The sequence below is a fragment of the Thamnophis sirtalis genome, unplaced genomic scaffold (genome assembly GCF_051295495.1).
Source record: "Thamnophis sirtalis isolate CommonGarterSnake01/CBP01778 unplaced genomic scaffold, rThaSir2_p1.2 scaffold_4, whole genome shotgun sequence".
NCBI classification, from domain to species: Eukaryota; Metazoa; Chordata; class Lepidosauria; order Squamata; family Natricidae; genus Thamnophis; species Thamnophis sirtalis.
The window spans coordinates 137,599,767-137,671,855 of NW_028261384.1; the positions used below are offsets into that span (position 1 = coordinate 137,599,767).

The 72,089-nt window shown below is 42.3% G+C and overlaps 1 long non-coding RNA gene across 1 annotated transcript; it reads right to left on the bottom strand.

Annotated features, from left to right (window-relative positions):
* Positions 1–25,626: 25,626 nt before the first annotated feature.
* Positions 25,627–35,171, bottom strand: LOC148046869 (uncharacterized). The gene is made up of 2 exons (XR_015696283.1): positions 34,910–35,171; positions 25,627–26,070 (listed from the first exon to the last, which is right to left on the bottom strand). It is a non-coding gene; the product is annotated as an uncharacterized LOC148046869 (long non-coding RNA).
* Between the last annotated feature and the right edge of the window lie 36,918 nt (positions 35,172–72,089).

Below are 72,089 nucleotides of genomic sequence, written 5' to 3' on the forward strand. Positions count from 1 at the left end.
GATAGATAGATAGATAGATAGATAGATAGAAAGAGATATAGATAGATAGATAGATAGATAGATAGATAGATAGATAGATAGATAGATAGATAGATAGATAGATAGATAGATAGATAGATAGATAGATGATACATAGATAGATGATAGATGGATGGATGGATGGATGGATGGATGGATGGATGGATGGATAGATAGATAGATAGATAGATAGATAGATAGATAGATAGATAGATAGAGATAGATAGATAGATAGATAGATAGATAGATAGATAGATAGATAGATAGATAGATAGATAGATAGATAGATATTAAAATGTGTAGGGGGGGACACAAAAAGTCAAACAATTGTGTTCTCTCCTCAGGAGCAAAGGTCATCTGAGAGCCTGAAGAAGCTTCTTGGATGAGAAGCAAAACACCTTCAAGGAAAAACAAAGAGAGTCCAGTTGCCTCTTGAAAAAGCACCTTTGGGACAACCAGGACCTGGGGGAAGGAGAATCTACGTAGACCTGGCCCAGTCCCTTTCTGAAGCATTGAGAGGAATGTAGGAGTTTTATCAGGAACAGACTAGCTTTCCTCTCCATCTCCATTTTTTTAAAAATTTCTGGATTCTGATCGAGCAGGTAACAAGAGGGCAGAGGGACATGGTGATAAGTTTCAGTAGGAACGAAAGAGGCCGGTGATGCATTATTCAGAACTGGAAATGAAGTAGGAGGGAGCTTGAAATGGCTTCCTTAGAAAAAAAACACCTTGTTTTTCTGACAAGCTATTCTCAGCACCTTCTCAGTTTCAAGCCTGGGTGAGTTGAAGCTATAATTACCCTAAGTGTGAAACTGTGAAGGGCAGAGGTTGGGCACAGCCCAGCTGGGCAGGGTTGTGGAGACGATTTGCATGGTAAGATCATCCATGCGCTACGGAAAAAGTGATGCTCGGAGCAGCAAGGAATTCTGGGTACCACACTCAACTGAATTCATGGAAGTCCCCGTGGTATGGCTGAGACATAGAATAGAATAGAATGGAATGGAATGGAATGGAAAGGAAAGGAAAGGAAAGGAAAGGAAAGGAAAGGAAAGGAAAGGAAAGGAAAGGAAAGGAAAGGAAAGGAAAGGAAAGGAAAGGAAAGGAAAGGAAAGGAAAGGAAAGGAAAGGAAAGGAATAGAATTAGAGTAGAGTAGAATTAGAGTAGAGTAGAATAGACTAGAAATAGAATAGAATTAGAATAGAATTAGAATAGAATAGAGTAGAGTAGAGTAGAGTAGAGTAGAAATAGAGTAGAATAGAATAGAATAGAATAGAATAGAGTAGAATAGAGTAGAATAGAGTAGAATAGAATAGAGTAGAGTAGAATAGAATAGAATAGAGTAGAATAGAATAGAATAGAATAGAATAGAATAGAATAGAATAGAATAGAATAGAATGGCAAAGTTGGAAGGGACCTTGAAGGTCTTCTAGTCCAACCCCCTGCTTAGGCAGGAAACCCTACACCACTTCAGACAAACGGTTATTCAACCTCTTCTTTTAAACTTCTAGTGTTGCAACATTCATAACTTCTGGAGGCAAGTTGTTCCACTGATTAATTGTTCTAACTGTTAGGAAAATTCTCCTTAGTTCTAAGTGGCTTCTCTCCTTGATTAGTTTCCACCCGTTGCTTCTTGTCCTGCACTTAGGTCCCTTGGAGAATAGTTTGACTCCCTCTTTTTTGTGGCAGCCTCTGAGATATTGGAAGACTGCTATCATGTCTCCCCTAGTCCTTCTTTCTATTAAACTAGACATACCCAGTTCCTGCAACTGTTCTTCATATGTTTTAGCCTCCAGTCCCCTAATCATCTCTTCCCTGCATTCTATCTAGAGTCTCCACATCTTTTCTACATTGTGGTGACCAAAACTGAATGCAGTATTCCAAGTGTGGCCTTACCAAGGCCTTATAAAGTGGTATTAACACTTCATGTGATCCTGATTTTATCCCTCTGTTGATGCAGCCTAGAACTGTGTTGGCTTTTTTGGCAGCTGCTGCACACGGCTGGCTCTTATTTAAATGGTTGCCCACTAGGACTCCAAGATCCCTCTCACAGTTACTACTATCGAGCAAGGTACCACCTATGCTGTACCTGTGCATTTCGTTTTTCTTGCCTAAATGTAGAACAGTAGAGTCTCAACATCTTCTTAGGCAGAGTCTCAACATCTCTTTTTAATGTTTTGGTGACCAAAGCTGGATGGAGTATTCTAAGTGTGGTCTTACTAAGGCTTTATAAAGTGGTATTGTGGGAAGTAGCTAATTGCAAATCACGTCCATATTGTGGGTAAAACAAAAAAACATAAGTAGAATCTGATGATACCAGTTCACCTCAAAGGAACCTTCACTAAAATCCAGGGTAGAAAATCAAGAATGGTCCATCTTTAGAAGGACCACTATTTCCAAAATCTCTCACTACGCTATGTAAAATGGATGAGAATTAAAAGTCCAACAGCATCTCAGGGATTACACATTCTCAGTGTCTAGCTGGACCTTTCCAAATCTTCCTTGCTTTCTATCTTCTAGAATCTTGGCCCCTTTAAGATTTCTGGACTTCAACTCCCAAATTCCCCAGCCAGCACACAACACAAGTTGAAATCCAGATATTTTAAAGTGGCCAAGGTTGAAGAAACACTTGTTGTTATTGTTAGTTGGGAAGTCATGTCCGACCCATCGTGACCCCATGGACAACGTTCCTCCAGGCCTTCCTGTCCTCTACCATCCTCTGGAGACCATTTAAGCTCACACCAACTGCTTCGGTGACTCCATCCAGCCACCTCCTTCTCTGTTGTCCCCTTCTTCTTTTGCCCTCCATCGTTCCCAGCATGAGTGCTCTCAGTGTAAACAGAGAGAAATTGCATTAAGGTAGGAAAAATATGAACACAAAACCGTTTTGATGGAGTATTTTACCACTCTTTCATTTTTAAAAGCCAAGAAATTGTGTATGTGAAAATCTGGATTGTTGTTCGCTTGCTTGGTTTTTTGTGTTATTGCCTGGCTCCCAGAGACTCTAGGCAGTCCACACATTAAAAAAAAAATCACAGAATAATAAAATGATAAATGATGTTTTAAAAAAAACGAAAGAGGGCAGAAAGAGAGAAAACAGTCAAAACAAGCACAGTTCACCCAGAAGGCTGGTTTTAAAATTTCTGGACTGAAATCAAAACGCTGGACTAAAGTCACAAAAGGCTCTGGATGAATATCTCAGGGGTTGCCACAAAGAAGAGGGAGTCAAACTATTCTCCAAGCACCTGAGAGTTAGAAGAAGTCCTCCTTTGCTCCGCCATATGAGCATGAAGGTCCCTTTTGCAAAAGATAATAAATGGCTAAAACATACGAAGGCTAAAACATACGAAGAACGGTTGCAGGAACTAGGTGTCAGCCTCTGCTTTGCTGCTGCTTCGGCTGCCATGAAACGGGGAGGGAGGGCATGGTATTTGGGAGGGGTTTACTAATTGTGCTGGTGGAAGATTCTGGAGCTCTGCTGCCTGTCGGACTACGCATGCGGAGGAGGTTCCCGCCAAGGCTAACGGCACCGACATTCCATCTTAGTGATGCCTTTTGAAGTTATCTCACACCTGACACTTAGGAGAATTATGATTGGACTGTAACTGGGATGCCAAGGGGTGGGGAATGGGTTATTCCATATATCAATCGCTTTCGCGCCTAAATAATCAGTCTTCGCTTCGCTACGCTTCTGATCATTTATAATTAGTAAAAGTACACTTGATTTCTACCTATGGAGTCTCGTGGTCTTCTTTCCTAATTGCCCAATGAAGAGGTGTTGACACTAGGTATGACTAGTTTGATGAAAAGAAGGACTAGGGGAGACATGATAGCAGTGTTCCAAGATCTCAGGGGTTGCCACAAAGAAGAGGGAGTCAAACTATTCTCCAAAGCACCTGAGGGTAGAACAAGAAGCAATGGGTGGAAACTAATCAAGGAGAGAAGCAACTTAGAACTGAGGAGAAATTTCCTGACAGTGAGAACAATTCATCAGTGGAACAACTTGCCTCCAGAAGTTGTGAATGCCCCAACACTGGAATTCTTTAAGAAGATGTTGGATAGCCATTTGTCTGAAACGGTATAGGGTTTCCTGCCTAGGCAGGGGGTTGGACTAGAAGACCTCCAAGGTCCCTTCCAACTCTGCTATTGTATTGTATAATATCAGGAACGGAAGAAAAATCTACAGGGAATAACAACAACCTATAATTTCTGAAGAAGGGTACAGGCTCTCTCCTTCCCAGAAAGTTTATTTTGTCTATATTTTGTGAGCCAAAGTTGTCCGTTTTTTTTTTCTTTGAGTGATTGAAGCGTAGGGAGAAATCTGAAATATTAAAGTAATATTTTGTCCGCCTAGTGGAGAAAAATAAACCTGATCTCAATGAATCTCAAAGCACTGTCATGGTTAGATAAAGGAGCTGGAAACTAGAAGATGAAAAATTAATAATATATATAAGAAAAGAAGGCAAGGAATTGTCTTATACATAAGCAAACATTAGTATTAATATTACAGTTGTTATTATTAGTAGTAGTATTGTTATTACCATTACTATCATTATCGCATATTCTAAGTAAATGATGTAAGAATTTTAGTATAAATGAGCAATTATTATTATTTTAATTATGGTTGCTACCTTGTTTCCTTGAAAATAAGACATCCCCAGATTATAAGCCCAATTGGACTTTTGAGTGCATGTGCTAAAATAAACCCTCCTCCGAAAATAAGCCCTCCCTGAAAATATAGTAACACAGCAGCAGCCATGAGGTGACTCTCCGCCTCCTGCATCTCAAAAATAATAAGACCTCTCCGAAAATAAGATCAAGCTCTTATTTCGGGGGTCAAAGAAAAATAAGACCCTGTCTTATTTTGGGGAAAACGCAGTAGTATTAATACTATTCACACTACCAGTTTATCAATATTTTGTATGAACGAATGGTTCCAGACAATACACTCTTCATTTAAGCATTTGTGTAATTTAAAGAAGAAAAATGCATAAATATTTTTTTTAAAAAATAAAAGCACTATAAGAGAGGGAGAGGGGAGAGAGAGGACAGGAGGAAGGGAGAGGGGTGGAGAGAGAGGGAGGGAGGGGGAGAGAGAGGAAGAGGGAGGGAGAGAGAGGAGGAATGGGGGAGAGAGTGGAATGGAGGAAGGGAGAGGGAGGGGGAGAGAGGGAGGGGGGAGAGAGGGGAAGGGAGGAAGGGATGGAGATGGAGAGGGAAAGAGGGAGGAATGGAAAGAGAGAGGGAGAGGGAGAGAGGGAGAGAAGGAGTGGGAAGAGAGTGGAACGGAGGAAGGGAGGGGAGGAGGAGGAAGGGAGAGAGAGGGAGTGGGGAGAGAGAGGAAGGGAGGTAGACAGAGGAAGGGAGAGAGGGAAGAAGGGAGAGAGAGGAGGAAGAGGGAGGGAGAGACAGAAGGAATGGGGGAGAGTGTGGAAGGGAGGAAGGGAGAGAGAGGGAGGGAGGAATGAAGGGAGAGAGAGAGAGGAAGAGGGAGGAAGAGAGAGGAGGAATGGGGGAGAGAGTGGGAGGGAGAGAGAGGGAGTGGGGGAGAGAGGGAGGAAGGGAGAGAGAGGGTGGAAGAGGGAGAGAGAGGAGGAATGGGGGAGAGTGTGGAAGGGAGGAAGGGAGAGAGAGAGTGGAGGAGAGAGAGGAAAGGAGGAAGTGAGAGAGAGGGAGAGGGAGGAAGGAAGGGAGAGAGAGAGGAAAAGGGAGGAAGAGAGAGGAGGAATGGGGGAGAGAGTGGGAGAGGGAGGGAGAGAGAGGGAGTGGGGGAGAGAGTGGAACAGAGGAAGGGAGAGGGGGAGGAAGGGGGAGGAAGGGAATGGAGAGGGAGTGGGGGAGAGAGAGGAAGGGAGGAAGGGAGTGGGAGAGAGGATAAAAACGTGAAGACAGATTTAACCGTAATTTCAGTTGGAAAACTGACCATTCTAGACCAAGCCACATCCAAAAATACTAGAGAATCCCTGGAAGGCTGGCACTTTGACAAACTAGCCATCAATCAACACATAGGCATAAACAACAACTAAAACTGTGCAAAAAAGACAATCAACAAGCCAAAAGAGGAACCCAAAACCCAAAGCACTTCCTCACCAGCAAGCAGCCCCCAGATGAGCACAGATTAACACCAAAAGATCAAACCAACCATCACACCAACAGCACCCCAATCAAGAAACGGCTAAACAAACAAATAGTAAAACAGCCCAACCAGACGTCCATTCCCGAATTTCCGCTTTGCCTATAGGAGCGGTTTTCCGTGCTCCGGAGGCTTCAGGGAACCCTCCAGAGGGCCTTGGGGGGGGGAGGACAAAAAAACAGGCCCATCGCGCGCCAAAAGCGGGAAGCGAGGGCAGGGGTTGTGCGCATAGCATTATGGGTGTGGGCATGCTGGCGCATGACCCCTCCCCCTGCGCTCCCCCCTCTTTTGGCACGCGACGGGAAAAAGGTTAGCCGTCACTGCAGATAGAATATAAACTGGGAACAAATATCATTCCTTATTACACTGATGATATTACGTACTTTGGGTAATGGAATGCCTGCAAGGGAAAAAAAGCAACCTCAGAGACCCCCTCAAATGATAGATAGATAGATAGATAGATAGATAGATAGATAGATAGATAGATAGATAAGAGAGAGAGAGAGAGAGAGAGAGAGAGAGAGAGAGAGAGAGAGAGAGAGAGATAGTCTATCAGATAGAGAGACAGACAAACACACACACACACACACACACACACATAGAGAGAGACTATCAGATAGAAATAGATAAGAGAGATATAATAGATAGAGATAGATTAGAGATAGATTAGAGATAGATGATAGATAGATAGATAGATAGATAGATAGATAGATAGATAGATAGATAGATAGATAGATGATAGACAGACAGACAGACATAGTCTATCAGATAGAGAGACAGACAAACACACACACACACACACACAAACATAGAGAGAGACTATCAGATAGAAATAGATAAGAGAGATATAATAGATAGAGATAGATTAGAGATAGATTAGAGATAGATGATAGATAGATAGATGATAGATAGATAGATAGATAGATAGATAGATAGATAGATAGATAGATAGATAGATAGATAGATAGATGATAGATAGATAGACAGACAGACAGACACAGACAGACACAGACAGATAGACACAGACTATCAGGTAGAAATAGATAAGAGAGATATAATAGGTATAGATAGATTAGAGATAGATAGATAAATAGAGAGACAGACAGACAGACAGACAGACAGACAGAGATACACTATTAGATAGAAATAGATAGATAAGAGAAAGATAGATAGATAGATAGATAGATAGATAGATAGATGATAGATAGATGATAGATAGATAGATAAAATAGATAGATAGATAGATAGATAGATAGATAGATAGATAGATAGATAGATAGATAGATAGATATAGACAGACAGACAGAGGAGAGGGATGGAAGGAGGGAGGGAGGGAGAAAGGGGGAGAGAAAGAAAGATTTAGGCCATTTTCCACTTTCCATAATGCCTTGAAGTTTAAAGGTATTAAATGTATCTAATAACCTCAACCATTTTCAATTGGAAGTAAAGTTTTTTAGACAGCTGCCTGTTGAGCAAAAGACCCAGAGCCTTATTATCAATTCCCTTCCCTTCATCGCCACCTACAGGTCAACCTTCACAATTTCACAGCCTTAGGGGTCCGGCCTTCTCCAATAGTCACCGTTTCTCACGGGGTCCCTTGGGGAAATTAATTCGCCCTTCCTTCTTTAGAGCATCCTTGTGTCCCTCACACTGGATGGGGAATTCGGGATGTTGAAATCCACCCTTTTGAGAAACCCGGGCGAAATCTCCCGACAGTTAGAACAATTAAACCGGTGGAACAGAAGTTGCCTCCAGAAGTTGTGAATGCCCCAACACTGGAAGTCTTTAAGAAGATGTTGGATAACGATTTGTCTGGAACGGTATAGGGTTTCCTGCCTAGGCAGGGGGTTGGACTAGAAGACCTCCAAGGTCCCTTCCAACTCTGCTATTGTACTGTATTCCTATAATAAACAAAGACCATGCATGTTAAGAAATACTGAATAACAGAAATAGCACATGGGGGGGGATTGAATTACGGGTATGAGCACATGCTCGCTATTGCACGCCCGCACACGCCTTCGGCACCTGAGCCAAAAAACATTACCCATCACTGATACAGAATTTAAGCCAGAATTATTTTTATTAAACAAATCAGCTTTCTATGCCACCTGCAGGTGAAAGAAGGAAAAACACAGGTATTAGGTGATTCCAGAATCAAGGGCAGCCAAATGAGAGATTATCCAACAGGTGCAGCAAGAATGTTCTTCACCAGATCAGAAGGACCTTGGCCTGATTATATCTGAATACTCTGCATTTCTAATCCTTGTGGTGGAGAAAAAAAATTAAATAGACCTTTCATATCAAGCTGCTTTTTCTGCCCCCTGCTGGGTAAGAAAGCAAGAATTCAACTCCCCTTGAAAATTGGGGGAAGGTCTTGAAATCAACCCTGAATCATTCTAGGGTAGTTTAACAGAGTAACAAGAGTTGGAAGGGACCTTGTGGGTCATCCAGTCCAACCCCACCGCCCGAGCAGAAGACCCTACACCATTTCTGGCAGATCTCAGGCCAATCTCTTTATCAGAATGTCAGCGTTCCAAGTATCATGTAGAATTAAATCAGAATCAAAGGCAAAACTATCCTTAAAGTTCCAATTTAATAAAGCAGACATCTTAGCACATCTGTGTTAATCCCAATACTGGAAATGACATCAGAATTCCACCCAGTTAAAAGTTCATGATCTTGTCCCCCACACCCACAATCCATCACATGGTCCAATCTTCTTCTTCCACACTGGCATCCACACCCAGCTTCTTCCGGTCAGGTGTACTGGTGAGGAGACAAAGGATGACCTCGGCTTCTAGTAAAGAATGAAAACAATACATTCCACAATCCTACTCCTGTCTATTCCCCCCTCCCATCAACTATACTAAAGAAACAGCATAATGAAATAAGAGAAAGTGTGGCAGGCCAACATTCTAAAAGGAATATAATTGCAGGCCTGACACAGGTTTCTAAATAGCATCCAAAATTAAATCAGAGTCCATGGCAAAGTATTGCTCAAAGTTCCCATTTATGAAGACAGCCATGTTGGCACGCCTGGGAAAACCCGAATTTGAAAGCTTCCCAGTTTTCCCCACCTAGCTGAAAGTTCAAGATCTTGCCCCAATACCCACAATTCCATCACGTGGTCCAATCTCCCACTGCCATGCTGGCAGCTTCCACCCCTCCAGTTCTGGTCAGGTGCAGGGACAAAGGATGACCTTGGTTTTCTAAAAAAATAATTTTGTTTTGGCTACACAGTAAGTAACTCCGTACAATCCCCCCTCCCATTTTCCCACAATAGAAAAAGGCATCGTAGAATAATAGAAAGTGTGGCTGGCCAAACATCCAAAAGACACTCTTCTTGAAAGCCTCCAGTGATGAAGCTCCCACAACTTCCGAAGGCAACTTCTGTTCCATGGGTGGAAGAAAAACAATGTCTCCTTATTTCCCTGTTGAATTTTTCCTGGATCAGTTTCCACCCATTATTCCTTGTCTGGCCTTTGAGTGCTTTGGCAAATAGCTTGACCCCTCCAATCCCTCCTCTCTGGGGCAGCCCCTCAAATATTGGAAGACTGCTATCCTGTCTCCCCTGGTCCTTCTCTTCACTAGATTAGCCATGCCTAGCTGGACAGAGGCCTCCAGACCTTGGAATTCAACCTGGTTCTCAGGATGTCAATCCTTGTTTGATGGTTTTCTAGACTCAACTTCCATCATAGTCAAGATCAACTTTTCTTGTAGGATTCCACCCAAATTGTTTTGGGGTGAGTTGGGAAGTAGAAGAACTCAGCATTCCTTCTTTCCATGCTACCTGTTTGTGAATCTTGTTGAGTTCCATTTTTAGTCTACTTGGTCAGAGTTCGGAGCTCCTGCTTTTCTCCAATAATAGCTGACCCTCCCCCACCCCCATTCTGAAGCTTTCTACGCCGTTTCTGATCCTCTTCTCCCACCCTGTGGCCATTGTGAACATTGCTGCAATGTTTAAATCAGAATAACCGAATCACCGAATTGGAAGGGGACTTTGGAAGTCTTCTCATTCAACCTCCCTCGACCTTTCCAGCTGTCCAATCTCTTCTTCAAAACTTCTTTTCCCATTTAGACCCAAGAGGAAAAGTGCTGGTTTCAATCTTTATCTCCATTTTCAAATTTTTCTATATTAAAATATGAATCGGAGTCCAATTTTTATTTTTTGCTTTATCAGAAGTCTACATAGATGATTAAAAAGTCCCCTTCTTTACTTTTGTTTAATTTGCACTAAACTAATAGGGAAATAGAAGTAAGTTACAACCACTACACACACAAACACACACACACACACACACACACACACACACACATACACACAGATATAAAAGGAGTTTCAGGTGGAATTATTAGGTGGACCCTATACATAATGGACATGGAACTATAGGCCTCCTGAAGATCTTCCCTATCATTTTATGGAGATCAACCCTGTGGACCTCCAGAAATCAAAAATATTTTAGCATCTGCGTTGACACGGTCGCTAAAAACCTCTCTCTTTCTGCTTGCTCTAATTTTGCCTCTGTGGATTCTTTCCTTAGCATCTCCTGCCATCTTGTGGACATTGTCAACACAGCTGTCACTTAAACGAAACACAAGCCATTTTAAAAACTCCTAGTCCTTTGCTGCCCTCCAGTAGGGAGTTTTCTTTACTGCAGCTTCTTAAGGTCTGCGCTCCAACAGAAGTTTTCTGATCATGATTATGAAGGTTATATAATCTTGTCCAATGGGGGTTTTCAGTCATCCAGGTCATGGTTGTCCCAACAGAGTCTCATCCAAGAAGTTTCTTCAGGATCGAAATTAAATGCCTTCAAAGAAAAACAAGAAAACCCAGTTGCCTCTTGAAACAAGCACCTTTGAACCATCTAATCTTCATCAGTGGAAGCTTCCAAGGGGAGATTGGATTGCCATTTGTCAGGAATGGTGTAGGGTCTCCTGCTTGGGCAGGGGGTTGGCCTAGATGACCTACAAGGTCCCTTCCAACTCTGTTAATCTTATTTTAAGCCAGCCTGCCTCTTTCCCTCCCTCCCTCCCTCCCGCCCTCCCTTCATTCAGAGGGAGCAAGAGAGAAGGTCAAACATAGATGATAAGAAATTAAAATAGATGCTATATAGATGACAGATAGATGATAGAAAAATAGAGAAGGAGAGAGAGAAAGAGAATGAGAGGAGGAGAGAGGAGAGGGAGGGTGGGAGAGAGAAGGAGAGGGGAGAGGGGAGAGGAGAGAGAGAAAGAAGGAGAGAGAGAGAAGGAGGGGGAGAGAGGGAAGAAGAGAGGAGAGGGAGGGTGGGAGAGAGAAGGAGAGGGGTGAAGGGGGAGAGAGAGAGGAGACAGAAGGAGAGAAGGAAAGAAGGGGTGAAGGGAGAGAGAGGAGAGAGAGAAAGGGAAAGAAGGAGAGAGGGAGGGAGGGGGAGAGAGGGAAGAAGAGAGGGAAGGTGGGAGAGAGAAGGAGAGTGGTGAAGGGAGAGAGAGAGGAGACAGGAGGAGAGAAAGAAAGAAGCGGTGAAGGGAGAGAGAGAGGAGAGAGAGAAGGAGAGAGAGAAAGAAGGAGAGAGAGAGAAGGAGGGGGAGAGAGGGAAGAAGAGAGGAGAGGGAGGGTGGGAGAGAGAAGGAGAGAGGTGAAGGGAGAGAGAGGAGAGAAAGAAGGAGAGAGAGAAAGAAGGAGATAGAGAGAAGGAGGGGGGGAGAGAGAGAAGAAGAGAGAGAGGGAGAGATTGGGAGAGGTGGAAAGAGAGAAAAGGGGAAAGAGAAAAAGGGAGAGAGAGAGAAACTTGGCATGTACAGGAGGAGGCTGTAAGGAAGGGGTGGCCAATTAATTTTCCTAAAAGGGCCACGTGAGAAACTCCAATTGTTGGGGGGAGGCAATTGTTCACAGTTGTGGTGAAAGTCTGCAGGTAAGCACAAACCCCTGGGTCTACATAAATGGAAATTGCCTAGTCGGAATTACTAGGCAGGATCTACGCACAACAGCCATGGAACTATATTGGTCTCCGAAAGGTTTTTCCCTACGATTCTATGCTGATCAACCCTGTATACCTTCGGAAATGATCCTCTGTGTTGTCCCCATCCCGAATGCTCTCGTTCTGCTGCCTCTCCTTTAACTTCTGGGGTTCTTTCTTGATCCTCTCCTGCCACCATGTGGTCGTTGTCGACATAGCAGTCACTGAAACGAAACGCAAGCCCTTTTCCTTAAAATTCATGAGTTGCTTTCACAAGATGTGTTATTCATTCATTCATTCGTTCGTTCATTCATTCATTTATTCGTTCATTTATTTATTCATTCATTTATTCATTCATTTAGTTATTTATTCATTCATTCATTCATTCATTTATTCATTCATTTATTCATTCATTTAGTTATTTATTCATTCATTTAGTTATTTATTCATTCATTTAGTTATTTATTCATTCGTTTATTCGTTCATTCATTCATTCATTCATTCATTTAGTTATTTCATTATTTAGTCATTTATTCATTCATTCATTCATTCATTTATTCATTCGTTTATTTATTTATTCATTCATTCATTCATTTATTCATTCATTTATTCATTCATTCATTCATTCATTCATTTATTCATTCATTCATTCATTCATTCATTTAGTTATTTATTCATTCGTTTATTCGTTCATTCATTTATTCATTCATTCATTTAGTTATTTCATTATTTAGTCATTTATTCATTCATTCATTCATTTATTTATTCATTCGTTTATTTATTCATTCATTTATTCATTCATTCATTCATTTAGTTATTCATTTATTCATTCATTCATTTAGTTATTTCATTATTTATTCATTTATTTATTCATGCATTCATTTAGTTATTTATTCATTCATTTAGTTATTTATTCATTCATTTAGTTATTTATTCATTCGTCTATTCATTCATTCATTCATTTAGTTATTTATTCATTCATTCAGTTATTTATTCATTCATTTAGTTATTTATTCATTCGTTTATTCATTCATTCATTTAGTTATTTATTTATTCATTCATTTAGTTATTTATTCATTCATTTAGTTATTTATTCATTCGTTTATTCATTCATTCATTCATTCATTTAGTTATTTATTCATTCATTTAGTTATTTATTCATTCATTTAGTTATTTATTCATTCGTTCATTCATTCATTCATTCATTCATTTAGTTATTTCATTATTTAGTCATTTATTCATTCATTCATTCATTTATTCATTCATTCATTTATTCATTCATTCATTTATTCATTCATTCATTCATTTAGTTATTTCATTATTTAGTCATTTATTCATTCATTTAGTTATTTATTCGTTCATTTATTCATTCATTCATTTATTCATTCATTCATTTATTCATTCATTCATTCATTTAGTTATTTCATTATTTAGTCATTTATTCATTCATTTAGTTATTTATTCATTCATTTATTCATTCATTCATTTATTCATTCATTCATTCATTTAATTATTCGTTTATTCATTCATTTAGTTATTTATTCATTCATTTAGTTATTTATTCATTCGTTTATTCATTCATTCATTTATTCATTCATTCATTCATTTAGTTATTTCATTATTTAGTCATTTATTCATTCATTCATTTAGTTATTTCATTCTGGACTATCTTAGCAATCAGGGATTGATTATAAACCAGGTTAAAATAGTTTGCAAACATTAACTTCCATTTGAAGTGACACAAAGTCTTAATTTTACACACTCTTCATTTTAAGTTCTTTTCAACTTTCCTAATCCTTTGCTGCCCTCCAGTGGGGATTTTTCTTACTGCAGCTTCTTAAGATCTGCGCTCCAACAGATGAAGTTTTCTGATAATTATTATGAAGGTTATATAATCCAGTGATGTGCGGTGAGGTTTATGGCCGCTGAGGCACTGACACAGGTTTCAATTTTTTTTTAGACTTCTGGACTTCAACTCCCAGAATTCCACAGCCAGGCATGCTCAGTTCCGATTTAAAGCGACAGCATTTGTTTTTCTCCTTTGCAAAAAAGTTTCCTTCATTCTCTTTCTTCTCCCTCCCCCTCCTTCCTCCCTCTCTCCCTCCCTCCTCCCTTTCTCAAACAGACACATGCACACAGAGAAGTTGGATCCCTCTCTCACTCTCAAACAAACACAAACACAGAAGTTGGATTGGATATATTTTCCAATGGCTTGAAAACAGCTTCTCTGCCATACCCGCCCCCCTCAATTCCCCTGCTGCCTTCCGATCTGAGCCTTTGATTGCAGGCGGAGCCACGTTGTCTTTTCAAACTTGTAATCAGTGAGGCTGAGCTTATATACTTTTATCCAGGGGTGTGTGTGTCTGTCTGTCTGTCTGTCTGTGTGTGTGTGTGTCTCTGTGTGTGTGTTTAAAAAGGCAACGTGGCTCTGCATGCAATCAAACTACACTTGGGGAGGGATCTACACTTGAGGATGAAGTTTGAATTCCTCCCCCTCCCTCCGACCCACACACGTACCGTTTCCAGCTGTTTCAGAGAGGATTTCAACTCTGCTCTTGCCTGCCATCATGAAAAGAAAAAAAATGTAAAAGGAAAAAGGCAAGAGCTGAGATCAGGCTGAGCTAGTTGATGCCAGAGTCACCATGGATGACTCTGCTTAATGTTTTAAAAAGCCTGTTAAAAAATGTCCTCTACAGGAGGAGGCGGGAGAATGACGTGCCTCATCTACGTCAGGAATTTTTCAGCTTTTAACCCTTGCTTAACTCTTCTCGAGTGATCATAAAACGGCAATTTGGTTCATGCTGGTCAGTTTACCTTCTGAAACTCCACTTGGACTCTTTGCTCCGTGTAGCCTTGCCAAGCTAATTGCCAATTAAGTCTTTGGCAGCGTTTTCAAAGAAGATAAAGGTGGGTGCTTATCAGCCTTACCCCAAAAGACTTTGGCAGCCTACTGTAGGTCTCGTTACAACTATTTGGGACTCATTACGGGCTGTGAATGAATATAATTCACAGCCTTGGAAATAAAAAGAGAATTTTTGGACCTAATCATGTGCTTTTTAGTGTATCAGGAAGCCTAGGTCAGAACAAAAAGAAACAATAGTCTCCATGATTGGGGACTATTGATGACAACTGAACATCCTGTTTTACATCTCCAGCCTTGTGGTACACATTGTGTATTGCAAATGTTCTCATTTGGCCTTGGAGAGTCACTCTGCTTCCACCGTACATCTGCCCTTGGTAATTGTCTTCATCTCTTCATAAGAGATGCTGAGCTTGTCGATCTGTAAGGTTGGCAGTTTGGCGGTTCGAATCCCTAGTGCCACGTAACAGAGTGAGCTCCGTTGATTTGTCCCAGCTTCTGCCAAACCAGCAGTTCGAAAGGATGTAAAAAATGCACGTAGAAAAATAGGGACCACCTTTGGTGGGAAGGGAACAGCATTCTGTGTGACTTCGGCGTTGAGTGATGCCGGCCACATGACCACGGAGATGTCTTCGGATAGCGCTGGCTCTATTTTCCTCCTTAGTTCTGTTCTATTTTTCACCTTAGCTCCTTAGACAATAGAACCTAGAACTAAGGAGAAAAATAGAACTTTGAACTAAGGAGAAAAATAGAACGTAGAACAAAGGAGGAAAATAGAACAGAACTGAGGAGAAAAATAGAACTTAGAACTAAGGAGGAAAATAGAACTTAGAACTAAGGAGAAAAATAGAACTTAGAACTAAGGAGGAAATGAGAATTTAGAACTAAGGAGGAAAATAGAACTTAGAACAAAGGAGAAAAATAGAACTTAGAACTGAGGAGGAAAATAGGATTTAGAACTAAGAAGGAAAATAGAACTTTGAACTAAGGAGAAAAATAAAACTTAGAGCTAAGGAGAAAAATAGAACTTAGAACTAAGGAAGAAAATAGAACCTAGAACTAAGGAGAAAAATATAACAGAAAAAAGGAGGAAAATAGAACTTAGAACTTAGGAGAAAAATAAAACTTAGAACTAAGGAGAAAAATAGAACTTAGAACTAAGGAGGAAAATAGAACTTAGAACAAAGGAGGAAAATAGAACAGAACTGAGGAGAAAAATAGAACTTAGAACAAAGGAGGAAAATAGAACTTAGAACTAAGGAGAAAAATAGAAGAACAAAGGAGGAACTTAGAAATAAGAAGGAAAATAGAACTTTGAACTAAGGAAAAAAATAGAACTTAAAACTAAGAAGAAAAATAGAACAGAACTAAGGAGAAAAATAAAACTTAGAGCTAAGGAGAAAAATAGAACCTAGAACTAAGGAGAAAAATAGAACTTAGAAGAAAGGAGGAAAATAGAACTTAGAACAAAGGAGAAAAATAGAACTTAGAACTGAGGAGGAAAATAGGATTTAGAACTAAGAAGGAAAATAGAACTTTGAACTAAGGAGAAAAATAAAACTTAGAACTAAGGAGAAAAATAGAACTTAGAACTAAGGAGGAAAATAGAACTTAGAACAAAGGAGGAAAATAGAACTAAGGAGAAAAATAGAACTAAGGAGGAAAATAGAACTTAGAACAAAGGAGGAAAATAGAACTTAGAACTGAGGAGGAAAATAGAACTTAGAACTAAGGAGAAAAATAGAAGAACAAAGGAGGAACTTAGAAATAAGAAGGAAAATAGAACTTTGAACTAAGGAAAAAAATAGAACTTAAAACTAAGAAGAAAAATAGAACAGAACTAAGGAGAAAAATAAAACTTAGAGCTAAGGAGAAAAATAGAACTTAGAAGAAAGGAGGAAAATAGAACTTAGAACAAAGGAGAAAAATAGAACTTAGAACTGAGGAGGAAAATAGGATTTAGAACTAAGAAGGAAAATAGAACTTTGAACTAAGGAGAAAAATAAAACTTAGAGCTAAGGAGAAAAATAGAACTTAGAACTAAGGAAGAAAATAGAACCTAGAACTAAGGAGAAAAATATAACAGAACAAAGGAGGAAAATAGAACTTAGAACTGAGGAGAAAAATAGAACTTAGAAATAAGGAGGAAAATAGAACTTTGAACTAAGGAGAAAAATAGAACTTAGAACAAAGGAGGAAAATAGAACTTAGAAGAAAGGAGGAAAATAGAACTTAGAACAAAGGAGGAAAATAGAACTTTGAACTAAGGAGAAAAATCGAACTTAGAACAAAGGAGGAAAATAGAACTTAGAACTGAGGAGAAAAATAGAACTTAGAACTAAGGAGGAAAATAGAACTAAGGAGAAAAATAGAACCTAGAACTAAGGAGAAAAATAGAACTAAGGAGAAAAATAGAACTTAGAACTAAGGAGGAAAATAGAACTAAGGAGAAAAATAGAACCTAGCATTAAGGAGAAAAATAGAACTTAGAAGAAAGGAGGAAAATAGAACTTAGAAATAAGGAGGAAAATAGAACTTAGAACTGAGGAGGAAAATAGAACTTAGAACTAAGGAGAAAAATAGAAGAACAAAGGAGGAACTTAGAAATAAGAAGGAAAATAGAACTTTGAACTAAGGAAAAAAATAGAACTTAAAACTAAGAAGAAAAATAGAACAGAACTAAGGAGAAAAATAAAACTTAGAGCTAAGGAGAAAAATAGAACCTAGAACTAAGGGGAAAAATAGAACTTAGAAGAAAGGAGGAAAATATAACTTAGAACAAAGGAGAAAAATAGAACTTAGAACAAAGGAGGAAAATAGAACTAAGGAGAAAAATAGAACCTAGAACTAAGGAGAAAAATAAAACTTAGAACTAAGGAGAAAAATAGAACTTAGAACTAAGGAAGAAAATAGAACCTAGAACTAAGGAGAAAAATATAACAGAACAAAGGAGGAAAATAGAACTTAGAACTGAGGAGAAAAATAGAACTTAGAAATAAGGAGGAAAATAGAACTTTGAACTAAGGAGAAAAATAGAACTTAGAACAAAGGAGGAAAATAGAACTTAGAACTGAGGAGAAAAATAGAACTTAGAACTAAGGAGGAAAATAGAACTAAGGAGAAAAATAGAACCTAGAACTAAGGAGAAAAATAGAACTTAGAAGAAAGGAGGAAAATAGAACTTAGAACAAAGGAGGAAAATAGAACTTTGAACTAAGGAGAAAAATAGAACTTAGAACAAAGGAGGAAAATAGAACTTAGAACTGAGGAGAAAAATAGAACTTAGAACTAAGGAGGAAAATAGAACTAAGGAGAAAAATAGAACCTAGAACTAAGGAGAAAAATAGAACTAAGGAGAAAAATAGAACTTAGAACTAAGGAGGAAAATAGAACTAAGGAGAAAAATAGAACCTAGCACTAAGGAGAAAAATAGAACTTAGAAGAAAGGAGGAAAATAGAACTTAGAAATAAGGAGGAAAATAGAACTTTGAACTAAGGAGAAAAATAGAACTTAGAACAAAGGAGGAAAATAGAACTTAGAACTGAGGAGAAAAATAGAACTTAGAACTAAGGAGGAAAATAGAACTAAGGAGAAAAATAGAACCTAGAACTAAGGAGAAAAATAGAACTTAGAAGAAAGGAGGAAAATAGAACTTAGAACAAAGGAGAAAAATAGAACTTAGAACTGAGGAGGAAAATAGGATTTAGAACTAAGAAGGAAAATAGAACTTTGACCTAAGGAGAAAAATAAAACTTAGAGCTAAGGAGAAAAATAGAACTTAGAACTAAGGAGAAAAATATAACAGAACAAAGGAGGAAAATAGAACTTAGAACTGAGGAGAAAAATAGAACTTAGAAATAAGGAGGAAAATAGAACTTTGAACTAAGGAGAAAAATAGAACTTAGAACAAAGGAGGAAAATAGAACTTAGAACTGAGGAGAAAAATAGAACTTAGAACTAAGGAGGAAAATAGAACTAAGGAGAAAAATAGAACTTAGAACTAAGGAGAAAAATAGAACTTAGAACTAAGGAGGAAAATAGAACTGAGGAGAAAAATAGAACTTAGAACTAAGGAGGAAAATAGAACTTAGAACAAAGGAGGAAAATAGAACTTAGAACTGAGGAGAAAAATAGAACAGAACAAAAAAGGAAAATAGAACTTAGAACTAAGGAGAAAAATAGAAGAACAAAGGAGGAACTTAGAAATAAGAAGGAAAATAGAACTTTGAACTAAGGAAAAAAATAGAACTTAAAACTAAGAAGAAAAATAGAACAGAACTAAGGAGAAAAATAAAACTTAGAGCTAAGGAGAAAAATAGAACCTAGAACTAAGGAGAAAAATAGAACTTAGAAGAAAGGAGGAAAATAGAACTTAGAACAAAGGAGAAAAATAGAACTTAGAACTGAGGAGGAAAATAGGATTTAGAACTAAGAAGGAAAATAGAACTTTGAACTAAGGAGAAAAATAAAACTTAGAGCTAAGGAGAAAAATGGAACTTAGAACTAAGGAAGAAAATAGAACCTAGAACTAAGGAGAAAAATATAACAGAACAAAGGAGGAAAATAGAACTTAGAACTGAGGAGAAAAATAGAACTTAGAACTAAGGAGGAAAATAGAACTTTGAACTAAGGAGAAAAATAGAACTTAGAACAAAGGAGGAAAATAGAACTAAGGAGAAAAATAGAACTTAGAACTAAGGAGGAAAATAGAACTTAGAACAAAGGAGGAAAATAGAAGAACAAAGGAGGAACTTAGAAATAAGAAGGAAAATAGAACTTTGAACTAAGGAAAAAAATAGAACTTAAAACTAAGAAGAAAAATAGAACAGAACTAAGGAGAAAAATAAAACTTAGAGCTAAGGAGAAAAATAGAACCTAGAACTAAGGAGAAAAATAGAACTTAGAAAAAAGGAGGAAAATAGAACTTAGAACTGAGGAGGAAAATAGGATTTAGAACTAAGAAGGAAAATAGAACTTTGAACTAAGGAGAAAAATAAAATTTAGAACTAAGGAGAAAAATAGAACTTAGAACAAAGGAGGAAAATAGAACCTAGAACTAAGGAGAAAAATAGAACTTAGAACTAAGGAGAAAAATAGAACTTAGAACTAAGGAGAAAAATAGAAGAACAAAGGAGGAACTTAGAAATAAGAAGGAAAATAGAACTTTGAACTAAGGAAAAAAATAGAACTTAAAACTAAGAAGAAAAATAGAACAGAACTAAGGAGAAAAATAAAACTTAGAGCTAAGGAGAAAAATAGAACCTAGAACTAAGGAGAAAAATAGAACTTAGAAGAAAGGAGGAAAATAGAACTTAGAACAAAGGAGAAAAATAGAACTTAGAACTGAGGAGGAAAATAGGATTTAGAACTAAGAAGGAAAATAGAACTTTGAACTAAGGAGAAAAATAAAACTTAGAGCTAAGGAGAAAAATGGAACTTAGAACTAAGGAAGAAAATAGAACCTAGAACTAAGGAGAAAAATATAACAGAACAAAGGAGGAAAATAGAACTTAGAACTGAGGAGAAAAATAGAACTTAGAACTAAGGAGGAAAATAGAACTTAGAACAAAGGAGGAAAATAGAACTGAGGAGAAAAATAGAACTTAGAAATGAGGAGAAAAATAGAACAGAACAAAAAAGGAAAATAGAACTTAGAACTGCGGAGAAAAATAGAACTTAGAACTAAGGAGAAAAATAGAGGAACAAAGGAGGAACTTAGAAATAAGAAGGAAAATAGAACTTTGAACTAAGGAAAAAAATAGAACTTAAAACTAAGAAGAAAAATAGAACAGAACTAAGGAGAAAAATAAAACTTAGAGCTAAGGAGAAAAATAGAACCTTGAACTAAGGAGAAAAATAGAACTTAGAAGAAAGGAGGAAAATAGAACTTAGAACAAAGGAGAAAAATAGAACTTAGAACTGAGGAGGAAAATAGGATTTAGAACTAAGAAGGAAAATAGAACTTTGAACTAAGGAGAAAAATAAAACTTAGAGCTAAGGAGAAAAATGGAACTTAGAACTAAGGAAGAAAATAGAACCTAGAACTAAGGAGAAAAATATAACAGAACAAAGGAGGAAAATAGAACTTAGAACTGAGGAGAAAAATAGAACTTAGAACTAAGGAGGAAAATAGAACTTAGAACTAAGGAGAAAAATAGAACTTAGAACAAAGGAGGAAAATAGAACTTAGAACTGAGGAGAAAAATAGAACTTAGAACTAAGGAGGAAAATAGAACTAAGGAGAAAAATAGAACTTAGAACTAAGGAGAAAATGAGAATTTAGAACTAAGGAGGAAAATAGAACTTAGAACAAAGGAGAAAAATAGAACTTAGAACTGAGGAGGAAAATAGGATTTAGAACTAAGAAGGAAAATAGAACTTTGAACTAAGGAGAAAAATAAAACTTAGAGCTAAGGAGAAAAATAGAACTTAGAACTAAGGAAGAAAATAGAACCTAGAACTAAGGAGAAAAATATAACAGAACAAAGGAGGAAAATAGAACTTAGAACTTAGGAGAAAAATAGAACTTAGAACTAAGGAGAAAAATAGAACTTAGAACTAAGGAGGAAAATAGAACTTAGAACAAAGGAGGAAAATAGAACTGAGGAGAAAAATAGAACTTAGAACTAAGGAGGAAAATAGAACTTAGAACAAAGGAGGTAAATAGAACCTAGAACTGAGGGGAAAAATAGAACTTAGAACAAAGGAGGAAAATAGAACTTAGAACTGCGGAGAAAAATAGAACTTACAACTAAGGAGAAAAATAGAAGAACAAAGGAGGAACTTAGAAATAAGAAGGAAAATAGAACTTTGAACTAAGGAAAAAAATAGAACTTAAAACTAAGAAGGAAAATAGAATTTAGAACAAAGGATTCCCACCCAGTTGAAAGTTCATGAACTTGTCCCCACACCCACAAACCCATCACGTAGTCCAATCTTCTTCTTCCACGCTGACATCTCCACCCAGCTGCTTCCCGTCAGATGCAGAGGTGCGGAGACAAAAGATGACCTTGGCTTCTACAAAAGAATGACAACAACACATTCCACAATTCTACTCCTTTCTATTCCCCCCTCCCAACTACTACACTAATGAAACAGCATAATGGAATAAGAAAGAGTGTGGCAGGCCAAAGATCCTAAAAAGGATATAACTATTATATTATTCTCTACCATACCATAAGCTAAAGGTAAAGGTTCCCCTTGCACATATGTGTTAGTCATTCCTGACTCTAGGGGGTGGTGCTCATCTCCGTTTCAATGCCAAAGAGCCAGCGCTGTCCAAAGACGTCTCCGTGGTCATGTGGCCGGCATGATTAAATGCTGAAGATGCACGGAACGCTGCTCCCTTCCCACCAAAGGTGGTTCCTATTTTTCTACCTGCATTTTTATGTGCTTTCAAACTGCTAGGTTGGCAGAAGCTGGAACAAGTGACAAGAGCTCACTCCATTACGTGGCGCTAGGGATTCAAGCCGCTGAACTGCTGACCTTTCTGATCGACAAGCTCAGTGTCTTAGCCGTTGAGCCCCCGTGTTCCTCACTACCCTACAGTACTATTACAGTACTAGTACAGTTACTGTAACAGTAAGTTACAGTAACTGACCAGTACTTGGGGATCCTGCTAGACTTACAACTCCCTTTATCCTCTACATGGGGCTGCCCTTGAAGACTGTACTGGAGCTATGACTGGCACATGATTAAACATCGCGGGCAGCAATGGAGCAGTTCATATTTCATCCAAGGGACCCTACATCTACCTGAGCTTCAATAGTTTCCAGTAGGCATCTGGGTACAATACAAGATAGCGGTCATCCTTTATGAAGCCAAGTAGGTCATCTGAAGGTCATCTATCCAGGAGAGCCCGTAGCAGAAGAGAAGATTTCCAGGGGCCATTTTGTTAAAGGATAAGGAACCCATGAAATAGGGACACGTCAACCGTTCAGTTGTGCCAGCAAAACAAACACACCTTCTCCGTGTCCTGGTTCTCCCTGAAGGCATTTAGCCCCATGGCTTTGGTGACGCAACAAAAGTACAGTGTGCGATTCAGAGAGAAGACGTGATGTGCTGGAAGATTCATCTCTGCAAATATTATTTCTGTTGACAAAGGAATAAATCCCCTTTTGCAGACCTGCCCTCATTTGTCCTTCCTGGAGCAATTCAACTCGACGCACTTGGGACACAAAACAATGGGTTTTCATTGTGAACAGAGGCTTTTGATGGGGAGCAGAGCTGGTGGGAGAAGGAGTGGTGGGAGAAGAAGGCAGTGGGTTCAGCTTTTAAATGACCACCGGTCATTGATGCCCAGTTCTGCGCAAGTGCAGAATAATTGTAATTGCTGAAATGTATTTGCATTTCTTTATTTTTTTTAACATTTTGCACATACGCAAACCTATTTTTGTGCAAATGCACACATGTGTGGAGCATGTGTCTTGTGTGCATGCAAGCGAAGCGAGAGCACACGTGCAAAAACTTTTCACGCAGCAAACCGCAAGTAACGCCGGGAGCAACCTTGGAGGTTTTCTAGTCCAACCCCTTGCCTAGGCAGTAAACCCTATAGACAAATAGTTAGCCAACATATTCTTAAAAGCTTCCAGTGTTGGGACATTCACAACTTCTGGAGGAAAGTTGTTCCACTGATTAATTGTTGTTCTAACAGTCAGGAAATTTCTCCTCGGTTCTAAGTCCGTAGTTTTCCCTGAACCGATACGAACCAGTTGAATATCACCTCTGATGTTTTCTTATCTTTCAGATAGTATTCCATATTCATTGGAAAAACTCAAAGTGTGATAATTTTCCATCTCCTGAGGGGAAAGCAGAGTTCCCCAGACTCATGAAATGAAAGTTCTAAGTTCTCTTTTCCTCCTTTGTTCTAAGTTCTCTTTTCCTCCTTAGTTCTAAGTTCTATTTTCCTCCTCAGTTCTAAGTTCTATTTTCCTCCTTTCTTCTAAGTTCTATTTTTCTCCTTAGTTCTAGGTTCTATTTTTCTCCTTAGTTCTAAGTTCTCTTTTCCTCCTCAGTTCCAAGTTCTATTTTCCTCCTTTGTTCTAAGTTCTATTTTCTTCCTTAGTTCTAAGTTCTCTTTTCCTCCTTAGTTCTAAGATCTATTTTCCTCCTTAGTTCTAAATTCTATTTTCCTCCTTACTTCCAAGTTCTACTTTTCTCCTTAGTTCTATTTTTTGGTGAGAAGGAAGGAAGGAAGGAGGGAAGGAGGGAGGGAGGGAGGGAGGGAGGGAAGGAAGGAAGGAAGGAAGGAAGGAAGGAAGGAAGGAAAGATGGCATCGGATGTGGTGTTTGAACAAGGAGTTGGACTAGAGGACCTCCAAGGTCCCTTCCAAGTTTGTTATTTATTGAAGCAGTGTGTGGTCCTTCCATATTGCATTCGAGTATGGGGGAACTGTCACTTCTACTACACGTTTTTAAATTATAAACCTTTAAATATAAATTTGGGCCCAGATGCGATGCTCTCACGGGAGATAACAAAAGAAATTCCCATGATTAGAGAAAGGGAATGAAAACGGAACAATCTATTTCATGCCTTCACCCTTCTGATACACAGTACACATTGTGAATCTTTGTGTTCAAAGTTGTCAGGAAATATATTTGTCAGGCCTGCAGTTATATCCCTTTTAGGAGCTTCGGCCTGCCACCCTCTCTCTTATTTCATTATGCTGTTTCATTAGTGTAGTAGTTGGGAGGGGGGGAATAGAAAGGAGTAGAATTGTGGAATGTGTTGTTGTCATTCTTTTCTAGAAGCCAAGTATTTTTTGATGTTGGTGTAAATAAAGCTTACGGAACTCTTTGAGTCAATTGGTCTTATGGATTTTATTTTATTTTTATTTTGGTTTTTTGGTTTTTTTTCCCCTTATGGACTCATGTGAGTTTGGTATTGTTATTATTATGTGGTTAATCTTTGGTGAGATTCACAGCCTTTGGGGGTGGTTGGTAGCTCAACAGCTGGAGTCCTAACCAAGGACCTAGGAACTGTTAAGGTAACGTCGGAGGATATAAGCTGTTCCAAGTAGGGTGGTTTTTTGTAGAATCAAAATGGTCAAGTCTGATAAATTTAGAATTTCCAAATAGCGAGGTAGCCCTTTAGGTATTGCTCCAAGGGCTCCAATTACAATCAGGACAACACACAATTTCTTTTTCCACAGTCACTCAACTTCAATTTGCAAGTCCCGGTACTTTGTGATTTTTGCTTACCGTTTATCTTCAATTCGTACATCTCCAGGTATTGCAATGTCAATGAACCATACTTTTTTCATTATTATTGTTGTTGTTGTTGTTGTTGTTGTTGTTGTTGTTGTCTTGAGGTCATGGTTAGAATAGGATTCTCAAGCATTTTCCCCCCTCCATCCAATTTATATTATGAAAATAAAGATCTTGATGAGGACAAATGTTTGTGTATTGTGTATGTTATTTTTTCTCGTGGAGGTTGGAGGATTTTGATGGGCACAAATCTCCAGAACAAGTATGAAGTTGTGCAGCAACTTTGTGAAGATGTCGTCTGAGTACATGGACCCGAGACTTTGGCTCTCAAATTGATACTTATAAGGGGGAGTGAAACCCCCTTTTCTCCCAGCATCAACCTTGGGCCTTCGTTCTCACATCCAGAGACATCCCTCACTCCCCAATTTTGATGAAGGAAAAAAAAGGGGGGTGCATAACCCAAGAGACCTCTGAGTTGATTTGCTTTTATTTAGCCAGGAGACAAACACATAAACACGTAAACTATTTAAAAAGGATTTGGATCCAACACGTTGAGGGACGAACGTAGGAGGACAACACGTGATTGAGTTTTTCAACGTTTACCCGAAATTTTCTGTATGCTCTTCTGGGTGAACTTCATTTCAAGGCCCTCGTGGACAACCTTACAGCTATATACGTCCTCCTGATCCCAAGACGATTGGGAGATTGACAATTTGCTATACATGAAGAAGGAATCGCCACTCCTTTCCTTCACAGCTGGAGTGCTAACATAGTCATTTTCCGAAATGGCTTGGCCATTGTTTAGCCACTGGACATCCACTTCAGCTGGAAAAAAGCCACGAACGAAGCAGTTGACAATAAGCGAATTGCCAGGGATGGGCGGATAGACATGGACGATGGGGGCCTTGCTCTTTTCTTTGTGAACATGGAAAGAAAGAAAAAGATAAAGTCACACATTATTATTTAGTTTAGGATAAAGTAATGGATAAAGATAAAGTCACATATTATTATTTAGTGGGCCAGGGCCGTCTGGGAGTTACGTGCTATCTCAGGAGCCTCCAGAGTCAGACAGCAGTGAGGCAGAGGAACAGGCTCCCCTTGTTCCCAGTGCGCGCATGCGCAGAGCTGCCAGAAGGCAAGAACAGTTAAGACAGAAGGGATGACTTGGGATTAAGCTTTGGAGGTGATTGGCCCCTCCCATAGGACATAAAGGAGGAGCAAAGGCACATGAGCCTTTGCAGGAAGCAACGTGCTGGTTGCTTGGTTCGTGCTGGTAGTTTACCTTCTAAAACTCCATTTGGACTCTTTGCTGCGTGTAGCCTTGCCAAGCTAATTGCCAATTAAGTCTTTGGCAGCATTTTCAAAGAAGATAAAGGTGGGTGCTTATCAGCCTTACCCCGAAAGACTTTGGTGGCCTACTGTAGATAGGTAGGTGTTTCTGCTGGCACAGCACTTGATCAATGTAATTCTCATCAATCAGTCAAAGAGCTTTCCAAAAGGAAAAAAACAAGTTTTTGCAATCTGCAAACCTCCCCAAAACAGCCTGTTTTTCACAAAAACGCGCCCATTTTTTGTCAAACAATTGCATGCATAGCCTTATGGAGGCTTATAAAGTGCTGCTGAGGGCTGAGGGGGCAAAAACGGCCCTTTTTTGCTCATTTCTGCCCTCCCAAGCCCCCAGGAGCTCTCTGAAAGCCTCCATAAGGGTATGCACAGCCATTTTGGTGAAGGTGCGGGGCTTCAGGTGGCAAAAAATGCTGTATTCAGTGTATAAGACGCACCCCTCTACCCTAGACGAGTTCAAATCACCAGGACAGGATGGACCCCAGGGTTCTGAAGGAACTGGCAGACGAGATCTCAGAACCACTGAACTATATCGTTCAGATATCCGGGAGCACCGGGGAACTCCCAGAGGACTGGAAAAGAGCTGGTGTGGTTCCCATCTTCAAAAAAGGAAAAAAAATAGATCAAGGAAACTACAGATCTATCAGCCTGACCTCAATACCAGGAAAGATTCTGGAAAAGATAATCAAGCAACGAATTAGTGAACACCTAGAAGTAAACAAAGTAATAGCCAAAAGCCAACATGGGTTTGTCAAAAACAGATCATGCCAGACTAATCTTATTGCATTCTTTGAGAAAATTAGTGGATCAGAGGAATGCCGTCGATATAGTTTACTTGGACTTCAGTAAGGCATTTGATAAGGTAGACCATAACCTACTACTAGATAAAGTAGAATAATGTGGGTTGGACAGCATCACCACCAGATGGATTCATAACTGGCTGACCAACCGCACTCAACATGTAGTCCTCAATGGAACTGCATCTTCATGGAGGGAAGTATGTAGTGGAGGACCCCAAGGCTCTGTTTTAGGCCCAGTACTATTCAACATCTTCATCAATGATTTGGATGGGAGAATAAATGGGGAATTCATCAAATTTGCAGATGACACCAAGCTGGCAGGAATAGCCAACACTCCAGAAGATAGGCTTAAGATACAGAAGGATCTTGACAAGCTTGAACATTGGGCGCTATCTAATAAAACGAAATTCAAAGGTGAAAAGAGTAAGGTTCTACATTTAGAAAAACAAAATGCACAGGTACAGTATAGGTGGTACCTTGCTCAACAGTAGTAACTGGGAGAGGGATCTTGGAGTCCTAGTGGACAATCATTTAAATAGGAGCCAGCCGCGTGTAGCAGCTGCCAAAAAAGCCAACACAGTTCTAGGCTGCATAAACAGAAAGATAGAATCAAGATCACGTGAAGTGTTAATACCACTTTATAATGCCTTGGTAAGGCTACACTTAGAATACAGCATTCAGTTTTGGTCGCCACAATGTAGAAATTTGGGAGACTTTAGAAAGAGTGCAGAGAAGAGCAACAAAATGATTAGGGGACTGGAAGCTAAAACATATGAAGAACGGTTGCAGGAACTGGGCATGTCTAGTTTAATGAATAGAAGAACTAGGGGAGACATTATAGCAGTGTTCCAATATCTCGGGCCACAAAGAAGAAGGAGTCAAACTATTTTCCAAGGCACCTGAGGGTAGAACAGGAAGCAATGGGTGGAAACTAATCAAGGATAGAATTGGAATTTGGAATTTGCTTTATTTGTATGCCGCCCTTTTCCCTGAGGGGACTCAGGGCGGCTCACAATTCAAGGGGAGGGGGATAAACAAACAATTTGCAGAACAAAAAAAGCATACACTATTAAAAACACGACAATCATACCATTCGGAGTGGGGCTGCAGGTCTTTAGCCCCAAGTCTGCCGGAACAGCCAGGTTTTAAGCGCTGTGCGGAAGGCCTGGAGGGTGGTGAGGGTACGAATCTCCACGGGGAGTTCGTTCCATAGGGTCGGAGCAGCCACAATAGCAATAGCAATAGCAATAGCAGTGGACTTATATACCGCTTCATAGGCCTTTCAGGCCTCTCTAAGCGGTTTACAGAGAGTCAGCATATTGCCCCCAACAATCTGGGTCCTCATTTTACTCACCTCGGAAGGATGGAAGGCTGAGTCAACCCTGAGCCGGTGAGATTTGAACAGCTGACCTGTTGATCTAGCAGTAGCCTGCAGTGCTGCATTTAACCACTGCGCCACCTTGGCTCTTCGTTCCACAGAGAAGGCCCTCCTCGGGGTAGTCGCCAGTCGGCACTGGGCGGCTGATGGAATTCAGAGGAGGCCTAGTCTGTGGGATCTTATTGGTCTAGTGGAGGTAATTGGCAGCAGGCGGTCTCTCAATTATCCAGATCCAATACCATGAAGGGCTTTGTAGGTGAACACTAGCACCTTGAAGCGAATCCGGAGACCAACAGGCAGCCAGTGCAGCTCGCGGAGGATAGGTGTTATGTGGGTGAAACGAGGCGCACCCACAATCACTCGCGCGGCCGCATTCTGGACAAGCTGAAGTCGCCGAATACTCTTCAAGGGCAGCCCCATGTAGAGCACATTGCAGTACTCCAGCCTAGAGGTCACAAGGGCACGAGTGACTGTTGTGAGAGCCTCCCGGTTCAGGTAGGGGCGCAACTGGTGAACCAGGCAAACCTGGGCAAATACCTCCCTGGTCACAGCTGATAAATGGTGTTCAAAAGTCAGCTGTAGGTCCAGGAGGACTCCCAAGTTGCGGACCCTATCTGAGGGGCGTACAATTTGACCCCCCCAGCCTGAGAGATGGAACACTTGGCCAATTGGTGGGAGGGAAGCACAGCAACCACTCGGTCTTATCTGGATTGAGAACAAGCTTGTTAACCCCCATCCAGTCCCTAACAGCCTCCAGGCCCCGGCTCATCACGTCCATCGCTTCATTGAGTTGGCACGGGGCAGACAGATACAGCTGTGTATCGTCCGCATACTGGTGGTATTTTATCCCGTGCTGTCGAATGATCTCGCCCAGCGGTTTCATGTAGATATTAAAAAGGAGGGGGGACAGGACCGAACCCTGCGGCACCCCATACGTTAGGGGCCTAGGGGTCGATCTCTGCCCTCTGACTAACACCGACTGCGACCTGTCCGAGAGGTAAGAGGAGAACCACCGTAAGACAGTGCCTCCCACCCCCACCTCCCGCAGTCGTCGCAGAAGGATACCATGGTCGATGGTATCGAAAGCCACAGAGAGGTCAAGGAGTACCAGGATGGAGGCATGACCTCCATCCCTGGCTCTCCAGAGATCATCGGTCAACGCGACCAAAGCGGTTTCCGTGCTGTAGCCAGGCCTGAAGCCGGACTGGAAGGGATCTAGATAACTGGTTTCCTCCAAGGACCGCTGGAGCTGAAAGGCCACCACCTTCTCAACAACCTTCCCCACAAAGGGGGGGTTGGAGACTGGACGATAGTTATTTAGAACGGCTGGATCCAAAGATGGTTTCTTCAGGAGGGGTCTCACCACCGCCGCCTTTAATGCATGGGGAAAGACCCCCTCCCGAAGGGAGGCGGTAACAACCGCCTGGATCCAGCCCCGTGTCACCTCCCTGCTGTTAACAACCAGCCAGGAGGGGCACGGGTCCAGTACACATATGGAGGCACTTACAGCTCTCATGGCCTTGTCCACGTCCTCAGGGGTAACAGCTTGAAAATCAATCCAGTGATGTTCTACCAGATTATCCCTTGGTGCCTCGGCTGGTACTGCGGGATTGGAGTCCAGGTCCATCCGAAACCAAGCAACTTTATCCGCGAGGAATTGGACGTAGTCCTCAGCTCTGCCCTGCAAAGGATCGCCCGTATCCCTCTTGTTTAGGAGGGAATGGGTGATCCTGAACAGAGCGGCTGGGAGCGACTCAGCGGAAGCAATCAGAGAGGCAATATGTGTTCTTTTTGTCGTCCTAATTGCCTGGATGTAAGCTCTGATGCTAGATGTTAAAAGTGCTCGGTCCGACTCGGACTTTCTGGATCTCCATCGGTGCTCTAGGCGTCTCTTTTGGCGCTTCATCTCCCAGAGTTCCTCAGTAAACCAAGGAGCCCTCCTGGATCCACTGCCTCGGAGCGGCCGTAAAGGCGCAATCCGGTCAAGAGCCCCTGTCGCTGCTGAATTCCAAGCAGCAACCAGAGTCTCCGCCGGACTGCGGGCGAGAGTATCGGGAATGACCCCAAGCTCCATCTGAAAAACCGACGGGTCCATAAGTTGCCTGGGGCGGAACCACCTGGTCGGTTCCTCCTCCCTACAGTGGGGGTTTGGTCTCCGAAAGTCAACCCTCAGTAGGTAGTGGTGTGACCATGAGTACGATCTCACTACCCCTCAGACCAAGATCACAAGTCCACTGCTCCAAGAGAAATGCGAGGTCGAGCATGTGACCCGCCAAGTGGGTTGGGCCCCGAATTACTTGGGTCAAGCCCATGGCTGTCATGGAAGCCATGAACTCCTGCGCTCCATCAGAGTGTTCACCGAGCGAAGGCAAATTGAAATCCCCCAGAACCATGAGCCTGGGGAACTCAGTTGCCAGCTCGGCTACCGACTCAAGGAGCGAGGGGAGGGCTGCTGCAATGCTGTTGGGAGGCAGGTATGTTAACAGCAAGCCCACTTGACCCTTGAGGTCCAACTTCGCCAGCAGGGACTCACACCCGACAAGCTCCGGAGCAGGGATCCTACGAGGTACTAAAGACTCTCGGATAACAATGGCCACACCCCCACCCCTTTTCTGAGCTCTCGGCTGATGGAGCACCTGAAAACCCTCTGGGCACATCTCTACAAGGGGGACTCCTCCCTCCGGGCCCAGCCAGGTTTCAGTAATACATGCCAGGTCTGCCCTCTCGTCTAAAATTAAGGAGAGGAGCCTTATGAACTACAGACCTGGCATTTAGCGACAACAGCCTGAGACCAGGGTCCTGATTACTCGCACCATCTGGTCTTGGAGTGCGACTCATAGGGCCAGAAGGAGGGATCTCTGTAACGTAGCGAGCCCTTCTTCCCCAGTAATGGCCAGCCCTAAAGTCCCCGCCATATCTGCCCCTCCCTGTTACAACCGTAATGCTCCGGCCCACTCTGTAATTCCCCCAGCCACCCCAATGACCCCCACGTTCCTCGGCAGGTCCCCCGAATCAAGCACACTCATTTGTTCACCCAAGCAGTCCCCACGTAGTAATTAAAAAACACAAAATACAATAATAATAGGTTAATAAAAGTGGGATCATTCACTCAATCACATGCATCTCCCATGCATATCCCATAAAAAAGAAAGAAAAAAAGAAAGAGAAAGAAAAGAGGGGGAAAAGGAAGATTGCGCAGCTGTTTTAAAAAGTGCAAGTTCAAGTAGTGCAAATGGCTCTTAACGTTCAAGATGATTAAAGTGACTGAAACCCAGCAATGGTCCAAAGAAGGCGTACAAGGGGGTATCTCGTATCCCCCTCTCCTGTAAGTCTGGGAAGGTCCAAAGAGTCCGGGGCAGTTGAGGGGAGCAGAGGGCCTTCTTACACATTGTGAGCACCCCCACTCGTCCAGGGTCCAAAGCACTGCAATGAATGGAATTAAACAAGTGCTGTCTGAAACAATATTCCAGAGGCAGTCGCAAATAATGATAGTCAAAGCGACTGAGGCTGAAGCAGCAAGTTCAGAGGCCCTGGAGTTACAGTTAAAAGAGACTGAATGTTCTGAAGCCCAGATGGAAAGGAGCCAGATGGCAAGCAGGGGCAGGGTAGAAAAAGCTCCACAGCAGCGATGATGGACTGAAGGAGAAACTCACCCAAGGATAGAAGCAACTTAGAACTAAGGAAAAATTTCCTAACTGTTAGAACAATTCATCAGTGGAACAGAAGTTGCCTCCAGAAATTGTGAATGCCCCAACACTGGAAGTCTTTAAGAAGATGTTGGATAGCCATTTGTCTGGAACGGTATAGGGTTTCCTGCCTAGGCAGGGGGTTGGACTAGAAGACGTCCAAGGTCCCTTCCAACTCTGCTATTGTATTGTATTGCATTCCATTGTATTGCATTGCATTACATTGGAGACAGACAGACAGACAGACAGTGACAGAGAGACAGACAGACAGAAAGACAGAAGGATAGAAGGATAGAAAGATAGAAAGAAAGAAAGAAAGAAAGAAAGAAAGAAAGATAGAAAGATAGAAAGATAGAAAGATAGAAAGATAGAAAGATAGAAAGATAGAAAGATAGAAAGATAGAAAGATAGAAAGATAGAAAGATAGAAAGATAGAAAGATAGAAAGATAGAAAGATAGAAAGATAGAAAGATAGAAAGATAGAAAGATAGAAAGATAGAAAGATAGAAAGATAGAAAGATAGAAAGATAGAAAGATAGAAAGATAGAAAGATAGAAAGATAGATTCTCAATAGGTTCAAATCTCACCGGCTCAGGGTTGACTCAGCCTTCCATCCTTCCGAGGTGGGTAAAATGAGGACCCAGATTGTTGGGGGCAATATGCTGACTCTCTGTAAACCGCTTAGAGAGACCTGAAAGGCCTATGAAGCGGTATATAAGTATACTGCTATTGCTATATGCCTTCACCCTTCTGATACACAGTACACATTTTGAATCTTTGTGTTCAAAGCTATAAGGAAATATATTTATTAGTCCCTGGGTTAGAGAACAATTCTGCTTCCTCCTTGGCTCAGATCCTGGAAGTCTTCTTACTCGCAAGATATGGGAGAAAGATTTTGAGATCTGGGCGAAGAGACTGTGTCAAAGGAACAGTCAGAGAAGAGATAGCAGAGTCTCAGCTACATAGTGGGAGTCGCAAAAGGCTCATAAGAGATGCTGAGCTTGTTGATCTGAAAGGTTGGCAGTTTGGTGGTTCGAATCCCTAGTGCCCCGTAACAGAGTGAGCTCGCGTTACTTGTCCCAGCTTCTGCCAACCCAGCAGCTCGAAAGCATGTAAAAAATGCAAGTAGAAAAATAGGGACCACCTTTGGTGGGAAGGGAACAGCATTCCATGTTACTTCGGCATTGAGTCATGCCGGCCACATGACCACGGAGATGTCTTCGGACAGCGCTGGATCTATTTTCCTCCTTAGTTCTGTTCTATTTTTCTCCTTAGCTCTAAGTTCTATTTTCCTCCTTTGTTCTAAGTTCTATTTTTCTCCTCAGTTCTAAGTTCTATTTTCCTCCTTAGTTCTAAGTTCTATTTTTCTCCTCAGTTCTAAGTTCTATTTTCCTTCTTAGCTCTAAGTTTTATTTTCCTCCTTTGTTCTAAGTTCTATTTTCCTCCTTTGTTCTAAGTTCTATTTTTCTCCTCAGTTCTAAGTTCTATTTTCCTCCTTAGTTCTAAGTTCTATTTTTCTCCTCAGTTCTAAGTTCTATTTTCCTTCTTAGCTCTAAGTTTTATTTTCCTCCTTTGTTCTAAGTTCTATTTTCCTCCTTAGTTTTAAGTTCTATTTTTCTCCTTTGTTCTAAGTTCCATGTTCCTTCTTATTTCTAAGTTCTATTTCCTCCTCACTTCTAAGTTCTATTTTCCTCCTCAGTTCTAAGTTCTATTTTTCTCCTCAGTTCTAAGTTCTATTTTCTTCCTTAGTTCTAAGTTCTATTTTTCTCCTCAGTTCTAAGTTCTATTTTCCTCCTCTGTTCTAAGTTCTATTTTCTTCCTTAGTTCTAAGTTCTATTTTCTTCCTTAGTTCTAAGTTTAATGTATTTAGTAGAAAATCAATTAACAGGAGAGAAAAAAGATCGTGTGAAGTATTAATACTACTTTACAACATTTTAGTAAGACCACACTTTAAATATTGTACCCCGTTTCGGTCACCACCATATGGAAGAGATGCTGAGACTCTGGAAAGAGTGCAGAGAAGAGCAACAAAGAGGATTACGGGACTGGAAGCTAAAACATAGGAAGAACAGTTGCAGGAACTGGGTATGTCTAGTTTAATGAAAAGAAGGACCAGGGGAAACATGATAGCAGTGTTCCAATATCAAAGGGGCTGCGACAAAGAAGAAGGAGTCAAGCTAGAACAATGAACCAGTGGAACAATTTGCCTCCAGAAGTTGTGAATGCGCCTTCTTTTAAGAAAATGTTGGATAAACATTTATCTGAAGTGGTGTAGGGTTTCCTGCCTAAGCAGAGGGTTGGACTAGAAGACCTCCAAGGTCCCTTCCAACTCTGTTATTCTATTCCCTCTGGGTGTTTTTTTTTTTGTTTTTTTACTTTTCGCTTTGGAAAATGGAGCCCTCGTAATATTGAGAGTCCTGGAAAACTGGAGAATGGCTGGAAGCTTCAGCTGAATGGGACAGAAAAAGCACAGTTGAGAAGTTTCTAATCCTACGGGATTAGAATACTCAACTAAAGGAAGAGCAAAAGAAGAGAGGAGGACTCACCTGGGACAGGGTTTGGGGGTCTCAGAGGAAGGCTGTGTCCAGGGAAGACAAACCCAAAATGAACAAAGAAGATGATGGGCCACATTGTGAAATTCAACTCCCAGCAGGTATATAATTTCAGCCAGATGAAGGAAATGAGCTTCCAGACCTTTGGGAGTAAATATTCAAGATGATACAGAGGTGTGAATTTAAACATAATCAGAAGGTAGTTTGGGCATCACATGTTCTTGGTTCTTTTTCCCCATTGGCTCTATTCATTTCGTTCTCCTCCAATCCTATTCGACTCTTATCCTGGAACAATATTGACTTGAGTGGCCACATGATGCCCAGTGTGGCAACGGCTGAGATTCTGATTCCTCTTTGGCCTCAACTGTGGAGCCAAAAATGTTTAATGTGCAATCATGCAACCGTCAACCAGTTGTCATCCAGTAAATTATATAATAAGAGACTCTATTTGCATTCATTGACTCCACACCGATAAAAGGAATTGCAGGGTCATAAAAAAACGTATTTGCAAATAATCTGAAAAATGGAAAGCCTTTTTTTTAAAAAAAGGAAAAGTGACAAATCTGCAAGTATTTATTTATTCATTCATAGAATGTATAAGGTAAGGTAAAGGTTCCCCTCACACATATGTGCTAGTCATTCCCGACTCTAGGGGGCGGTGCTCATCTCTGTTTCAAAGCCAAAGAACCACTGCTGTCCAAAGATGTCACTGTAGTCATGTGGCTGGCATGACTCAATGCCGAAGGCTTACGGAACGCTGTTCCCTTCCCACCAAAGGTGGTTCCTATTTTTCTACTTGCATTATTTTTACCTGCTTTCGAACTGCTAGGTTGGCACAAGGTGGGACAAGTAACGAGAGCTCACTCCGTTATGCGGTGCTAGAGATTTGAACCGCTGAGCTGCCGATCTTTTTGATCAACAAGCTCAGCATCTTAGTGTCAGCTTTCCAAGTATGATGCAGAATTAAATCAGAGTCCAAGGCAAAACAATCCTTAAAATTCCAATTTAATAAGTCAGACATCTTAGCACATCTGTGAAATCCTAATTCTGGAAGTTACATCGGATTCCCACCCAGTTGAAAGTTCATGAACTTGTCCCCACAAACCCATCACGTAGTCCAATCTTCTTCTTCCACGCTGATATCTCCACCCAGGTGCTTCCGGTCAGATGCAGAGGTGCGGAGACAAAAGATGACCATGGCTTCTAGAAAAGAATGACAACAACACATTCCACAATTCTACTCCTTTCTATTCCCCCCTCCCAACTACTACACTAATGAAGCAGCATAATGGAATAAGAAAGAGTGTGGCAGGCCAAAGATCCTAAAAAGGATATAACTATTATATTATTCTCTACCATACCGTAAGCTAAAGGTAAAGGTTCCCCTTGCACATATGTGTTAGTCATTCCCTACTCTAGGGGGCAGTGCTCATCTCTGTTTCAAAGTCGAAGACCTAACGCTGTCCAAAGACGTCTCCGTGGTCATGTGGCCGGCATGACTAAACGCTGAAGGTGCACGGAACGCTGTTCCCTTCCCACCAAAGGTGGTTCCTATTTTTCTACCTGCATTTTTATGTGCTTTCAAACTGCTAGGTTGGCAGAAGATGGAACAAGTGACGGGAGCTCACTCCATTACGTGGCGCTAGGGATTCAAGCCGCTGAACTGCTGACCTTTCTGATCAACAAGCTCAGTGCCTTAGCCATTGAGCCCCCGTGTTCCTCACTACCCTACAGTACAGTATTATAAAGTAAAAGTAACTGACCGGTAGTTGGGGATCCTGCTAGACTTACAACTCCCTTTATCCTCTACATGGGGCTGCCCTTGAAGACTCTACTGGAGCTATGACTGGCACACGATTAAACATCGCGGGCAGCAATGGAGCAGTTCATATTACATCCAAGGGACCCTAGGTTTAGGTTTAGGTTTATTATTTATAGGCCGCCCTTTTCCCTGAGGGGACTCAGGGCAGCTTACAATTTATAGGGAGGGGAATACAAAACAATAAGACATAAACAATACATAAATTAAAATAGAACACAACATTCATTCATCATTCGGGTGGGGACGGATTACAATCTTTATCCCCAGGCCTGACAGGATAGCCAGATCTTGAGGGCTGTGCGAAAGGTCTGGATGGTGGTGAGGGTACGAATCTCCACGGGGAGATCGTTCCAAAGGGTCGGAGCTACTACTGAAAAGGCTCTCCTCCGCGTAATTGCCAGTCGACACTGACTGGCGGATGGAACTTGGAGGAGGCCTAATCTGTGTGATCTAATAGGTCGTGAGGAGGTAATTGGCAGGAGGCGGTCTCTCAAGTACTCAGATCCACTACCATGGAGGGCTTTATGGGTGGTAAGTAGCACCTTGAAGCGCATCCGGAGATCAACAGGTAGCCAGCGCAGCTCGCGGAGGATGGGTGTTATGTGGGCGAACCGTGGGGCACCCACAATCACTCGTGCGGCTGCATTCTGGACTAGCTGAAGTCGCCGGATGCTCTTCAAGGGCAGCCCCATGTAGAGCACGTTGCAGTATTCCAGCCTAGAGGTCACAAGGGCTAAGAGTGACTGTTGTGAGAGCCTCCCGGTTCAGGTAGGGTCGCAACTGGCGCACCAGGCGAACCTGGGCAAATGCCCCCCTAGTCACAGCTGACAAGTGATGGTCAAAGGTCAGCTGTGGGTCCAGGAGGACTCCCAAGTTGCGAACCCTGTCTGAGGGATGTAAAATTTGGCCCCCCAGCCTGAGTGATGGAATACTAGCCAAATTATTGGGAGGGAAACACAACAGCCACTCGGTCTTATCCGGGTTGAGTACCAGTTTGTTAGCCCTCATCCAGTCCCGAACGGCCTCGAGACCCCGGTTCATCACGTCCACCGCTTCATTGAGTTGGCACGGGGTGGACAGATACAGCTGGGTATCGTCCGCGTATTGATGGTATCTTATCCCGTGCCTCCAAATGATCTCGCCCAGCGGTTTCATGTAGATGTTAAAAAGTAGGGGGGATAAGACCGAACCCTGCGGCACCCCATATGTTAGGGGCCTAGGGGTCGATCTCTGCCCCCCAACCAACACTGACTGCGACCTGTCCGAGAGGTAGGAGGAGAACCACTGCAAAACAGTGCCTCCCACCCCCACCTCCCGCAGTCGTCACAGAAATGGTATCGAAAGCCGCCGAGAGGTCAAGGAGAACCAGGATGGATGCATGGCCTCCATCCCTGGCGCTCCAGAGATCATCGGTCAATGCGACCAAAGCGGTTTCTGTGCTGTAACCAGGTCTGAAGCCAGACTGGAAGGGGTCAAGGTAACTAGCTTCCTCCAAGGACCGTTGAAGCTGGAAGGCCACCACCTTCTCAACAACCTTCCCAAAAACTACCTGAGCTTCAATAGTTGCCAGTAGGCATCTGGGTACAATACAAGATAGCAGTCATCCTTTACGAAGCCAAGTAGATCATCTGAAGGTCATCTATCCAGGGGAGCACGAAGCAGAAGAGAAGACTGGGAAACTTCCATTTTGTTAAAGGATAAGGAACCCATGAAATAGGGACACGTCAACAAAGATATTTGAATTAATATGAAATAATGGAAGAGATGCACCAAAACATGTTGTAACCAGCTGATATACTTTTTTTTTGATGATATATACCTGTGTTCGTTTTTTTTTTCCAACTGCTGACCTTTCTGATCGACAATCTCAGTGCCTTGGCCATTGAGCCCCCGTGTTCCTCACTACCCTACAGTACAGTATTATAAAGTAAAAGTAACTGACTGGTAGTTGGGGATCCTGCTAGACTTACAACTCCCTTTATCCTCTACATGGGGCTGCCCTTGAAGACTCTACTGGAGCTATGACTGGCACACGATTAAACATCACGGGCAGCAATGGAGCAGTTCATATTACATCCAAGGGACCCTACATCTACCTGAGCTTGAATAGTTGACAGTAGGCATCTGGGTACAATACAAGATAGCGGTCATCCTTTACGAAGCCAAGTAGGTCATCTGAAGGTCATCTATCCAGGAGAGCCCGTAGCAGAAGAGAAGACTTCCAGGGGCCATTTTGTTAAAGGATAAGGAACCCATGAAATAGGGACACGTCAACAGTTTCAGTTGTGCCAGCAAAACAAACACAACTTCTCCGTGTCCTGGTTCTCCCTGAAGGCATTCAGCCCCATGGCTTTGGTGACACAACAAAAGTATAGTGTGCAATTCGGAGAGAAGACGTGATGTGCTAGAAGATTCATGTCTGCAAAAATCATTTCTGTTGACAAAGGAATAAATCCCCTTTTGCGGACCTGCCCTCTTTTGTCCTTCCTGGAGCAATTCACCTCGACGCACTTGGGACACGAAAAAATGGGTTTTCATTGTGATCAGAGGCTTTTGATGGGGAGCAGAGCTGGTGGGAGAAGGAGTGGTGGGAGAAGAAGGCAGTGGGTTTGGCTTTTAAATGACTACGGATCATTGATGCCCAGTTCTGCGCAAGTGCAGAATAATTGTAATTGCAGAAATGTATTAGCATTTCTTTCTTTCTTTTAACATTTTGCACATACGCACACCTATTTTTGTGCAAATGTACACATGTGTGAAGCATGTGTCTTGTGTGCATGCAAGCGGAGTGAAAGCACACATGCAAATTTTTTACACGTGCCAAACCACCCTGCCTAGGCAGTAAACCCGATAGACAAATAATTAGCCAACATCTTCTTAAAAGCTTCCAGTGTTAGAGCCTCCACAACTTCTGGAGGAAAGTTGTTCCACTGATTAATTGTGGTTCTAACTGTCAGGAAATTTCTCTTCGGTTCTAAGTTCGTAGTTTGCCTGAACCGATACGAACCAGTTGAATAGCACCTCTGATGTTTTCTTATCTTCTGGATAGTATTCCATAAAACTCAGTGTGATAATTTTCCATCTCCTGAGGGGAAAGCAGAGTTCCCCAGGCTCATGAAATGAAAGTTCTAAGTTTATATTTTTCTCCTTAGCTCTAAGTTCTATTTTCCTCCTTAGTTCTAAGTTCTATTTTCCTCCTCAGTTCTAAGTTCTATTTTCCTTCTTAGTTTTAAGTTCTATTTTTCTCCTTAATTCAAAGTTCTATTTTCCTCCTTAGCTCTAAGTTCTATTTTCCTTCTTAGTTCTAAATTCTATTTTCCTCCTTAGTTCTAAGTTCTATTTTTCTCCTCAGTTCTAAGTTCTATTTTCCTCCTTTGTTCTAAGTTCTCTTTTCCTCCTTAGCTCTTTCTATTTTCCTTCTTAGTTCTAAGTTCTATTTTTCTCCTTAGTTCTAAATTCTATTTTCCTCCTTAGTTCTAAGTTCTATTTTCTCCTTACTTCTAAGTTCTACTTTTCTCCTTAGTTCTATTTTTTGGTGAGAAGGAAAGAAGGAAGGAAGGCAGGCAGGCAGACAGGCAGGCAGGCAGGCAGGCATTGGATGTGTTGTTTGAACAAAGAGTTGGACTAGAAGACCTCCAAGGTCCCTTCTAAGTTTGTTATTTATTGATGCAGTGTGTGGTCCTTCAATATCGCATTCAGGTAGGAGGGAACTGTCACTTCTACTACACATTTTTAAATTATAAACCTTTAAATATAAATTAGGGCTCAGATGCCATGCTCTCACGGGAGTTGAGTTGAGTTGAGTTGAGTTTATTACATTTCTATGCCGCCCTATTCCCCAGAGGGGACTCAGGGCGGCTCACAACCAAGTCACGGGGAGGGGGGTACAAATAAGAAAAAAAAAGAACACAAACAAAACAATATCACAATTTAAAACACTCAACAACCATACCGTTCGAGGGGGGGGGCAAAAACTCATTAGCCCCAGGCCTGCCGGAACAGCCAGGTTTTAAGGGCTTTATGGAAGGCCTGGAGGGTGGTGAGGGTCCGAATCTCCACGGGAGCTCGTTCCAAAGGGCTGGAGCAGCCACAGAGAAGGCCCTCCTCCGGGTGGTCGCCAGTCGGCATTGGCCAGTAGATGGAATTCGGAGGAGGCTCAATCTGTGGGATCTAATCGGTCTATTGGAGGTAATTGGCAGTAGGCGGTCTCTCGTCCAATACCATGAAGGGCTTTATAAGTGACGACTAGCGCCTTGAAGTGTATCCAAAGACCAATAGGCAGCCAGTGCAGCTCACGGAGGATAGGTGTAACGTGGGTGTACTGAGGTACAACCACAATCGCTCGCGCGGCTGCATTCTGGACAAGCTGAAGTCTCCGAATGCTCTTCAACAGCTGCCCCATGTAGAGCAAGTTGCAGTAGTCCAGTCTTGAGGTCACGAAGGCACGAGTGACTGTTGTGAGGGCCTCCCGGTTCAGGTAGGGACGTAATTGGTGCACCAGGTGAACCTGGGCAAATGCCCCTCCTGGTCACAGCCGACAAATGATGATGGGAGATAACAAAAGAAATACCCATGATTAGAGAAAGGGGATGAGAACGGAACAATCTATTTCATGCCTTCACCTTTCTGATACACAGTACACATTGTGAATCTTTGTGTTCAAAGCTGTCAGGAAATATATTTGTCAGGCCTGCAGTTATATCCTTTTTAGGAGAGTGTGTGGCAGGCCAAAGATCCTAAAAAGGATATAACTGGAGGCCTGACACTTAGCCTCATAGCCACTGCAACCTAGTGTAGTCTAAATAAACCAGGGGAGGAAGTTACATTTCTTTTCCATGTTTTACAGAGGGTATTAAGACTCCACATATAATTGTTAAGACACATAAAAATTATGAAATACACGTTGGATATGCCAAAATGAAGAAGGAACCTTTGACCAATTATAGGATCATGCAAAAAAAATCAAAAATATTGGAAAGATACACAACAATCCAAACAATTCTACAAAATAAAATAAAATCTGAAACCATGGATGTTTCAGGCAGACATATTGTATTTCCAGAAAATATACATGAAAAATAATATAATTTTGTAAGAGTCGTGAATGTTGATAATCTAATTATACTGCAATGTACTGTATTATATTATTCTCTACCGTACCGTAAGCTAAAGGTAAAGGTTCCCCTTGCACATATGTGTTAGTCATTCCTGACTCTAGGGGGCGGTGCTCATCTCCGTTTCAATGCCAAAGAGCCAGCGCTGTCCAAAGACGTCTCCGTGGTCATGTGGCCGGCATGATTAAACGCTGAAGGTGCACAGAACGCTGCTCCCTTCCCACCAAAGGTGGTTCCTATTTTTCTACCTGCATTTTTATGTGTTTTCAAACTGCTAGGTTGGCAGAAGCTGGAACAAGTGACGGGAGCTCACTCCATTACGTCGCGCTAGGGATTCAAGCTGCTGAACTGCTGACCTTTCTGATCGACAAGCTCAGTGCCTTAGTCATTGAGCCCCCGTGTTCCTCACTACCATACAGTACAGTATTATAAAGTAAAATTAACTGACCGGTAGTTGGGGATCCTGCTAGACTTACAACTCCCTTTATTCTCTACATGGGGCTGCCCTTGAAGACTGTACTGGAGCTATGACTGGCACACGATTAAACATCACGGGAAGCAATGGAGCAGTTTATATTACATCCAAGGGACCCTACATCTACCTGAGCTTCAATAGTTGCCAGTAGGCATCTGGGTACAATACAAGATAGCGGTCATCCTTTACGAAGCCAAGTAGGTCATCTGAAGGTCATCTATCCAGGAGAGCCCGTAGCAGAAGAGAAGACTGGGAAACTTCCATTTTGTTAAAGGATAAGGAATCCATGAAATAGGGACACGTCAACAGTTTCAGTTGTGCCAGCAAAACAAACACCCCTTCTCCGTGTCCTGGTTCTCCCTGAAGGCATTCAGCCCCATGGCTTTGGTGACGCAACAAAAGTACAGTGTGCGATTCGGAGAGAAGACGTGATGTGCTGGAAGATTAATCTCTGCAAATATCATTTCTGTTGAGAAAGGAATAAATCCCCTTTTGCGGACCTGCCCTCTTTTGTCCTTCCTGGAGCAATTCACCTTGACGCACTTGGGACACGAAACAATGGGTTTTCATTGTGAACAGAGGCTTTTGATGGGGAGCAGAGCCGGTGGGAGAAGGAGTGGTGGGAGAAGAAGGCAGTGGGTTCGGCTTTTAAATGACCACCAGTCATTGATGCCCAGTTCTGTGCAAGTGCAGAACAATTGTAATTGCAGAAATGTATTTGCATTTCTTTCTTTTTTTAACATTTTGCACATACACACACCTATTTTCATGCAAATTTTTTACATGCACCAAACTGGCAGTAATGCCGGGAGCAACCTTGGAGGTCTCCTAGTCCAACCCCCTGCCTAGGGAGTAAATCCTATAGACAAATAGTTAGCCAACATCTTCTTAAAAGCTTCCAGTGTTGGAGCCTCCACAACTTCTGGAGGAAAGTTGTTCCACTGATTAATTGTTGTTCTAACTGTCAGGAAATTTCTCCTCGGTTCTAAGTCCGTAGTTTGCCTGAACTGATACAAACCAGTTGAATATCACCTCTGATGTTTTCTTATCTTCTGGATAGTATTCCATATTCCTTGGAAAAACTCAAAGTGTGATAATATTCCATCTCCTGAGGGGAAAGCAGAGTTTCCCAGGCTCATGAAATGAAAGTTCTAACCTCTATTTTCCTCCTTCGTTCTAAGTTCTATTTTTCTCCTTAGTTCAAAGTTCTATTTGTCTCCTAATTTATATTTTCCCCCTAGCTCTAAGTTCTTTTTTTCTCCTTAGTTTGAAGTTCTATTTTTTCTCTTTACTTCGAAGTACTATTTTTCTCCTTAGTTCTAACTTCTATTTTCCTCCTTCGTTCTAAGTTCTATTTTCCTCCTTAGCTCTAAGTTCTGTTTCCCTCCTTAGTTCTAAGTTCTATTTCCCTTCTTACTTCTTAGTTCTTCAGGTTAGGCTCCTGAAGTCTCCTGAGGGCTCTGGAGGGCGAAAAACGGGTGACCCGTCAAAAGCGCGAACGTCATAAGCGCGCCGACAACACCGCGGCGCTAAAACCGCGATTTCAAAAGCGCGCCGACAACAGCGCGCCGACAACAGTGCGCCGACATAAGTGCGATTTCATTTAAGGTAAGATTTACAGTTAGGTTTAGGGTAAGGGTTAGGGTTAGGGTTAGGGTTAGGGTTAGGTTTAGGGTTAGGGTTAGGGTTAGGGTTAGGGTTAGGGTTAGGGTTAGGGTTAGGGTTAGGGTTAGGGTTAGGGTTAGGGTTAGGGTTAGGGTTAGGGTTAGGGTTAGGGTTAGGGTTAGGGTTAGGTTGAGGGTAACGTTACAGCGCGCTTCTGTCGGTGCGCTTTTGTCGGCGTGGTTTAGGGCTTATTAGTCGCTAATTCGTCCCGCGGTTTTGTCACCGCGTTTTAGACACCGCAATTTAGTCAGGCGCGCTTTTGTTGTGCGCGCATTTGTTGGGGAACCGAAAAGCGGACTTACAGGGAACTCAGAAGTTTGGGAATGAAGACTTCTGGTTTATCTGTAGGGCTGATTTTTGACCTCCAGGGCCTTCAGGGAAGCCTCCTGAAGGCTCTGGAGGGTGAAAAATGGACTTACAGGGAACCCGGAAGTTCAGGAATGGTGACTTCTGGTTTGTCTGTAGGGCCGATTTTCGACCTCCAGAGTCTTCAGGAGGCTTCCCTAAAGGCTCCGGAGGGCGAAAAATGGACCTATGAGCAAACCGGAAGTCCCTTCCCAAACTTTGGGTTTCTTCATAGATCCGGTTTTTTGGGCTCCGGAGGCTTCCCTGAAGGCTCCGGAGGGTGAAAAATGGCCTCAGAAGAAGGCCAAAGTCATCTGGCCAATGCATGCATGTGCGCTGGAGCTGACAGGACAATGCCTCGCCTGCCCTAACAAATGGCTCTGTGTGCCACCTGACACATGACATAGATTCGCCAACCCGGCCTTAGTGCTTTGTTGGTGAGTTTGTGCCGGAGGAGATAAACTGCATTTTCAAACCGTCTCTGTGTGTGGCTGATTTCCTTAACCCTTCGGAACCTGACAGAACAAACAAAAGAAACTTAGAAGGAATGCCTGTCGGCGTCAGGGAGGATGATGGAAAGGTTAACTATAGATGGTGTTACCGGGTTCTACTTCACAGTCTTCTGGATTACAGGGAAGGCAAGGTTTCGTGGCCCACATGGCAAAAGTAGATATCATCATTCCATTCCTGCTTGCCGATGGCCAACCTGCGGAACAGGAAATACTGTTCGGGGGACTGTAGATCAGCTTGGCCAGTGGAGTATGCCGATTCCCTCACCGGTTGCCTATTCTGGAGCCATTGCACCAAGAAGTCACTGAGATAAACAGATTCTATTAGGCATGAAAGGAAGACCGTTTCTGGCAAACGCCGTTGTTCCGCTGGAGGTGGAAAGACGTAGAGAGACGGAGCACTTGGTTTTCCATCTGAACCATGGGGAAAAAAGGAAAAAGAGTGAGCAGGATATTTAGTGCTCATTCATTATCATGTTTAACAGTAGCTGCTGCTTAAATGTTGAAAACATTTCTCTTTGTCATAGATCTGTGAGGGTGAACCTATGAAATGCATGCCACAGATGATGCACAGAGCCCTCTCTGCGGGCATGCAAGCCATTGCCCCAGCTCAGCTCCTGCCATCCAGCCAGGGCCTCCCACCAGCCAGGTGATTTTTTTTTGTCTCTGCCACGCATGCTATGCATTCCTCTAAAAAAAATGCCCTCTACAGGAGGAGGCCGGAGAACTACGTGCCTCATTGAGTCTGACTTTATGATCACTCGAGCAGAGTTAAGCAAGGGTTAAAAGCAGAAAAATTCCGTATGTAGATGAGGCACGTGGTTCTCTCGCCTCCTCCTGTAGAGGGCGCTTTTAAGAGGCTTTTTTAAACAGTTAAGCAGAGTCATCCATTGGGGACTCTGGCAGCAGCTAACCCAGCCTGACCTCAGCAGCTCTTGCCTTTTTCCTTTTACATTTTTACATTTTCATCATGGCAGACAAGAGCCGAGTTGAAAGCCTCTCTGAAATAGCTGGAAAAGGTATGTGGGTCGGAGGGAGGGGGAGGAATTCAAAATTAATGTAAATTGTAAGTAATTGTATTATTGTAAGTAATTTTGTGGGGGGTGGGTGGGTGGGTTTTACTCGGCTCTGCTGGCGCGCAGGCTGGCACTTTTTTTATGTCGGACATAGTGGCAGGGCTTTTGGACATAGCGGCAGGGCTTTTGGACGCCCGGCGCTGTGTGTCAGCCTCTGCTTTGCTGCTGCTTCGGCCGCCATTGAAACGGGGAGGAAGGGCATGGTATTTGGGAGGGGTTACTAATTGTGCTGGAGGAGGATTCTGGAGTTCTGCTGCCTGTCGGACTACGCATGCGGAGGAGGCTCCCGCCAAGGCTAACGGCACCGACATTCCATCTTGGTCATGCCTTTCAAAGTTATCTCACACCTGACACTTGGGAGAATTATGATTGGACTGTAACTGGGATGCCAAGGGGTGGGGAATGGGTTATTTTATATATCAATCTCTTTTGCACCTAAATAATCAGTCTTCGCTTTGCTACGCTTCTAATCATTTATAATTAGTAAAAATACACTTGATTTCTACCTATGGAGTCTCGTGGTCTTCTTTCCTAATTACTCAATGAAGAGGTGCTGACACTGTGTCTGCCGTAGAGGCGGGATGCTTCTATGTCAGCCATAGTGCCGGGGAGGCAGGGCGGCTTTTGCCTCTTGAAAGTGGGCTTTTGCAAAAGCCCGCTTTCATTTTGTTCGTTTTGTTTCGTTTCGTTTATTGGTTTTGTATGCTGCCCACTCCCGAAGGACTCACAATGAAACGGGGGAGGGGAATAAATAAGACAATACAAACAATATTAAAATACACAACAGTCACAAATGAAGCGGGGCTGGATACTTCAACAGCCCCCAACTTGCCGGAACAGCCAGGACTTGGTAGCTTTATGGAAGGCCGGGAGGGTAGTAAGGGTCCGGATCTCCACGGGGAGTTCGTTCCAGAGGGCAGCAGAGAAGGCTCTCCCCCGGGGGGTCGCCATCCAACATTGGCTGGCAGATGGAACCCAGAGAAGGCCAAGCCTGTGTGATCGAATCAGTCTTTGGGAGGCAAAAGCCACACTGCCACCCTTGCGCTATGTCAATTCTTAGCCTTGTGCTCTTAATTACTTAATTACAGAAGAGCCGCCAAGGCGGGCAAGGAAGAGGATGTTCACACGTGCTGCGGCTGCAGGTTCCCATTGCTGCTGGCTGTGCTGCAGCTGGCGCTGGCCTTCCTGATGGCCGAGTTCAGCCCTTCGCTGCTGCTCCGGGAGACCCCCCATTGGGCTGGAGCGCTGGTAAGCCTTGAAGGCGAGGCAAGGGTCTTACGCTTGCCCTCTGCCCCCACCCCCTTAAGCATCTGAAGGTGCTGCTCTCGGCTCCGGGCTCCGCGGAGAAGGGGCGGTGGGCTGATGGGCTGGAGGGAGAAGCGCTTTCTCATTATCTCCTCTCCCCCGGCATCCCACTGACTAAAGCACTTTCTTTCACCCGCCTCTCAGAGCTCAGGCAGGCGAAAGAAAATGCTTTAGTCAGTGGGGTGTAGGGGGAGAGTACTGCCTCACCAGCCATAAACCTCACCGCACGTCACTGATGCTGACATATAGATGATAACTTCTCAACCATGCTTTTTTTTGTTCTATTCAGCTGAGGCTTCCAGCCTTTCTCCAGTTTCTCCAGGAATCTCAATATTATGAGTGCCCCGTTTTACAAAGCAAAAAGTAAAACAAAACACCCAGAGGAAATAAAATAGAATAACAGAGTTGGAAGGGACCTTGGAGGTCTTCTAGTTGAACCCCCTGCTTAGGCAGAAAACCCTACACCACTTCAGTCAAATGGTTAAGCAACATCTTCTTAAAAACATTCAGTGTTGGAGCATTCACAAATTCTGGAGGCAAGTCGTTCCACTAATTAATTGTTCTAACTGTTAGGAAATTTCTCCTAAATTCTAAGTTGCTTCTCTCCTTGATTAGTTTCCACCCATTGCTTCTTGTCCTGCCCTTTGGAGAATAGCTTGACTCCCTGTTCCTTGTGGCAACCTCTGAGTTATTGGAAGACTGCTATCATGTCTCCCCTAGTCCTTCTTTTCATTAAACTAGACCTACTCAGTTCCTGCAACTGTTCTTCCTATGTTTTAGCCTCCAGTCCATATGTTTTAGCTTTCATACTCTAGATAGATCGGCAGATAAAAAGATAGAAAGATAGAAGGATAGAAGGATAGAAGGATAGAAGGATAGAAGGATAGAAGGATAGAAGGATAGAAGGATAGAAGGATAGAAGGATAGAAGGATGGAAAGATGGATAGATGGATAGATGGATAGATGGATAGATGGATAGATGGATAGATGGATAGATGGATAGATGGATAGATGGATAGATGGATAGATGGATAGATGGATAGATGGATAGATGGAAAGATGGAAAGATGGAAAGATAGATAGATAGATAGATAGATAGATAGATAGATAGATAGATAGATAGATAGATAGATAGATAGATAGATAGATAGATAGAAAGATATTGATAGATTGATTGAGAGAAAGAGAGAGAGAGAGAGATAAAGAGAGAGAGAGATGAATGGATGAATGGATGTATGGATGGATGGATGGATGGATGGATGGATGGATGGATGGATGGATGTATTTTGAATTATTATGTTATGACTTCTTAGTCATTCAATTTATTTCCGTTCTTCCTTGCACGCCAGGGTGGGAAGAATCAAGAATCTCCATCAATTTATGTAACTTGATATTGGGCGATGAAATCAGGCCTGGGAAAGTTGGCTAGGACTTACGACCTGTGGGTTAGCCACCATTCAAAGTTAGAATGGACCTTCTAAAAGGTACTTATAACCCAATTTAGAAGTTCTCGTAGCTGGTCCTGGTTCTGTTCATCACATGAACAGTTTTTGGGGCGAATGGCAAACAGCCCGTATGTACGACCATTTGCAATGTTCCATGATTGTATGATCATGATTTTCATCAATTTTGGGGGGAGGGGGGAGTCAGAATCTAGGGTTTGCTTCTGGTTTACAGCAAAAAAAAAGGCCCACTGGGGAAAATGGATTTGCTTAATGACTGCTGCTTTCACTTAATGAATATTGTAAAAAAAAATCATAAAATTGGCTGGCTTAACAATCACCATGATTTACCACCGTAACTCTATGCTCAATTGCACTTGTAATTCGAGGTGTACAACCTACGACCACAATTGAGCCCAATATTTCAGACGCTAAGGGAGAGAGATGTTAAGCAAGTTTTGCAACCATTTTACGACCTTTCCTGCCACAGTTGCTAAGTGAAACACCGCGGGTGTTAAGTTCGTAACACGGTTGTTAAGTGAATCTGGATTCCTCATGGACTTTGCTTGTCCAAAGGACACCAAAGGGGATGATGTCATTCCAGGACACTGCAGCTGTCGTAAGTATGAACCAGTTGCCAAGCATCCAAATTTTGATCATGTGACCATGGGAATGCTGCAACAGTTGTGTGAAAAACAGTCATACGTCACTTTTTTCCCCAGTGCTGTGATAACTGCGTATGTTACCAAATGGATGGTTGTAAGTTGAGGACTATCTGGACTAGAAGCCTCTTCACCAAAGTCAAACTCCAAAGGCCAAATTTTTTAAAAAAATGTTTGGCAGATGTATCGTAAAGTCTCCACCGTATATCATTCTTCTTTTTTTTTCTGTGCTTCTCCTCAGCTACCGGAGAGCAGATTGTTAGAAAAATTGGGGGGCGTGATTATTTTACAGAGCTTGACAAAGGTAGATGTTTTTAAATTAATTTGTGATATCTGAGGAGTCTTAATTGTGGGGGCCCGCAAGCGGCCGGCGGAGCTGGTGGCAAACTCGGACAGTGAAGAGGTTGGGGAGGAACATGGGCCAGTCCTGGAGTCTGGGGAAGGCTCTGATGAGGGCTCAGCACCAGAGGCAGAGAGGGGGCTGTCTGACTGTTATCAGCTGCCTTTGGAGTCGGATATCAGTGGAGCAGAAGAACAGCTGGAGCCTGTTCTCGAAGTCCGCATGCACAGAGGTTCCAGGAGAAGGGAACAGCTAAGGAACAAGGGCTTTGGGCGTAAAGGAATAGGTGGATGGTGAATAGCCACTCACCTAGGGAATAAAGAGGGGTGAAAGGGGAGTGGAGTTTGCAGGAGACAATTAGTTCTCTTAATTGGTTTGGGATGCTCAAAGACTCCTTGCCAAGTAGAGCGATTGAGTTTTGCAGATCTCGGCCTGGCAGCTCTCCAAGCCAGATAAGGTCTGTGACTATAAATTCACCCTTGAAAGACTTTGCTGGATGTGAATGAGAGGAAACCACAGAATCTAAATAAAAAGGGGGTTTTGTCGGGATGAGGAGTCTGCTTCGTGGTTTGGGGAAGCCTGGCTCAGAACATTAATGTTTGATTTCCAAAATCACGGGCGTTGGTTATAATGTGCTTAGAAATCAGTTTTGTGGTCTCTTGATTGTGAAGAATAACAATTGAAATGTCAGAAATGTTTGGAGTATTTTTTGATGTTGGTGTAAATAAAGCTTACGGAACTCTTTGAGTCAATTGGTCTTATGGATTTTATTTTATTTTTATTTTGGTTTTTTGGTTTTTTTCCCCTTATGGACTCATGTGAGTTTGGTATTGTTATTATTATGTGGTTAATCTTTGGTGAGATTCACAGCCTTTGGGGCTGATTGGTAGCTCAACAGCTCGAGTCCTAACCAAGGACCTAGGAACTGTTAAGGTAACGTCGGAGGATATAAGCTGTTCCAAGTAGGGAGGTTTTTTGTAGAATCAGAATGTTGAAGTCTAATAAATTTAAAATTTCCAAATAGCAAGGTAGCCCTTTAGGTATTGCTCCAAGGTCTCCAATTACAATCAGGACAACACACGATTTCTTTTTCCACAGTCGCTCAACTTCAATTTGCAAGTCCCGGTACTTTGTGATTTTTGCTTACTGTTTATGTTCAATTCGTACATCTCCAGGTATTGCAATGTCAATGAACCATACTTTTTTCATTATTATTATTATTATACAATTGTATCACAGTGGCCAGTTGTTTCACCGGATTTGGCATTGGTTACTAGTCGGGCCCCACCCAGGGGCCTAGGACGTCGTAACGTATTTTCTTAATATGCGTGCAGATCCAAGCAGTGCGGCTTTATGCATTTGACTGATGGTGATTTTGTCAATTTTTAACTGTTTTAAATGTAATTCCAGTGCTTTTGGAATAGCACCCAGGGTGCCAATTACCACTGGAATTACTATGGTTTGTGCCATAGTCGTTGAATTTCGATTTTTAAGTCCTGATATCTTGCGATTTTTTCATGTTCCTTCTCGGCGACCCTGCTATCACCTGGTATTGCGATGTCTATGATTGTGACCTTATTTTTCTCAACCAGTGTGATGTCTGGTGTATTATGCGCCAGTATTTTGTCGGTTTGTATACGGAAATCCCACAAGATCTTGACCATCTGATTTTCGGTGACTTTTTCAGGCTGATGTTCCCACCAGTTTGTTGCTGTTTTAATATTATAATTTTTGCACAAATTCCAATGGATCATTTGTGCTACTGAATTGTGCCGCAATTTATAATCAGTCTGCGCGATTTTTTTACAGCAGCTGAGTATGTGATCAACAGTTTCATCAGCTTCTTTGCAAAGTCTGCATTTGGCATCATCAGAGGATTTTTCGATTTTGGCCTTAATGGCATTTGTGCGGATAGCTTGTTCTTGCGCAGCCAGGATTAGTGACTCTGTTTCTTTCTTTAATGTACCTGTTGTTAACCATAACCAAGTTTGTTCACTGTCCACTTTATCTTTTATTTTTTCCAGAAATTGGCCATGCAGTGCTTTGTTCTGCCAACTCTCCATTCTTGATTTTATCACATCTTTTCTGTATTCTTGTTTCGTCTGTTGGGCCTTCAGTAGATTTTTGTTCTTTACTTCGATTAATAGATGTTCTTGACTTTCTTTTAAATAATCAGCCAGTGCATGTTTTTCTTCTTCAACTGTTTGCTTCACTTGTAATAATCCTCTGCCACCTGATTTTCGGGGCAGATACAGTCTATCAGTATCACCACGTGGATGTAAACTGTAGTGCATTGTCATTAGTTTCCTGGTTTTTCGGTCCAAAAGGTCCAAATCAGCTTGTGTCCAGTTAACTATGCCAGCTGTGTATCTTATAACTGGTATTGCCCAGGTATTTATGGCTTTGATTGTATTTCCACCATTCAATTTAGATTTCAAAATTTTCCTAACTCTGTTGGTGTACTCTCGTCTGACAATAGTTTTTACTTCTCCATGCTTGATGTTATCCAACTGCAGAATGCCTAAGTATTTGTAGGCTTCATTTTCTTTGCATTTAATTAGTTGGCCATTGGGCATTTCAACTCCCTCAGATGCAGTGATTTTGCCCCTTTTTATGGATACAGTGGCGCATTTTTCCATGCCAAACTGCATTGAAATATCGGTGCTGAATACTCGGACTGTATTTGTCAATGATTGGATTTCTATTTCTGACTTTCCATAGAGTTTCAAATCATCTATATATAGTAAATGCGAAATTTTTTCAGCTTTTTTGGCTGTTTGGTAGCCTAATTTCATTTTTTTAAAGATTACTGATAGTGGGATCATTGCGATGATGAAGAGAAGAGGTGAAAGTGAATCACCCTGGAAAATTCCTCGCTTGATATTAACCATTATTATTATTATTATTATTATTATTATTATTATTATTATTATTATTATTATTATTGTTGTTGTCTTGAGGTCATGGTTAGAATAGGATTCTCAAGCATTTTCCCCCCTCCATCCAATTTATATTATGAAAATAAAGATCTTGATGAGGACAAATGTTTGTGTATTGTGTATGTTATTTTTTCTCGTGGAGGTGTGGAGGTTGGAGGATTTTGATGGGCACAAATCTCCAGAACAAGTATGAAGTTGTGCAGCAACTTTGTGAAGATGTCGTCTGAGTACATGGACCTGAGACTTTGGCTCTCAAATTGATACATATAAGGGGGAGTGAAACCCCCTTTTCTCCCAGATAGAAAGATAGAAAGATAGAAAGATAGAAAGATAGAAAGATAGAAAGATAGAAAGATAGAAAGATAGAAAGATAGAAAGATAGAAAGATAGAAAGATAGAAAGATAGAAAGATAGAAAGATAGAAAGATAGAAAGATAGAAAGATAGAAAGATAGAAAGATAGATAGATAGATAGAAAGATAGATAGATAGAAAGATAGAAAGATAGAAAGATAGAAAGATAGAAAGATAGAAAGATAGAAAGATAGAAAGATAGAAAGATAGAAAGATAGAAAGATAGAAAGATAGAAAGATAGAAAGATAGAAAGATAGAAAGATAGAAAGATAGAAAGATAGAAAGATAGAAAGATAGAAAGATAGAAAGATGATAGAAAGATAGAAAGCATCAACCTTGGGCCTTCGTTCTCACATCCAGAGACATCCCTCACTCCCCAATTTTGATGAAGGAAAAAAAAGGGGGGTGCATAACCCAAGAGACCTCTGAGTTGATTTGCTTTTATTTAGCCAGGAGACAAACACATAAACATGTAAACTATTTAAAAAGGATTTGGATCCAACACATTGAGGGACGAACGTAAGAGGACAACACGTGATTGAGTTTTTCAACGTTTACCCGAAATTTTCTGTATGCTCTTCTGGGTGAACTTCATTTCAAGGCCCTCGTGGCCAACCTTGCAGCTAAATAGGTCCCCCCGATCCCAAGACGATTGGGGGATTGACAATTTGTTATACATGAAGAAGGAATCGCCATTCCTTTCCTTCACAGCTGGAGTGCTAACATAGTCATTTTCCGGAATGGCTTGGCCATTGTTTAGCCACTGGACATCCACTTCAGCTGGAAAAAAGTCACGAATGAAGCAGGTGATAATAAACGAATTGCCAGGGATGGGCGGATAGACATGGACGATGGGGGCCTTGCTCTTTTCTTTGTGAACATGGAAAGAAAGAAAAAGATAAAGTCACACATTATTATTTAGTTTAGGATAAAGTAATGGATAAAGATAAAGTCACATATTATTATTTAGGGGGCCAGGGCCGTCTGGGAGTTACGTGCTATCTCAGGAGCCTCCAGAGTCGGACAGCAGTGAGGCAGAGGAACAGGCTCCCCTTGTTCCCAGTGCGCGCATGCGCAGAGCTGCCAGAAGGCAAGAACAGTTAAGACAGAAGGGATGACTTGGGATTAAGCTTTGGAGGTGATTGGCCCCTCCCATAGGACATAAAGGAGGAGCAAAGGCACATGAGCCTTTGCAGGAAGCAACTTGGTTCGTGCTGGTAGTTTACCTTCTAAAACTCCATTTGGACTCTTTGCTGCGTGTAGCCTTGCCAAGCTAATTGCCAATTAAGTCTTTGGCAGCATTTTCAAAGAAGATAAAGGTGGGTGCTTATCAGCCTTACCCCGAAAGACTTTGGTGGCCTACTGTAGATAGGTAGGTGTTTCTGCTGGCACAGCACTTGATCAATGTACAGGGCAGGGCATAACCTTTTCCTAGGGGGTCACAGCAAGATCGACAGCAGTTTACAACTTCCGCGACACCTCATTTTAAAGCCCATAAAAAACTGAATTGAATGAGCTATTAAATGTTAAATTTGCTTTAAGAATGGCTGGAAAATTCGATTCGGAAGAACAAAGGATCATTGACAGAATAAAATGCATTCCCTTTCGAGAGGCTCGCGATGCTGGAGCGACGTTTATCAATCGAAAATGGATTGCAAACAAATTGAAACGTCATCCGGATTGGGTTACTGATAATTGGAACAAAACAGCCCAAGAATGTTTCACAAAATTTGGAGAAGGGCGTCCTCTGCAACTGTCCCAAGAAAGCAAAGCCATCATTGCAACTGGCAGTCGCAAACAACGAAAAGGAAACCGAAAAGTGGCCCAAGAAATCCTTCAAATTCGTGGAAAACGAGTTGATCAAAGGACAATTGGCCGATATCGAGAACGAGAAGGTTTGAAGCCATTCCACGTCATTTGCAAACCATTGAAAACTCAAACACACGTTCAAGATCGGCTTTGGTTGTGCGATTGGTTGTCTGAATGGACCGAGGAAGATTTTCTTCATTTGGCACCATCTGATAAATTCTTCGTTTATGCCATTCGAAAACCGAATTTCCAGAACGATCGAATTTGGGCTAAAGACGTCGACGACATCGCCAAACATGAACGATATCGACAAATCGTTCGCAATCCGACTTGCATCGGGATTTTCGTCATTTTCACAGCCAAGAAACTGCATTGGGTTTTGAAGGATAAAGGGGAATCCTGGGATGGCAGTTATTTCCGTGAGAAAATTTTATTGGAGAATGTCTTTCCATTTCTCAGTGATCCAGACAATGTCTTGGTGGTTGGTGAGGCTGTCTTTCTTCATGACAAAGCTCCTTGCATGCGTGCAAATGCGACTCAGCAATTGTTAAAGGAAAACAATGTCGAATTTTGGGGCAATGACGTCTGGCCGGGAAATTCGCCAGATCTCAATCCGGCAGAGAACATTGGGGCCATAATTAAGGATGAAGTGGAAGCTCTGATGATTCAGGAGCAAGGTCAAAATCGATATTCGGTTGAAACTTTGAGAATGAATTTGGAAACTGTGTTGAAAAATCTGGAAAATCGAACGGAACTGTTTGAAGATTTGTTGTGTTCTTATCCACCTCGTTTGAATGCTGTTCGAAGGGCTAATGGTGGTCATACTGAGTATTAAATCGTGTCAATAAACTCAGTTTTTGATGGGCTTTCGAATGGTGTATGAATTATTTGTGTTGTTATTACAAGTGTTGCTGTGACCCCCTAGGAAAAGGTTATGCCCCGCCCTGTAATTCTCATCAATCAGTCAAAGAGCTTTCCAAAAGGAAAAAAACAAGTTTTTGCACTCTGCAAACCTCCCAAAAACAGCCTGTTTTTCACAAAAATGCGCCCGTTTTTTGTCAAACAATTGCATGCATAGCCTTATGGAGGCTTATAAAGTGCTGCTGAGGGCTGAGGGGGCAAAAACGGCCCTTTTTTGCTCATTTCTGCCCTCCCAAGCCCCCAGGAGCTCTCTGAAAGCCTCCATAAGGGTATGCACGGCCATTTTGGTGAAGGGGCGGGGATTCAGGAGGCAAAAATGCTGTATTCAGTGTATAAGACGCACCCGTCTACCCTAGACGAGTTCAAATCACCAGGGCAGGATGGACCCCAGGGTTCTGAAGGAACTGGCAGATGAGATCTCAGAACCACTGAACTATATCGTTCAGATATCCGGGAGCACCGGGGAACTCCCAGAGGACTGGAAAAGAGCTGGTGTGGTTCCCATTTTCAAAAAAGGAAAAAAAAAATAGATCCAGGAAATTACAGATCTATCAGCCTGACCGCAATACCAAGAAAGATTCTGGAAAAGATAATCAAGCAACGAATTAGTGAACACCTAGAAGTAAATAAAGTAATAGCCAAAAGCCAACATGGGTTTGTCAAAAACAGATCATGCCAGACTAATCTTATTGCATTCTTTGACAAAATTAGTGGATCAGAGGAATGCCGTCGATATAGTTTACTTGGACTTCAGTAAGGCATTTGATAAGGTAGACCATAACCTACTACTAGATAAAGTAGAATAATGTGGGTTGGACAGCATCACCACCAGATGGATTCGTAACTGGCTGACCAACCGCACTCAACATGTAGTCCTCAATGGAACTGCATCTTCATGGAGGGAAGTATGTAGTGGAGGACCCCAAGGCTCTGTTTTAGGCCCAGTACTATTCAACATCTTCATCAATGATTTGGATGAGAGAATAAATGGGGAACTCATCAAATTTGCAGATGACACCAAGCTGGCAGGAATAGCCAACACTCCAGAAGATAGGCTTAAGATACAGAAGGATCTTGACAAGCTTGAACATTGGGCGCTATCTAATAAAACGAAATTCAAAGGTGAAAAGACTAAGGTTCTACATTTAGAAAAACGAAATGCACAGGTACAGTATAGGTGGTACCTTGCTCAACAGTAGTAACTGTGAGAGGGATCTTGGAGTCAGAGTGGACAATCATTTAAATAAGAGCCAGCCTGTGCAGCAGCTGCCAAAAAAGCCAACACAGTTCTAGGCTGCATCAACAGAGGGATAGAATCAAGATCACGTGAAGTGTTAATACCACTTTATAATGCCTTGGTAAGGCTACACTTAGAATACAGCATTCAGTTTTGGTCGCCACGATGTAGAAATTTGTGAGACTTTAGAAAGAGTGCAGAGAAGAGCAACAAAATGATTAGGGGACTGGAAGCTAAAACATATGAAGAACGGTTGCAGGAACTGGGCATGTCTAGTTTAATGAATAGAAGAACTAGGGGAGACATTATAGCAGTGTTCCAATATCTCGCGCCACAAAGAAGAAGGAGTCAAACTATTTTCCAAGGCACCTGAGGGTAGAACAGGAAGCAATGGGTGGAAACTAATCAAGGATAGAATTGGAATTTGGAATTTGCTTTATTTGTATGCCGCCCTTTTCCCTGAGGGGACTCGGGGCGGCTCACAATTCAAGGGGAGGGGGATAAACAAACAATTTACAGAACAAAAAAAGCATACACTATTAAAAACACGACAATCATACCATTCGGAGTGGGGCTGCAGGTCTTTAGCCCCAAGTCTGCCGGAACAGCCAGGTTTTAAGGGCTGTGCGGAAGGCCTGGAGGGTGGTGAGGGTACAAATCTCCACGGGGAGTTCGTTCCATAGGGTCGGAGCAGCCACAGAGAAGGCCCTCCTTCGGGTAGTCGCCAGTCGGCACTGGGCGGCTGATGGAATTCGGAGAAGGCCTAGTCTGTGGGATCTTATTGGTCTAGTGGAGGTAATTGGCAGCAGGCGGTCTCTCAATTATCCAGATCCAATACCATGAAGGGCTTTGTAGGTGAACACTAGCACCTTGAAGCGAATCCGGAGACCAACAGGCAGCCAGTGCAGCTCGCGGAGGATAGGTGTTACGTGGGTGAAACGAGGCGCACCCACAATCGCTCGCGCGGCCGCATTCTGGACAAGCTGAAGTCGCCGAATACTCTTCAAGGGCAGCCCCATGTAGAGCACATTGCAGTACTCCAGCCTAGAGGTCACAAGGGCACGAGTGACTGTTGTGAGAGCCTCCCGGTTCAGGTAGGGGCGCAACTGGTGAACCAGGCAAAGCTGGGCAAATACTCCCCTGGTCACAGCTGATAAATGGTGTTCAAAAGTCAGCTGTAGGTCCAGGAGGACTCCCAAGTTGCGGACCCTATCTGAGGGGCGTACAATTTGACCCCCCCAGCCTGAGAGATGGAACACTTGGCCAATTGGTGGGAGGGAAGCACAGCAACAGCTCGGTCTTATCTGGATTGAGAACAAGCTTGTTAACCCCCATCCAATCCCTAACAGCCTCCAGGCCCCGGCTCATCACGTCCATCGCTTCATTGAGTTGGCACGGGGCAGACAGATACAGCTGTGTATCGTCCGCATACTGGTGGTATTTTATCCCGTGCTGTCGAATGATCTCGCCCAGCGGTTTCATGTAGATATTAAAAAGGAGGGGGGACAGGACCGAACCCTGCGGCACCCCATACGTTAGGGGCCTAGGGGTCGATCTCTGCCCTCTGACTAACACCGACTGCGACCTGTCCGAGAGGTAAGAGGAGAACCACCGTAAGACAGTGCCTCCCACCCCCACCTCCCGCAGTCGTCGCAGAAGGATACCATGGTCGATGGTATCGAAAGCCGCAGAGAGGTCAAGGAGTACCAGGATGGAGGCATGACCTCCATCCCTGGCTCTCCAGAGATCATCGGTCAACGCGACCAAAGCGGTTTCCGTGCTGTAGCCAGGCCTGAAGCCGGACTGGAAGGGATCTAGATAACTGGTTTCCTCCAAGGACCGCTGGAGCTGAAAGGCCACCACCTTCTCAACAACCTTCCCCACAAAGGGGGGGTTGGAGACTGGACGATAGTTATTTAGAACGGCTGGATCCAAAGATGGTTTCTTCAGGAGGGGTCTCACCACCGCCGCCTTTAATGCATGGGGAAAGACCCCCTCCCGAAGGGAGGCGGTAACAACCGCCTGGATCCAGCCCCGTGTCACCTCCCTGCTGTTAACAACCAGCCAGGAGGGGCACGGGTCCAGTACACATGTGGAGGCACTTACAGCTCTCATGGCCTTGTCCACGTCCTCAGGGGTAACAGCTTGAAAATCAATCCAGTGATGTTCTACCAGATTATCCCTTGGTGCCTCGGCTGGTACTGCGGGATTGGAGTCCAGGTCCATCCGAAACCAAGCAACTTTATCCGCGAGGAATTGGACGTAGTCCTCAGCTCTGCCCTGCAAAGGATCGCCCGTATCCCTCTTGTTTAGGAGGGAATGGGTGATCCTGAACAGAGCGGCTGGGAGCGACTCAGCGGAAGCAATCAGAGAGGCAATATGTGTTCTTTTTGTCGTCCTAATTGCCCGGATGTAAGCTCTGATGCTAGATGTTAAAAGTGCTCGGTCCGACTCGGACTTTCTGGATCTCCATCGGTGCTCTAGGCGTCTCTTTTGGCGCTTCATCTCCCAGAGTTCCTCAGTAAACCAAGGAGCCCTCCTGGATCCACTGCCTCGGAGCGGCCGTAAAGGCGCAATCCGGTCAAGAGCCCCTGTCGCTGCTGAATTCCAAGCAGCAACCAGAGTCTCCGCCGGACTGCGGGCGAGAGTATCGGGAATGACCCCAAGCTCCATCTGAAAACCCGACGGGTCCATAAGTTGCCTGGGGCTGAACCACCTGGTCGGTTCCTCCTCCCTACAGTGGGGGTTTGGTCTCCGAAAGTCAAGCCTCCGTAGGTAGTGGTCTGACCATGACAGGGGTACGATCTCACTACCCCTCAGACCAAGATCACAAGTCCACTGCTCCGAGAGAAATGCGAGGTCGAGCATGTGACCCGCCGAGTGGGTTGGGCCCCGAATTACTTGGGTCAAGCCCATGGCTGTCATGGAAGCCATGAACTCCTGCGCTCCATCAGAGTGTTCACCGAGCGAAGGCAAATTGAAATCCCCCAGAACCATGAGCCTGGGGAACTCAGTTGCCAGCTCGGCTACCGACTCAAGGAGCGAGGGGAGGGCTGCTGCAATGCTGTTGGGAGGCAGGTATGTTAACAGCAAGCCCACTTGACCCTTGAGGTCCAACTTCACCAGCAGGGACTCACACCCGACAAGCTCCGGAGCAGGGATCCTACGAGGTACTAGAGACTCTCGGATAACAATGGCCACACCCACACCCCTTTTCTGAGCTCTCGGCTGATGGAGCACCTGAAAACCCTCTGGGCACATCTCTACAAGGGGGACTCCTCCCTCCGGGCCCAGCCAGGTTTCAGTAATACATGCCAGGTCTGCCCTCTCGTCTAAAATTAAGGAGAGGAGCCTTATGAACTACAGACCTGGCATTTAGCGACAACAGCCTGAGACCAGGGTCCTGATTACTCGCGCCATCTGGTCTTGGAGTGCGACTCATAGGGCCAGAAGGAGGGATCTCTGTAACGTAGCGAGCCCTCCTTCCCCGGTAATGGCCAGCCCTAAAGTCCCCGCCATATCTGCCCCTCCCTGTTACGACCGTAATGCTCCGGCCCACTCCGTAATTCCCCCAGCCACCCCAATGACCCCCACGTTCCTCGGCAGGTCCCCCGAATCAAGCACACTCATTTGTTCACCCAAGCAGTCCCCACGTAGTCATTAAAAAACACAAAATACAATAATAATAGGTTAATAAAAGTGGGATCATTCACTCAATCACATGCATCTCCCATGCATATCCCATAAAAAAGAAAGAAAAAAAGAAAGAGAAAGAAAAGAGGGGGAAAAGGAAGATTGCGCAGCTGTTTAAAAAAGTGCAAGTTCAAGTAGTGCAAATGGCTCTTAACGTTCAAGATGATTAAAGTGACTGAAACCCAGCAATGGTCCAAAGAAGGAGTACAAGGGGGTATCTCGTATCCCCCTCTCCTGTAAGTCTGGGAAGGTCCAAAGAGTCCGGGGCAGTTGAGGGGAGCAGAGGGCCTTCTTACACATTGTGAGCACCCCCACTCGTCCAGGGTCCAAAGCACTGCAAGGAATGGAATTAAACAAGTGCTGTCTGAAACAATATTCCAGAGGCAGTCGCAAATAATGATAGTCAAAGCGACTGAGGCTGAAGCAGCAAGTTCAGAGGCCCTGGAGTTACAGTTAAAAGAGACTGAATGTTCTGAAGCCCAGATGGAAAGAAGCCAGATGGCAAGCAGGGGCGGGGTAGAAAAAGCTCCACAGCAGCGATGATGGACTGAAGGAGAAACTCACCCAAGGATAGAAGCAACTTAGAACTAAGGAAAAATTTCCTAACTGTTAGAACAATTCATCAGTGGAACAGAAGTTGCCTCCAGAAATTGTGAATGCCCCAACACTGGAAGTCTTTAAGAAGATGTTGGATAGCCATTTGTCTGGAACGGTATAGGGTTTCCTGTCTAGGCAGGGGGTTGGACTAGAAGACCTCCAAGGTCCCTTCCAACTCTGCTATTGTATTGTATTGCATTGCATTGTATTGCATTGCATTACATTGGAGACAGACAGACAGACAGACAGTGACAGAGAGACAGACAGACAGACAGAAAGAAAGATAGAAGGATAGAAAGAAAGAAAGATAGAAAGATAGAAAGATAGAAAGATAGAAAGATAGAAAGATAGATAGAAAGATAGAAAGATAGAAAGATAGAAAGATAGAAAGATAGAAAGATAGAAAGATAGAAAGATAGAAAGATAGAAAGATAGAAAGAGAAAGATAGAAAGATAGAAAGATAGAAAGATAGAAAGATAGAAAGATAGAAAGATAGAAAGATAGAAAGATAGAAAGATAGAAAGATAGAAAATAGAAAATAGAAAGATAGAAAGATAGAAAGATAGAAAGATAGAAAGATAGAAAGATAGAAAGATAGAAAGATAGAAAGATAGAAAGATAGAAAGATAGAAAGATAGAAAGATAGAAAGATAGAAAGATAGAAAGATAGAAAGATAGAAAGATAGAAAGATAGAAAGATAGAAAGATAGAAAGATAGGAAGGAGGGAGGGAGGAAGGAAGGAAGGAAGGAAGGAAAGAAGGAAGGAAGGAAGGAAGGAAGGCATCAGATGTGGTGTTTGAACAAGGAGTTGGATTAGAAGACCTCCAAAGTCCCTTCCAAGTTTGTTATTTATTAATGCAGTGTATGGTCCTTGCATATTGCATTTGGGTAGGGAGAAACTGTCACTTCTACTACACATTGTTAAATTAAAAACCTTTAAATATAAATTGGGCCCAGATGCCACATTCTCAAGGGAGATAACAAAAGAAATACCCATGATTTGAGAAAGGGGATGAGAACGGAACAATCTATTTCATGCCAAGAACCAAGGTGGCGCAGTGGTTAAATGCAGCACTGCAGGCTACTGCTAGATCAGCAGGTCAGCGGTTCAAATGTCACCGGCTCAGGGTTGACTCAGCCTTCCATCCTTCCGAGGTGGGTAAAATGAGGACCCAGATTGTTGGGGGCAATATGCTGACTCTCTGTAAACCGCTTAGAGAGGCCTGAAAGGCCTATGAAGCGGTATATAAGTCTACTGCTATTGCTATATGCCATCACCCTTCTGATACACAGTACACATTGTGAATATTTGTGTTCAAAGCTATCAGGAAATATATTCATTAGTCCCGGGGTTAGAGAACAATTCTGCTTCCTCCTTGGCTCAGATCCTAGAAGTCTTCTTACTCGCAAGATATGGGAGAAAGATTTTGAGATCTGGGCGAAGAGACTGTGTCAAAGGAACAGTCAGAGAAGAGATAGCAGAGTCTCAGCTACATAGTGGGAGTCGCAAGAGGCTCATAAGAGATACTCAGCTTGTCGATCTGTAAGGTTGGCAGTTTGGTGGTTCGAATCCCTAGTGCCCCGTAACAGAGTGAGCTCGCGTTACTTGTCCCAGCTTCTGCCAACCCAGCAGCTCGAAAGCATGTAAAAAATGCAAGTAGAAAAATAGGGACCACCTTTGGTGGGAAGGGAACAGCATTTCATGTTACTTCGGCGTTGAGTCATGCCGGCCACATGACCACGGAGACGTCTTCGGACAGCGCTGGATCTATTTTCCTCCTTAGTTCTGTTCTATTTTTCTCCTTAGCTCTAAGTTTTATTTTTCTCCTTACTTCTAAGTTCTATTTTCCTTCTTAGCTCTAAGTTTTATTTTCCTCCTTAGTTCCAAGTTCTATTTTCCTCCTTAGTTCTAAGTTCTATTTTTCTCCTTTGTTCTAAGTTCTATTTTTCTCCTCAGTTCTAAGTTCTATTTTCCTCCTTAGTTCTAAGTTCTATTTTCCTCCTTTGTTCTAAGTTCTATTTTCCTCCTTAGTTCTAAGTTCTATTTTCCTACTTAGTTCTAAGTTCTATTTTCCTACTTAGTTCTAAGTTCTATTTTCCTCCTTTGTTCTAAGTTCTTATTAAGAGCCAAGTTAACTTATTAAGAGCCAAGGTGGCGCAGTGGTTAAATGCAGCACTGCAGGCTACTGCTAGATCAGCAGGTCAGCGGTTCAAATCTCACCGGCTCAGGGTTGACTCAGCCTTCCATCCTTCCGAGGTGGGTAAAATGAGGACCCAGATTGTTGGGGGCAATATGCTGACTCTCTGTAAACCGCTTAGAGAGGCCTGAAAGGCCTATGAAGCGGTATATAAGTCTACTGCTATTGCTATAAAAAAAAGTCTACTGCTATTGTTCTATTTTTCTCCTCAGTTCTAAGTTCTATTTTCCTCCTCAGTTCTAAGTTCTATTTTTCTCCTCAGTTCTAAGTTCTATTTTCCTCCTTAGTTCTAAGTTCTATTTTCCTCCTTTGTTCTAAGTTCTATTTTCCTCCTTAGATCTAAGTTCTATTTTCCTCCTTTGTTCTAAGTTCTATTTTCCTCCTTACTTCTAAGTTCTATTTTCCTTCTTAGCTCTAAGTTTTATTTTCCTCCTTAGTTCCAAGTTCTATTTTCCTCCTTAGTTCTAAGTTCTATTTTTCTCCTTAGTTCTAAGTTCTATTTTTCTCCTTTGTTCTAAGTTCTATTTTTCTCCTCAGTTCTGTTCTATTTTCCTCCTTAGTTCTAAGTTCTATTTTCCTCCTTTGTTCTAAGTTCTATTTTTCTCCTCAGTTCTAAGTTCTATTTTCCTCCTTAGTTCTAAGTTCTATTTTCCTCCTTAGTTCTAAGTTCTATTTTCCTCCTTAGTTCTAAGTTCTATTTTTCTCCTCACTTCTAAGTTCTATTTTCCTCCTTAGTTCTATGTTCAATTTTCCTCCTTTGTTCTAAGTTCTATTTTCCTCCTTAGTTCTAAGTTCTATTTTCCTACTTAGTTCTAAGTTCTATTTTTCTCCTCAGTTCTAAGTTCTATTTTCCTCCTTAGTTCTAAGTTCTATTTTCCTCCTTAGTTCTAAGTTCTATTTTTCTCCTCACTTCTAAGTTCTATTTTCCTCCTTAGTTCTATGTTCAATTTTCCTCCTTTGTTCTAAGTTCTATTTTCCTCCTCAGTTCTAAGTTCTATTTTCCTCCTTAGTTCTAAGTTCTATTTTCCTCCTTAGTTCTAAGTTCTATTTTCCTCCTTTGTTCTAAGTTCTATTTTCCTCCTTAGTTCTAAGTTCTATTTTCCTCAGTTCTAAGTTCTATTTTCCTCCTTAGTTCTAAGTTCTATTTTTCTCCTCAGTTCTAAGTTCTATTTTCCTCCTTAGTTCTATGTTCAATTTTCCTCCTTTGTTCTAAGTTCTATTTTCCTCCTTAGTTCTAAGTTCTATTTTCCTCCTTAGTTCTAAGTTCTATTTTCCTAAGTTCTAAGTTCTATTTTTCTCCTCAGTTCTAAGTTCTATTTTCCTCCTTAGTTCTAAGTTCTATTTTTCTCCTTTGGTCTAAGTTCTATTTTTCTCCTCAGTTCTAAGTTCTATTTTCCTCCTTTGTTCTAAGTTCTATTTTTCTTTTCAGTTCTAAGTTCTATTTTCCTCCTTAGTTCTATGTTCAATTTTCCTCCTTTGTTCTAAGTTCTATTTTCCTCCTTAGTTCTAAGTTCTATTTTCCTCCTTAGTTCTAAGTTCTATTTTCCTAAGTTCTAAGTTCTATTTTTCTCCTCAGTTCTACGTTCTATTTTCCTCCTTAGTTCTAAGTTCTATTTTTCTCCTTTGGTCTAAGTTCTATTTTCCTCCTTAGTTCTAAGTTCTATTTTCCTCCTTAGTTCTAAGTTCTATTTTTCTCCTCAGTTCTAAGTTCTATTTTCCTCCTTAGTTCTATGTTCAATTTTCCTCCTTTGTTCTAAGTTCTATTTTCCTCCTTAGTTCTAGGTTCTATTTTCCTCCTTAGTTCTAAGTTCTATTTTTCTCCTCAGTTCTAAGTTCTATTTTCCTCCTCAGTTCTATTTTCCTCCTTAGTTCTAAGTTCTATTTTTCTCCTCAGTTCTAAGTTCTATTTTCCTCCTTTGTTCTAAGTTCTATTTTCCTTCTTATTTCTAAGTTCTATTTTTCTCCTCAGTTCTAACTTCTATTTTCTTCCTTAGTTCTAAGTTTAATGTATTTAGTAGAAAATCAATTAACAGCAGAGAAAAAAGATCATGTAAAGTATTAATACTACTTTACAACATTTTAGTAAGACCACACTTTAAATATTGTACCCTGTTTGGGTCACCACCATATGGAAGAGATGCTGAGACTCTAGAAAGAGTGCAGAGAAGAGCAACAAAGAGGATTAGGGGACTGGAAGCTAAAACATAGGAAGAACAGTTGCAGGAACTGGGTATGTCTAGTTTAATGGAAAGAAGGACCAGGGGAAACATGATAGCAGTGTTCCAATATCGGAGGGGCTGCGACAAAGAAGAAGGAGAAAAGCTACAACAATTAACCAGTGGAACAATTTGCCTCCAGAAGTTGTGAATGCGCCATCTTTTAAGAAAATGTTGGATAACCATTTGACTGAAGTGGTGTAGGGTTTCCTGCCTAAGCAGAGGGTTGGACTAGAAGACCTCCAAGGTCCCTTCCAACTCTGTTATTCTATTCCCTCTGGGAATTCCCTCGTAATATTGAGAGTCCTGGAAAACTGGAGAATGGCTGGAAGCTTCAGCTGAATGGGACAGAAAAAGCACAGTTGAGAAGCTTCTAATCCTACGGGGTTAGAATACTCAACCAAAGGAAGAGCAAAAGAAGAGAGGAGAACTCACCTGGGACAGGGTTTGGGGGTCTCAGAGGAAGGCTGTGTCCAGGGAAGACAAACCCAAAAAGAACAAAGAAGATGATGGGCCACATTGTGAAATTCAGCTCCCAGCAGGTATATAATTTCAGTCAGATGAAGGAAATGAGCTTCCAGACCTTTGGGAGTAAATATTCAAGATGATACAGAGGTGTGAATTTAAACATAATCAGAAGGTAGTTTGGGCATCACATGTTCTTGGTTCTTTTTCCCCATTGGCTCTATTCATTTCATTCTCCTCCAATCCCATTCGACTCTTATCCTGGAACAATATTGACTTGAGTGGCCACATGATGCCCAGTGTGGCAACGGCTGAGATTCTGATTCCTCTTTGGCCTCAACTGTGGAGCCAAAAATGTTTAATGTGCAATCATGCAACCGTCAACCAGTTGTCATCCAGTAAATTATATAATAAGAGACTCTATTGCATTTGTTGACTCCACACCGATAAAAGGAATTGCAGGGTCATAAAAAACGTATTTGCAAATAATCTGAAAAATGGAAAGCCTTTTTTTAAAAAAAGGAAAAGTGACAAATCTGCAAGTATTTATTTATTCATTCATAGAATGTATAAGGTAAGGTAAAGGTTCCCCTCACACATATGTGCTAGTCATTCCCGACTCTAGGGGGCGGTCCTCATCTCTGTTTCAATGCCAAAGAACCACTGCTGTCCAAAGATGTCACTGTGGTCATGTGGCTGGCATGACTCAATGCCGAAGGCTTACGGAACGCTGTTCCCTTCCCACCAAAGGTGGTTCCTATTTTACTACTTGCATTATTTTCACCTGCTTTCGAACTGCTAGGTTGGCACAAGGTGGGACAAGTAACGAGAGCTCACTCCGTTATGCGGTGCTAGAGATTTGAACCGCTGAGCTGCCGATCTTTTTGATCAACAAGCTCAGCATCTTAGTGTCAGCTTTCCAAGTATGATGCAGAATTAAATCAGAGTCCAAGGCAAAACAATCCTTAAAATTCCAATTTAATAAGTCAGACATCTTAGCACATCTGTGAAATCCCAATTCTGGAAGTTACATCCGATTCCCACCCAGTTGAAAGTTCATGAACTTGTCCCCACACCCACAAACACATCACGTAGTCCAATCTTCTTCTTCCACGCTGATATCTCCACCCAGCTGCTTCCGGTCAGATGCAGAGGTGCGGAGACAAAAGATGACCTTGGCTTCTAGAAAAGAATGACAACAACACATTCCACAATTCTACTCCTTTCTATTCCCCCCTCCCAACTACTACACTAATGAAACAGCATAATGGAATAAGAAAGAGTGTGGCAGGCCAAAGATCCTAAAAAGGATATAACTATTATATTATTCTCTACCATACCGTAAGCTAAAGGTAAAGGTTCCCCTTGCACATATGTGTTAGTCATTCCTGACTCTAGAGTGCGGTGCTCATCTCTGTTTCAAGGTCGAAGACCTAGCGCTGTCCAAAGACGTCTCCGTGGTCATGTGGCCAGCATGATTAAACGCTGAAGGTGCATGGAACACTGCTCCCTTCCCATCAAAGGTGGTTCCTATTTTTCTACCTGCATTTTTATGTGCTTTCAAACTGCTAGGTTAGCAGAAGCTGGAACAAGTGACGGGAGCTCACTCCATTACGTGGCGCTAGGGATTCAAGCCGCTGAACTGCTGACCTTTCTGATCGACAAGCTCAGTGCCTTAGCCATTGAGCCCCCGTGTTCCTCACTACCCTACAGTACAGTATTATAAAGTAAAGGTAACTGACTGGTAGTTGGGGATCCTGCTAGACTTACAACTCCCTTTATCCTCTACATGGGGCTGCCCTTGAAGACTGTACTGGAGCTATGACTGGCACACGATTAAACATCGCGGGCAGCAATGGAGCAGTTCATATTACATCCAAGGGACCCTACATCTACGTGAGCTTCAATAGTTGCCAGTAGGCATCTGGGTACAATACAAGATAGCGGTCATCCTTTACGAAGCCAAGTAGGTCATCTGAAGGTCATCTATCCAGGAGAGCCCGTAGCAGAAGAAAAGACTTCCAGGGGCCAATATGTTAAAGGATAAGGAACCCATGAAATAGGGACACGTCAACCGTTCAGTTGTGCCAGCAAAACAAACACACCTTCTCCGTGTCCTGGTTCTCCCTGAAGGCATTCAGCCCCATGGCTTTCGTGACACAACAAAAGTACAGTGTGCAATTCGGAGAGAAGACGTGATGTGCTGGAAGATTCATGTCTGCAAAAATCATTTCTGTTGACAAAGGAATAAATCCCCATTTGCGGACCTGCCCTCTTTTGTCCTTCCTGGAGCAATTCACCTCGACGCACTTGGGACACGAAACAATGGGTTTTCATTGTGAACAGAGGCTTTTCATGGGGAGCAGAGCTGGTGGGAGAAGGAGTGGTGGGAGAAGAAGGCAGTGGGTTTGGCTTTTAAATCACCACCGGTCATTGATGCCCAGTTCTGCGCAAGTGCAGAACAATTCTTTTTTTCTCCTTAGTTTTAAGTTCTATTTTCCTTCTTAGTTCTAAATTCTATTTTCCTCCTCAGTTCTAAATTCTATTTTCCTCCTTAGTTCTAAGTTCTTTTTTTCTCCTTAGTTTTAAGTTCTATTTTCCTCCTTAGTTCTACATACTACATTGGATTTTTCTCCTTAGTTCTCCATTCCATTTTTCCTCCTTAGCTCTTTCTATTTTTCTCTTTACTTCGAAGTTCTATTTTTCTCCTCAGTTCTCAATTCTATTTTCCTCCTTAGTTCTAAGTTCTTTTTTTCTCCTTAGTTTTAAGTTCTATTTTCCTCCTTAGTTCTACATACTACATTGGATTTTTCTCCTTAGTTCTCCATTCCATTTTTTCTCCTAAGCTCTTTCTATTTTTCTCTTTACTTTGAAGTTCTATTTTTCTCCACAGTTCAAAGTTCTATTTTCCTTCTTAGTTCTAAGTTCTATTTCCCTTCTTAGTTCTAATTTCTATTTTCCTCCTTTGTTCTAAGTTCTATTTTCCTCAGTTCTAAGTTCTATTTTCCTTCTTACTTCTAAATTCTATTTTCCTCCTCAGTTCTAAGTTCTATTTTCCTCCTCAGTTCTAAGTTCTATTTTCCTCCTCAGTTCTAAGTTCTATTTTCCTTCTTACTTCTAAGTTCTATTTTCCTCCTCAGTTCTAAGTTCTATTTTCCTCCTCAGTTCTAAGTTCTATTTTCCTCCTCAGTTCTAAGTTCTATTTTCCTCCTTTGTTCTATTTTCCTCCTCAGTTCTAAGTTCTATTTTCCTCCTCAGTTCTAAGTTCTATTTTCCTCCTCAGTTCTAAGTTCTATTTTCCTTCTTACTTCTAAATTCTATTTTCCTCCTCAGTTCTAAGTTCTATTTTTCTCCTTAGTTCTAAGTTCTATTTTCCTCCTCAGTTCTAAGTTCTATTTTTCTCCTTAGTTCTAAATTCTATTTTCCTCCTCAGTTCTAAGTTCTATTTTCCTTCTTACTTCTAAGTTCTATTTTCCTCCTCAGTTCTAAGTTCTATTTTCCTCCTCAGTTCTAAGTTCTATTTTCCTTCTTACTTCTAAGTTCTATTTTCCTCCTCAGTTCTAAGTTCTATTTTTCTCCTTAGTTCTAAATTCTATTTTCCTCCTCAGTTCTAGGTTCTATTTTTCTCCTTAGTTCTAAATTCTATTTTCCTCCTCAGTTCTAAGTTCTATTTTCCTTCTTACTTCTAAGTTCTATTTTCCTCCTCAGTTCTAAGTTCTATTTTTCTCCCTAGTTCTAAATTCTATTTTCCTCCTCAGTTCTAGGTTCTATTTTTCTCCTTAGTTCTAAATTCTATTTTCCTCCTCAGTTCTAAGTTCTATTTTTCTCCTTAGTTCTAAATTCTATTTTCCTCCTCAGTTCTAAGTTCTATTTTTCTCCTTAGTTCTAAATTCTATTTTCCTCCTCAGTTCTAAGTTCTATTTTTCTCCTTAGTTCTAAATTCTATTTTCCTCCTCAGTTCTAAGTTCTATTTTTCTCCTTAGTTCTAAGTTCTATTTTCCTCCTTAGTTCTAAATTCTATTTTCCTCCTCAGTTCTAAGTTCTATTTCCCTTCTTAGTTCTTCATGTTAGGCTCCTGAAGTCTCCTGAGGGCTCTGGAGGGCAAAAAACAGACTTACAGGGAACTCAGAAGTTCAGGAATGAAGACTTCTGGTTTCTCTGCAGGGCTGATTTTCGACCTCCGGGGCCTTCAGGGAAGCCTCCTGAAGGCTCTGGAGGGCGAAAAATGGACTTACAGGGAACCCGGAAGTTCGGGAATGGTGACTTCTGGTTTGTCTGTAGGGCCGATTTTCGACCTCCAGAGTCTTCAGGAGGCTTCCCTGAAGGCTCCGGAGGGCGAAAAATGGACCTATGAGCAAACCGGAAGTCCCATCCCAAACTTTGGGTTTGTTCATAGATCCGGTTTTTCGGAGGCTTTCCTGAAGGCTCCGGAGGGTGAAAAATGGCCTCAGAAGAAGGCCAAAGTCATCTAGCCAATGCACGCATGTGCGCTGGAGCTGACAGGACAATACCTCTGTGTGCCACCCGACACATGACATAGATTCGACAACCCAGCCTTAGTGCTTTGTTGGTGAGCTTGTGCCGGAGGAGATAAACTGCATTTTCAAACCGTCTCTGTCTGTGGTTCATTTCCTTAACCCTTCAGAACCTGACAGAACAAACGAAAGAAACTTAGAAGGAATGCCTGTCGGCGTCAGGGAGGATGATGGAGAGGTCAACTATAGATGGTGTTACCGGTTTCTACTTCACAGTCTTCTGGATTACAGGGAAAGGCAAGGTTTCGTGGCCCATTTGGCAATAGTAGATACTTTCGTCATTCCATTCCTGCTTGCCGATGGCCAACCTGCGGAAAAGGAAATACTGTTCGGGGGTCTTGGACTGTAGATCAGCTTGGCCAGTGGAGTACGCCGATTCCCTCACCGGTTGCCTAGTCTGGAGCCATTGCACCAAGAAGTCGCTGGGATAAATAGATTCTATTAGGCATGAGAAGAAGAGTGTTTCTCGCAAAGGCCGTTGTTCCGCTGGAGTTGGAAAGATGGAGCAAGACGGAGCGCTTGGCTTTCCATCTGAACCATGGGGAAAAAAGGAAAAAGAGTGAGCAGGATATTTAGTGCTCATTCTTTATCACTTTAACAGTAGCTGCTGCTTAATGTTGAAAACATTTCTCTTTGTCATAGATCTGTGAGGGTGAACCTATGAAATGCATGCCACAGGTGATGCACAGAGCCCTCTCTGCGGGCATGCAAGCCATCGCCCCAGCTCAGCTCCTGCCAGCCAGCCAGGGCCTCCCACCAGCCAGGTGATTTTTTTGTCTCTGCCACCCATGCCATGCATTCCTCTAAAAAAATTTCCTCTATAGGAGGAGGCGTGAGAACTACGTGCCTCATTGAGTCTGACTTTATGATCACTCGAGCAGAGTTAAGCAAGGGTTAAAAGCAGAAAAATTCCTTATGTAGATGAGGCACGTGGTTCTCTCGCCTCCTTCTGTAGAGGGCGTTTTTAAGAGGCTTTTTTAAACAGTTAAGCAGAGTCATCCATTGGGGACTCTGGCAGCAGCTAACCCAGCCTGACCTCAGCAGTCTTGTCTTTTTCCTTTTACATTTTTACATTTTCATCATGGCAGACAAGAGCAGAGTTGAAAGCCTCTCTGAAATAGCTGGAAAAGGTATGTGGGTCAGAGGGAGGGGGAGGAATTCAAAATTAATGTAAATTGTAAGTAATTGTATTATTGTAAGTAATTTGTGTGGGGGGTGGGTGGGTGGGTTTTACTCGCCTCTGCTGGTGCGCAGGCTGGCACATTTTTTATGTCAGACATAGCGGCAGGGCTTTTGGACATAGAGGCCGGGCTTTTGGATGCCCGGCGCTGTGTGTCAGCCTCTGCTTTGCTGCTGCTTCGGCTGCCATTGAAACGGGGAGGGAGGGCATGGTATTTGGGAGGGGTTACTAATTGTGCTGGAGGAGGATTCTGGAGTTCTGCTGCCTGTCGGAC